The 72,089-nt window shown below is 38.3% G+C and overlaps 1 protein-coding gene across 1 annotated transcript; it reads right to left on the bottom strand.

Moving 5' to 3' along the window:
• Positions 1-24,095: 24,095 nt before the first annotated feature.
• LOC149172275 (protein RALF-like 34) lies at positions 24,096-24,512 on the bottom strand. Its single transcript, XM_089426258.1, has one exon. The coding sequence runs from the start codon at positions 24,510-24,512 to the stop codon at positions 24,096-24,098; it is 417 nt and encodes a 138-aa protein (XP_089282384.1).
• Between the last annotated feature and the right edge of the window lie 47,577 nt (positions 24,513-72,089).

Below are 72,089 nucleotides of genomic sequence, written 5' to 3'. Positions count from 1 at the left end.
ATGTACATCAAGGTAACCACAAAATATTTATCATATTTACGCAATGAAAGGTTATATGAAAATATTTACATTATATACGTGAATGTACTAAGATAAGGACCATTAGCATCATATCTACATATTTACTACAAGATGAGGGTCATTAAAACCCCTTAAAAATAGCCATAAGGCCTTCCTCTTTTGCAGCTCTTTTACCACAAGGGTTTAATTGAAAAACACATAGTTCCTTTAAAGATTTGCAGGTTGGGGCAGCCACTTCAAGCCCTTGAACTTAAAGGTAATAAAATATTTGAAATTTGTTACAATAATAAGTCCATTATGCGCACTCCTCATCTTAGAGTTGGGTAGAGAGGGAGAATACTTGATTGATGCCAACGTTGTAAATGAAAAACTTTTCCTACTCATTGGTTGGACACTCCACCACTAGTTGACACCACTAGCACACACCAAAAGTCCAAGATACCCATAATATGTGCCCTACACCCAAGGGCTTAGACTACACCTCCATAAAATTTACCTTCAACTTTAGATGTCCCAAAACAGTAATATCCTAACCCTAGCCTATTTGTTAGATTTTTGTAATTTTCTCCTTAACTAACATTTGTTTTTAACTATTTAATCCACTTATCACATACTCTCTCTTGTTTGCACCCACCTAGTATACAAGAACACTTATGTTTTTAATACAACCAAGTTAAGAGGGCATGTTTCTTTCTTAGACTTAAATGTTTTCAATACAACCAAGTTAAGAGCACATGTTTTCTTTTCAAATTTCAAAAGTATAACATGTCTATCTCTATAAACTAACAACAAAATTATTTCATAAAAAGGTAAGATTAAAATTAGATTATTATTATTATGATAAATACACCAAATATGGAAAATTTGTTTTCAAACACAACCATAAAAAAAGTGTTAGTTTATAAAATACAACTACAAACTTATTAATCCAACCTAGATCCATCTTAACCTGAATCTATCAAGCGCCGAGAGGGATCCAATCTCTCGATGTGCAAACCTCTTTTTCGATGCTTGATAGATCCAGGTTAAGATGGATCTAGGTTGGTTATATAATACTATATAATATCTATATTTGTATCTATGTGTCTCTTTCTTATTCCCTCTCTCTATCTCACCCCCCAAACATACACACTCTCTCTCCCTCCCTCTTCCTCTCCACCTCTCTATCTTCCCTCTATCTCTCCTCTCTCCATCACTCCCTTGTCACTCCCTCTCTCTCTCTACCTTTCTCCCTCTATGTCTTTCTTCTTCCTTCCCTCTCTCTCCCCCTCTAACTTCATCTCTCTCCTCTCTCTCCCTTTCTCTCTCACCTCCCTCTGCCCCCCCCCATCACTCTCTCTCTCCCCCCTTCATCTTTGTGCCTCCCTCTCTCTCTCTTTCCCTTCTCTCCCTATCTTTAGCCCCACCTATTCTCTCTCTCCCATCTCTGTTCTCTCCCTCTCCCTTTATCCATCTATCCTTTGTCACTCCTTCTCTCTCTCCACCTCTATCTCCTTATGCCTTAGTTCTTTCCTCCCTCTCTCTCCACCTCTATCTCCCTAAGCCTTGGTTCTTTCCTCCCTCTCTCTCCCCCTCCAACTCCATATCTCTCTCCCCCACTCTCTTCTTCTCTCTCTCCCCTCTCTCTCTTCCTACCTCCTTCTCTCTGTCTCCCCCCATCACTCTCTCACTCTCTCTCTCTCTACCCTCCATCTTTGTCAGTATCTCCCTCCCCCTATCTTCCCTTCACATTGCTTGCTATCATCACTTGGATCCTTAGTTAAGATAGATCTATGTTGGTTCTTACTAATATTTGTATTATATAAATTTCACATCTTTAAATACAAAAGTATTCTCATTTTTAATTTTATTAAAACCTTAATTTAATTTATATGGGAATATTTTTAGTAGTCGTGAGGATAGAGGGTTTATATATATATATCAAAACTAATTACAACCCTTTTCCTATTAGCTTCAAATAAAAAATGTTATTAAATTAAATTAAACTAAAATATTTTTTTTTTTGTGAATAAGTTATGGTTTTTGGGCATGTGGTATTGATAAGGCATGATATTGGCCCATGGTATTTTAACAAAGCATATTTACAAGATAATAATATCCATGGTAAAGTGGGGGTAAATATCAATGGTTAAGAATCTTGTCATATTGTTACAAAATATTTAGATTGTGAAATAAGATATGATTTATTGGCATGTGGTATTGATAAGCCATGGTATTAGCCCATGCTATTGTAACAAAGCCTATTCACAAGTTCATAATATCAATGGCAAATCGGGGGTGAATATCCATGATTAAGAATCTTGTCATATTCTTATAAAATATTTTGATTTTGAAATAAGTTATGTTTTTTGGGCATGTGATATTGATAAGCCAAGGTATTGGCCCATGGTATTGTAACAAAGTCTATTTCCAAGTTAATAATATCCATGGTAAAGTGAGAATGAATATCCATGGTTAAGAATATTTCCATATTGTTATAAAATATTTTGATTGTGAAATAAGTTATGTTTTTAGAACATGTGGTATTGATATGCCATAATATTGGCCCATGGTATTATAACAAAACCAATTTTTTACAAGTTAATAATATCCACTGTAAAGTGGGGGGTGAATTGCCATGGTTAAGAATCTTGTCATATTGTTATAAAATAATTTGGTTGTGAAATAAGTTATGGTTTTTGGGCTTGAGGTATTGATAAGCCATGGTATTGGCTCATGGTATTGTAACAAACCTATTCACAAGTTAATAACAAAATCAAAATATAACAAATTGAATTTTATTATTTTTATTATTAATTGAGCCAATATTTAGATTTTTGCACTCATCCCCATAATTTTGACTTTTATTATTGTTATTACTATTATTCTTTAACTAAGCCCATATTTATAATTGTTTACATAGAGACAATACACCTACACATCTACTCTATACTCTATAAATATTGTATTTATTGTTTTTTAGGGAGGGAAATTTTAACATTTTTGAAAAAATTCAGCCTTAATTTTTACTTTCTAAAACAAGTAGTATATTTTCACTTTTCATAGGGCAGAGGGAAAACTAGTAGATATTTTCACTTTTCACATGGTGAGAGGGAAAACGAGATTGAAGAGAGTTGTGAATTAAATTTTCACTTTTCATAAGGTGGAGGGAGGGAAAACTAGTAGTATATTGTGAATTAAGGTTTTACCAGTAGCAGATCTTCAATCCATTAATGGTGCCCAGGTATGTTTCATTTCTAACTTCGCTGCATTTACACCCCACTTTTAGTCTTCTTCAACACAGGGAGGAGTACGCACACCTCAGATATCTGGTTCAAAATTCACTATTTTTCTCAACCTTGCTTTTAAGTTTACGAGTAGCATATTTTCACTTTTCACAGGGTAGGAGGGAAAAAGAGATTGAAGAGAGTTGTGAATTAAGGTTTTACGAGTAGCAGACTAATATTGAACCCCACCATTGGATCTTCAATCCATTAATGGCCCCCAAGTATGTTTCATTTCTAACCTTGTTGCATTTCCACCCCACTTTTAGTCTTCTTCCACACCAGGAGGACTGGTTCAAAATTCACTATTTTTTTTCATCCTTTCTTTTAAGTTTAAGAGTAGCATATTTTCACTTTTCACAAGGCGGGAGGGAAAACGAGATTGAAGAGTGTTGGAATTAAGTTTTTACCAGTAGCACACTGATATCAAGCCCCACCATTGGATCTTCAATCCATTAATGGTGTCCAGGTATGTTTCATTTCTAACCTTGCTGCATTTCCACCCCACTTTTAGTCTTTTTCCACACAGGGAGGAGTACACACACCTCAGATCCCCCACCATTGGATCTTCAATCCATTAATGGAGCCCAGGTATGTTTCATTTCTAACCTCGCTGGATTTACACCCTACTTTTAGTCTTCTTCCACATAAGGAGCAGAACGCACACCTCAGATCTCTGGTTCAAAATTCAAGTTTACGAGTAGCATATTTTCACTTTTCACAGGGCGACAGGGAAAACGAGATTGAAGAGAGTTGTGAGTTAAGGTTTTACCTCTTCAATCCATTAATGGCACCCAGGTATGTTTCATTTCTAACCTCATTAAAATTCCACCCCATTTTTAGTCTTCTTCCACACAAGGAGGATTGGTTCAAAATTCACTATCTTTTTCATCCTTTCTTTTAAGTTTAAGAGTAGCATATTTTCATTTTTCATAGGACGGGAGGGAAAACGAGGGAACATAGGTAAAATCATATGTATTTTTCCTTCTTTTATGGTTTGTCTCTATAGAGTTGATTTTATCGGGTGTACACTGTATGCATCTCAAAATTTCTCTTTAGGAAATCCTATTTTTATTCTTTCCAAGAAAAACTCTCCGGGGAATCCCAATGGATGTTTCCCCACATTCATGGATGGCATCCCTGGTAAACCCATTGGCATTGACTAGTGAACCTCACCCAAGGGATTTCAAATAGGGCACCTTCCAGCACAGAACTAACCAAATACCCAGTAACATTAATGACATTCGGTTGGGCTAACCCCTTGGGCTTAGTAAATCATAATCAACTACACTATTTTGCATATTAACATATTGATCCTATTTAACATTTTGTTAGAGTAACCATAACAATCCAAGCTTGTTCCAATTTTTATTTTGGTTTTAATTCCTTCTTTGGTGTGGTGACAACTTTATATGATTGTATAGATGTTTATTTTTGTCAAAGTATATGTTGAAATGTAGATGCTTTCTTACATTCTACCTTGTCTGTTATGTATTGACGGAATTCAATTTCATTTGTTGTGACCAAAGAACTGTGTCAGGCATGTATATAAGGATTCTTGTATCACTATTTATAAACTGAAAATTGTCCTTAAACAAGCAAAGTAGATCTGTAATGCTACATGTTTGTATCTCAGGGAACTTCTAATCCTACTAAATGAGGTGAAATTTAAGTGTTTCCAGAATCCATATCTCAGGTTTTATGAATTCACTCATATATGGTCCTGGAAAAGCGATGCGAAATTTAACTATTTCCAAATCTTAAGTTCTGTGAATTCACTCATATTTGGTGCTGGAATCTTTTGAGCAAATATGAAGAATTTCTTTTAGTTTCATTCAAATTTTCCAAAAATAATATTTAATTTCTCCCTGACTAAAATTCTCCCTGAAAGGGCTTTGGGATTGAAAATTTTGCAAATATTTTTAGGGAAACAACCCAAAATATTTTTTCCATATTAGAGTTTTATAACACTAGGTGTTAGAGCCTAGACCAACCTCAGGCTAAAGGGGGGCAATCTTAGGATAACCACAAACCACGCTTAACCTGGTAGCTAGCCCTACCAGGTCGGGAGAGGGCTCTCTCCTTGTCAATCTTAGTTAAGATGACTGCAATTACAACTTGAGATGACTGAAATGAAATTATATTTTAGGCTAGGTATAGTGGCTCAAGGGTTTTTGGTTAATTTTGATGATTGGTTGTTGGATCAAATGGAGTAGGCAACTTGGGTCGTGAAATGAAGTCAAGAATGCAGGGTGTTTTGTAGGGCGAGGTAGGTAGGTGTTTTAGCACTTGAAATTAAGTGAGATGGTAGGTATAAGGCTAGTGAGGAGTTGAGAAGGGCATGCAGAGACCATGAATCCTCTTCAAACAACTGAAAACATCAAAAACTAAATGTATTCCCAAGGCAGAGCACTATTATCAATGTATTCTACCTATCTATCTTGATTCATTTAGTTAAGAAGAAAGAAATAGATGCTGGCACATATAACACATGAGAGAAACTAATTAAAAAAGGAGAAACAATGCCAAGACACATTACCACAAGAATCCCACAAAAATAGTTGCAAACCCTAGTTTATTTCCTTGCCAAACTGCTGTAGTGATGTACAATGAAGCTCAAAGCATCCACAAGAGTCCAATCTTTACAAATGACTGAAAAAACACATGATATAGACATCCAAATCACCTGTGCTATCCATCAGGGGTCGAATCCAAGAGAGAAGGGACTGTTTCAACCATATCTAAACTGGGAACAAGAAAATAGGCAGTGGAACAACTTGCCTCTAAAACTAAGCAAACTGATACATTCAGTTTTAAACCACTTTTCATTGATATATCTACCCCCTCAAGTCATTTTACATTCATATTTACATTGCATTACATCATTTACAATCATAAATTTACCAAGGAAGAGACAAAAAATCAACTGGTAGTCAAACTAGGAAAAATTCGGAGTTCTGAGCAAAACTGGCAAAATCAGCTATATGTGCAGCGCCATCTCCTATATGCGCAGCGCTACTTCAAGTCTACTTTTGGAGGCCTTCCACTCCACCAAATCAGGCCCAAGATAGCTTGTTGGAAAGGTCTACCTATCTAGTTTCTGGAAAATTTTGAATTTCTTGATTTGGAGGTCATTTTACCCCCTCAAAAGTGGATTCTCCCAAGACTGCTTCCTGTGTGTGCGAAAAGTGGCAGAGAGGGCATTTTTTGAGTGTTTTTTGCCCTTTAGGTGACCCAGATTTGCTCCAAATTTGATGAAAATTTTAGGGATTGATGTAATCTTGATGATGAATCCAAATATATAAGCCACTTCTCCAAAAGATACCCCAATCAAAAGCACAACGCCAGTGGCACTGCGCATATAATGCAATTTCCTGTGTTGTAAAATTTCAAAAATTGAAAATGACAAAAATTTCTGAAAACTTGCCTAGATTTGGCACAAGGGTACCTCATTGGTTGCTTTGTTGGGCTAGTGAAGCCTCAACCAAGATCTTTAGCTTATCATCCTCCTTTTTTTTCCTCAAAACCTTCCTTAGCCTTAGCTTAAGTTTCTTTATCCTTGCATTGCATATCTTATTCCGGGTCATGTAATGATAAGACATGTGTCGGAGCAACCTATGACCTCTGTTATCCTTGTGAATCAGGCCTTCAAGATGCAAGTTGACTCTCTCAAGCCATGTCTCTCGGTCATGCTCAATCTCTTGTTCAATGGGAGTCAAGGTGACCGGATTTTCTTTGTTGTTTTGCCTTTTTATTTTTAGCATCTCAAGCTCCATTAGGCCTTGCTTATCTTCCAATTGCTTGTTCTCTTGCTCTAGATAATTGATAATATAACATGTGACTATGAGCCTCTTTCTCTTTCAAAAGCATGCTTTGATCTAATGATGGGATTTCAAGATCAATTACCTGAGTGTGATGAGGTGGCACATCATCATCATGCTCCTCAAGCTGGAATTCCCTTTCAACATCATCATCAAGCTCTTTTTCTTGGACCTTTTCTTCCCCTAAAACTATCACTAAGGGTTTCCTCCTCCATGTCATAATCACTATCCCTCTCCATTGGTTTTGATGACTATGAATACTGGTGGTGAATGAAGGAACGAGGTGAATGAAGAGATTTTAAAAAGGGAAACATGTGAGATGAATGGGATTAGGGTTTGAAGGGTTTTGTATGTAGGGTCTAGGGTTTGTGAAAATAGTGTGTAGAGGATAGCTAGGGTTTAGTTTCTTAAGAGATAACAATCACCATAATTAATGAGAAACCCTTGTTTAGCTAGGAAGGGAGCTTAACTTACTTGATCAGAGGGCCATTGAGAGATTTGAAGTGAATTAGGTTGATTTGAACCATTTTGAAGCTTTGCAGACAAGTGTGCAGTGCCAGTTATATGTGCCAATGTAAAATGACACTGGAAAAACTCCTCTGATGTGTAGCGCCAACCTCCTGATGCACAGTGCCTTTTTGCAGACAACTTTTGAAGGCCTTCCCAATGTCCAAATTGGGTGTGTGATAGCTCGTTGGAAATCTTGTCGAGTCTACTTTCCATAACATCCCTGTAAAAAGACAAATCTCCCAAGACTTGTTAAAATGTGCAGAATGAGGTTGCCTAAATGCAGAGTGTTGTTGCAATCAACTTTTAAAGGTCTTCCTCAACTCCAATTTAAGCTCATGATAGCTCTTTGGAAAGCTATCTTTGTCTAGTTATCATTTGACTCATCAATAAATTCATTTGGTCATCCCAGCTAGGTTAAATCTTGATTTTCCCAAGGTCACTCCAGAAGTGCATTAATCCTCCTAAGGCCAATGATGTTTTCGACATTTCTCCCAAAACATGAAACCTGTGTAAAAATTGAAAGGGAGTTTTCTTGTTGGGTCAAGGATGGACAAAAACCTCTCTCACTTTTGTTAAATTCATCTTTTCTTGCTCAGAAACGTAGTTTGATAAAACCTATCCCGATATGTGGAACAGGGGATTTGTAGAAATGAAGGGAAATGAAGGGGATGAGGGACTTCTAAATTATTGAGAAAATTTTTGGAAGTAGGGAGGGATGTTAGGAAGTAGGGGAAAGTGGAATTTCAAAGATTGAGTGAGGAGAAGGGGTCCAAAAGGGCAAAACACAGGCCTAACCTAGAAAATTGTCAAATTGTAGCAAGAAGATAGGGTTTGTGGGAAAATGACGAATTTGAGGGATATCGGTGATGGGAATTATTTAAGAAGATATATTAGGGATAGAGGAAGGTGTATGAACATCAGGACACAAGTTTTGTTCATCATTTGGCCATCCAAGAAAAATTACCTTCAAAACCCTAGGAGAGGGAAATGGGCCTTACCCAAGTACAACTGAAGCACGAACAAGGTGTAAAATGATCCATTGGAACCTGAAATGATGATTACAACTCTCTAAATGATGGTACACTCGCTAAATGGTGACATGGACCAACACTTGGAAAATTTTGAAAGGAGTGAAAACAAATCCTAGACCTAATACCTAGTGACCAAATTTTACTTGAAGACTCACTGAAATGACAAAATTTGACTTTGACACCTTAAAATCATTTTCTAAGAGCATATTTGATCACTGGAGGAAGGCTTCAAAGATTGACACTAACACTAGGTACTAAAACAGTCTTCTATTTTCTACTGCAAATGTCTGATAGAGTCTTCCCAGAAATTGATTAGAAAATTAGGTAGATGTGTTGGACAGACTAAATAATTTTTAATGAATAATCACTTAACATAAACGATATATTAGGTTACATAAATTTATAACTTAGAAGCATGAAATGAAGAAGATATCTCAACGAGATTGACATATTCTTAATTGAGTTGAATGAGGCCAGGAATAACTTTGACTAGAGGGTGTTGAAAATGGCATAATTTTGTTATGGTTGGATAGATTTAGAACTAAAAATCAACAATTTTCTTGCTTGCATAACTTGGAAAGATTTTTGTATCTCAAGTATCAACCTTATTAAATAGTATGATTTATGCCTTGCAATGTTGAGATATGTTGTGATACCACTTGCTAGTAACCTAAACACTTTGGATGAAAATTTAGTTGTGAATTTTACTTGCAAAAGATATAAGAGTGAAAATATAGATTAATTGTCCCTTGTGTAGAATTTCCTTGAAATTATGCTATTGCTTGAATGAATACATCCGAAACTAATTGTTGCATGAAGACAAAAAATATCTCTGCCAATTTGTAGTGGAATAGAACATAAATAAAACATAGTCACACTATAGCAAAAAAAACAAAATTTTCTAGGGAACCCAACTGGGAAAACCCTCTACTAGCTGTAAACATTTAAAATACTATCCATATTAGACTTTGAGCCACCTTCTTCAAGACCAAGTTCATTGATGCTTATTGATTTCCATATTCATTTTCATAAGCATTGGCGTTGTTGTCCCTCAAATCAGAGTAGCTAGAAAGTGTCTCTTTGATTTCAAAAAGAAGATCAGGATCAACTTCATTCAAGAATCCCCTAGAAGCCTCATTAGTAACAAGAAGAAAGGTCTTTTTATTTTATTTTATTTCATCACATGCATCCATCATAATCACTGATTTGACTTCATTTCTTTCACAATCATTTTCAATGTTAGATGCAAAAGGTAATTGAGTATGATATAATCCTTAGGTAACCAACCTCAGACATATTGTTGGTTAATTTATGTTTGAAGTTTATTGAGTTTGAGTTTTATCTCGAAACTACTAGAATAAGTGAGTTGATTATCTTGATAGCAATGTTATGGTTTGATCTAGTCCTTGAAAGGAACATATAGTTTATGGTCAAAATTTCACATTCCTTTCATTTTTTATCTTCACATATAACAAATATCTTTATGTTATAGCCTCTAGCTAGATATATATAGTAACTGCCACTCAGAATTTGGATGCCATCATTTTGGAGCTTGAGCTTACTCAACTTACCTTTGTTTGAGTTGAAAATGTCATTAGATCTCATTATATCATCTATTGCAAAGCATGAATCCAATTTCCCTTTACTTCAGTTAAAAATGTAGTTAGATCTTGCTATATCATCTTTTGTAGAGAATGAATCCAATTTCTCATAGTCCATTTGCTTGAGGTATAACAAAGCTACTTTAATTCATTAAACTTACTTTTCATATTATATTTGTTGATTGTGTTTCTGCAGGCCACATTTGCATTGGAAAAGGGGCATATTTAATGAAGTGTGGAAGGAGAGGGAAGCTTCAATTATGTCCTTTCAAACTTTCTAAGGTATGTAATAAAATTAAAAAAAAATCTCCATAGAATGTTGTGCTTTAACTTTTTCTTTTGATAATGGATTATTTATGTGATCTCCCCTCTCTTACACACAACCAGAGTCCAGACATACATGGTTTTTTGGGATATGTGGAGCACGGACAGATTTACAATAACCATTTATCTATAAATTTACACTGTAGAAGATCAAGCATTTACAGTTGAATATTTCCTTGCCACTAAATTAGAGTTGAAGAGTCAGACTCCTATTTTTCAGGCATATACCTCACTTTTAAATCAATTTATTGTTGACTCTGTATAGACCTTCCATGGGAGGGCAAAGAGTAATCACTACCATTGCTTAATCTTTCTGCAGACCAAGTAAAGATTCCAAGTATGTATAAATTAGTGGCTCCTTGGAGAATCACAAGAGTGGCGCTATTGTAGCAAAAAGAAATTTGTTTGTTTTGAGTTCTTCATTAGTGCATTGATATTATATTGTTTATTCCATACAATACCTCAACAGTGTATGATCAAATTACAGTTAAGTTTGTCATAATATTTTGATTTACCCTCTTTTAGAGGGAAACTAGAGTGTGTGTCAAGCTTGCACATCACAATTGTATCATACAGAGTTTACCTGGGACAAGTTTTGTGGATCTAAGCAGCAAGATACATGTTGTAATTCAAGAGGCAACAATACTACAAAGTGGGAAAGAGGTTTCACAGTTAACCTGGATTTCACATTATGGTTGGAGTCGGTTTGTTGGTGTTACAGATCCATTTGGGCACATCAAACCCCAACATCCATATCAATGTTTTAGGGCTCATCAAACCATAAATTCAGTTGCTTCATGCCCTAGACAAGTCACCCCTTTGAATTCCTCCTTCCCAGACAGTTTCATCACTTGAAGACATCCAAAAATAACCTCTAGAGGGACTAGTGCAGGTAAGCCCTTATGAAGGTGCGTTGCAGAGCAATTAAGTCCACTGCCAGGGTGCTCTACAGAGCACTTAGGCTTCCTTTCACCTGCTCTGGGCGAGAATGAGGGAAATTCACATAGGGTTTGGGGAATATTCTTATCTTTTGGAGTCATCTAGAAGTTTCCCTGACTTATCAACTCCTATGAGCTCGAAAATGGTTGAGGAATGAGTTAAGGTGCATCATATCCTCTCATCCCTTCCTCCATGGAACTAATTCTAAGTATGGAAGGTTATTCAATGCCACCACTAATGACAAAACCTCCTTCATCTTCTTATAAATTGACCACTCATCTAAGTGATCAGGGGCTGGATTATGTTGAATTGTAAGGAGATAATGCTGCTATGAGATTTGGCTTTGAAGCAAGTATTGTGATGCTACAAGTTTGTCATGCTTTTGATGTGATGTGGATGGGATCCAAGCTGGAGGAATGGCTTTGAATCAGACACCAAATTTTTATTTGAAGACTCACTAAAATGACAAAAAAATGACTTGATACCCTAACAACACCTTGTAAGAGCATATTTTATCACTAGTGACAGGATGAACTGATTGAAACTAACACCCTCATAGACAACCTAACTTTTTTTGTGACTTGGGAAACCAACCAATTCATTAGAAAAACAATATTGTGCCCAACCCAGAGTCTCCCTTTCTTTGAAATTGCTTTGTCCATGCCTTATCACAACCATAGGATTGCCTCTTGCAAGTCCTATTATGAATTTCTCCTAAAACACTTCATCCTTGGGACACCTGGAATTCACTAAAACTCCTTGGAACACGCTCTTATTTGTTCATTTCCAAACATTTTGACCTAGTTCTCCCTTGTGTCCCCCTCACTCTCCCTAACACTCCTCACTATCCATTGACACTGTCTACCATGTGCTAGCACACATTTTCATTCCTTGTCATTCCTTGGAACTCCTTAGTTGTCATGCCCTCACAACTACCCTTACTTTTGTTTAGACTTAGCCAGAACCCAACCAAGTCCTACCCCGACTACAACAACTTAACCAAGTTATAGTTACTACAACTAGACTATGCCTTGTTCACATAAGAACTGTCTATAACACATCTTAGGCTACTCATGTCCAATCTCAACTCATCCCACTTAACACGTTACCAATTCAAGGCTCACGTCCAACCATGGCCATAAAACAACTAAGAAACACAGTTTACATCTTGACATGCCTTAACACATGGCACGTCTAATAATCCCTTAGCCCTATGTGGTGTGTGTTAGCATCCCCTACATTTCTTGGCATGCTTTTCACTCCCTAGCATGCCCTAGCACTCCCTGACATGCCCTGGCACTCTAGCATTCCTTGGAACTTCCTAGCATATAACCTTGTCACTCCCTCCTTAGAACACTTGGAACTCATTGACACTCCCTATCACACACTCTTATCTCTTCATTTCCATGCATTTTGAACTAGTTCTCCCTTGTGTTTCTGTGGCACTCCCTAACATTCATTCGCATGCATTGACACACCCTAGCACATGGCACATCTTGGTATGTTGCCTTGTCACTCTAGCATTCCTTGGCACTACCTAACATATCTTGTCACGCCCTCCTTACCACACCTAGAACTCACTAACACTCCCTCTCACACACTCTCACTAGTAGAAAATGAGAGATTAGTGATTAGTGACTAAAAGCATTAGTCACCACAGATTTTCCAAGTGAAATACTACCAAAAATGAGAAATCTTAAGTGACCCAACTAAAAATGACTAACATAAATGACTAATTTAGTCTCGGGTTTAAATATACATCTAACTATTGGGTTGTGCTATTCTTTCTATGACTAGCCCACGTAGTGAACCGGGGGGTTAGAGGGAGGGTGAAGCCCCCACTTTGTTGCGCCGATTGTGCAGTGGGGGGTTTGAGGGGAGCGGGCAACCCCCCTCTACAGGGTCCAGGGCAACACCCCGAGATTTTTTTTTTGGACCCTATATTAGGTTGGGCGGACCTACCTATGGTTTTGTGCATGATTTTCGCACATGGTTTTGGAGGCGATGGTTTTTGGTCCATGGTTTTGGATACAATTGTTTTCGGTCCATGGTATTGGATGCTTTGGCATGTATAAATATGTATTGTAACATTGAAAGGAATATAATGAAAAATCAAGCTAGTAGTCTCGGTTTTGGGATCCAGGGGAAAATATCTGTGTATATTTGTTTTATGTGTTATGCTATCGCATTGTTTATTTTTTATGTTTTAGAATACGTATGGGGTTAAAACCTACATTTGGTATCAGAGTTGTTTTAGCTTCAAGGGGACGCCTTTGTTACTGAGGGGTTTCACTTAGGCCTGTGGTAGACCTTGTTCAGTGGGAGATTTGCGGAATCGATTCTAGTGGTGAAAGAAGATGGCGAGTAGTGGAAAGATAGAGATCGAGAAATTTAATGGTCAGAGTTTTGAGTTGTGGAAACTCAAGATGGAGGACCTGTTGGTCGATAAGGATTAGTGGATCACGGTAGATCTAGGTACTAAACCAACATGAGTGTTTGATGAAGAATGGAAGAAGTTGGATCGAAAGGCAAAGAGCACAATATGATTTTGTGTCTCAGATTCAATATTGCTGAATGTATCGGGGGAAGCTACGATGAAGGCTTTGTGGGACAAGTTAGGGACTTTATACCAATCTAAGTCTCTGGTGAGTAAATTGTTCCTACAGAAAAAGTTGTATAACTTGAGGATGAAAGATGGAGACTCAGTGACAGAGCATATGAATGCGTTTAATATTGTGGTAAGTCATTTATCATTTGTTGATATCAAAATTTCAGATGAAGATAAGTGCATTACTTTGTTGTGTTCTCTACCAGATTCATGGGATAGTTTGGTTATTGCAATACATAGCAATGCAAATACCTTGCAGTTTGATGAAATAGTCTCATCCTTACTGTCGGAGGAGATGAGACGGAAAAATATGGAGGGCCAGAATGGTGATGCCTTGTCTGTATGAGGATGGTCCCAGAACAAAAACAAAAATAGGTCATCGAGTGGGAGATATAAATCTAGAGGGAGATCTAAATCTCCAGGAAAACCTGTAATGGTGGTGTGCTGGAAATGTGGAAAGGAAGGGCACTACAAAAGGGACTGTAAATCTAAAGCTCCTGACAAAGGAAAGGGATCTGATGATGCTCCTTCTGCAGAGGCGAAAACCACCTTAGATGAAGGTGGGGATGTGTCCTTGGGTTCTTCAAGTACACATGTAGATCATGAGGGATGGTTGATTGACTCAGGTGCATCCTTTCACTTCACCCTCCATAGAGAGTGGTTCTGCGAGTATGAGAAATACGATGGTGGTGATGTCTTCTTAGGGGATGATAGGAAGGCTACAATCATTGGTCACGGAAAAGTAAAGTTGAAGTTGCAAGGTGGAAGGGTTAGAACACTTCTGGGTGTTATACATATTCCTAAATTGGCCAGAAATTTTGGTAAGCAAGATGGATGATGCCAGTGTAAAAATATTGTTTGAGAAGGATACCTGCATGATGGTTCAGGGAGCACTGGTATTGATGCAGGGAGTTCGGATTGGAACTATGTACAAGCTACAAGGTAGCACTGTTGTTGATGGGTGCAACAGTTCTGTGGTTCTTGAAAGTGGAACAAAAAATCTAGTGGTCTTTGGAGAGAAGACCATGTTGTGGCATCAAAGGCTTGGACATATTGGAGAGAAGGGCCTTTGAATACTTCATGGTTAAGGTATGGTAGAAGGTATGAGTAATAGCTATCTGGATTTTGATTTCTATGAAAATTGTGTATATGGGAAGCAGAATCGGGTGAGTTTCCCCTCTGATGGTAAGAGGGCGAAACAGATAATAGAGCTTGTGCACAATGATGTGTTTGGACCTATGAAGGTTCCATCACTAGGTAAGTTCATGTACCATGTATCATTTATAGATGACTTCTCAAGGAATACATGGATATATTTCCTTAAGAAGAAATCTAAAGTCTTTGACGGGTTTTAAGAATTCAAAGCTCTAGAGGAAAACCAGACAAAGAAGAAGATAAAGGTGCTTAGGACAGATAACGGTGGAGAGTTTTGCAGTAAGGAATTTGAAGAATTCTATAAGAAGTGTGGTATAGCACGACAGAAGACTACTCCATATAGACCTTAGCAAAATGGAGTTGCAGAAAGAATGAACAAGACGTTGATGGAAAGGGCAAGAATCATGCTCAGTGGTGCCGAGTTAGGATAGGAGTTTTGGGCAGAGGCGATGTAGACAGCATGTTACATGGTCAATAGATCACCTTCATCAGCGTTGGAGGATATGACTCCTCAAGAGGTATGGTTTGGTAAGAAACCATATCTTTCACATTTGAGGGTATTTGGATGTGATGCATATGTACATGTTCGAAAGGAGAAATGAACCAAGTTGGATAGTAAATCTGAAAAGTGCATCTTTATTGGGTATAAGGATGGTTTAAAGGGTTATAAGCTTTGGAACCCAGTAACAAGGAAGGTTATGTACAATTGAGATGTGGTGTTTAGAGAGGTGAAAGATGTTATTAAACACGAATTCCAACCAAAGGAACCTGAGAAGATAGAGTTTGAACTAAAGGATGGAGAATCAGACTCTATAGCAGAGGAGGAATCAGAAGATGAAGAGCCAAAAACTTCGGGTGTGAGAAGATCAATTCGAGAAAGAAGGCATCCAGATAGGTATAGTCCATCTGCTTTCTGTTCAAATTTTGCTTTATCTATTACTGATGATGATCCCAAAACTGAGAAGGAAGCAATAGATTTAGAGGATGGAAAACTCTGGAAAGAGGCCATGGTTGATGAAATGGAATCTTTGCACAAAAATGAGGCTTGGGATCTAGTGGAGTTGTCAGCTGGAAGGAAACCCATTGGTAGCAAATGGGTGTTCAAGAAGAAGACAAATGCAAAAGGAAAGGTGGAGAAATACAAAGCTCGGTTGGTAGCAATTATTCCCAGGTGCCGGGAATTGATTTTGGTGATTATTTTTCTCCTGTTGCCAAGGTAACTTCTATTAGATTATTTTTATCTGTTGACGCTACTTTTGATTTTGAGGTAGAACAAATGGATGTGAAGACAACATTTCTTCACGGGGATCTGGAAGAGGATATCTACATGAAGCAACTTGAAGGCTTTGCGGTGAAGGGTAAGAAAGAACTTGTATGCAAGATAAAGAAGTCTTTGTATGGGTTAAAACAATCACCAAGGTTATGGTATCAGAAATTTGATACAGTTATACAGGGACTTGGCTTCACCAGAAGTAAAGCAAATCACTGTGTGTATTTTAAATTAATTGGTGACCGTGTTATTTATCTAGTCTTGTATGTGGATGATATGCTGCTGGTTGGAAATGACAAAGAAACTATCCAGGATTTGAAGACCCAATTGTCCAAATTTGACATGAAAGATCTTGGTGCTGCAAACTATATTTTGGGCATGGAAATTAAAAGAGATCGGGCAAAGAGGAAGCTCTGGTTAAACCAGAGGAAGTATGTTGAGACAATATTGCAGAGGTTTAATATGCAGGATAGTAAACCGGTGAAGGTTCCTATTCCTGTAGGTGTAAAGTTATCTACTAAACAGTGTCCCAAGACACAAGAAGAGGAAGAGCATATGTCCTGTGTTCCATATGAAAGTGTAGTGGGTAGCCTGATGTATGCGATGGTCTATACTAGACCAAACATTGCACATGCAGTGGGAGTATTGAGTAGGTTTATGTCAAAACCAGGAAGGAGCATTAGACAACAGTGAAACGGGTTTTTAGGTATTTGCATGGCACTAGTGATTATGGTTTGTGCTACCAAGGAAGACCAGGATTGGACATAGTTTTGATATGCGTGGCTTTGTTGATGCGGATTGGGCTGGAGATCTGGATCAGAGAAGATCTACAAGTGGGTATGTGTTTAACCTATTTGGAGGTGTAATCAGTTGGATGAGTAAGAAACAATCTGTAGTGGCACTATCAACTACAGAGGCCGAATACATGGCAGCCACTCATGCAAGCGAGGAAGCAGTCTGGTTGCAGAGATTGTGTTCAAGTATGGGGTTAGTACAGGGAGCTATAAGGATGGACTGTGACATCCAAATTGCAATTTTCTTGGCAAAGAACCCTGCTTACCATTCAAATACAAAGCACATTGATGTTCAGTATCACTTTGTGAGGATATGATAGAAGACAAAAAGGTGTTGCTGGAAAAGGTGGACACTTTGAAGAATACTGCAGATGCATTGAAAAAATCTGTGAGCTCTGAGAAGTTCGCTTGGTGTAGAAAAACAATGGGCGTTGCAAGGTTAAATGACTAAGCTCTCTTATGGGCCCCTGTGGAAAGAAAACAACAAGTGGGAGAATGTTGGGTTGTGTTATTCTTTCCAAGATTAGCCCACGTAGTGAACCAGGGGGTTAGAGGGGGGCAGAGCCCCCCCTTTGTTGCTCCGATTGCGCAGTGGAGGGGTGGCAGCCCCCCCTGTCCGGGGGGATTGAGGGGGGTGGGAGCCCCCCTTTACAAGGTCCGGGGCAGCGCCCCAAGAATTTTTTTTTTGGACCCTATATTAGGTTGGGCGGACCTACCTATGGTTTTGTGCATGATTTTCACACATGGTTTTGGACATGACAGTTTTCGGTCCATGGTTTTGGACGCAATAGTTTTCGGTCCATGGTTTTGGAAGCGATAGTTTTCGGTCCATGGTATTGGATGCTTTGGCATGTATAAATATGTATTGTAACATTGAAAGGGACATAATGAAAAATCAAGCTGGTAGTCCCAGTTTTGGGATCTAGGGGAAAATCTCTGTGTATATGTGTTTTATGTGTTATGCACTTGCATTGTTTATTTTCTATGTTTTAGAATTCATATGCAAGTAATTTTTGTACGGGGTTAAAACCTACACTAACTAATAAGTAATACAACTAAAAATGACTAACGTGAATGACTAATTTAGTCTAGGAACAAAAATACGACTACATAAAAAGTACTATAATAATATGAATCAATCTTTCATCCTAGTAATTTTAATACGAACCAATAGCCTTATTTTAACCCCCCAACCCAACACCCCCCCCCCCCCCCCCTCCCCCCCAACCTAAAATTGTTACATAAGGAATAAGGTATGAAAAATCAAGCTATTTTAACCAATATCCCATATTGGGATTCCCTTCTTTCTCTCTGAACTTACCTCTATAATGAGGAGCCTACCCTCTCTTTGGCTTTTCACAATTAGGTCATTGCTTGAATACCCCAAGAATTCCTATATATATATATATATATATATATATATATATATATATATATATATATATATATATATATAGGAATATCATTAGGGGATATTCCTATATATATCTATATATATATATATATATATATATATATATATATATATATATATATATATAGGAATTCTTGGGGTATTCAAGCAATGACCTAAGTACCTTTGGGGCCTTTCTTGGAGTTGAATTTTATGTTGGATTTAACAAAATTCACTAGTACATATGGGTGGAAAATCTGACGTTGTACTGTGATAGTTCGGTTGTGTTGTTGGATTTTATTTGCAATTTTTTTAAAAACCCCAACTTTCATCAAATATCTGATGGACACAATTACCATCAAACATTTTATAATACGTTAGTCAGATATCTGACACTAATTATATTCTGAGCACAATTGAATGTTTACCTAATGTCCCACAAACATTCACTTTTTGTCAGAAATATGACATTTGACCATATCAATTATCAAATAAACTTAATAACACATATAAAACTTTAAATCACTATTTTAAACATGAATTTAATTCATTTACATTTACACCACTACCCATTTTTTCTTTATCCTCTTGTAATTTCTAGGCCTAATGATCCAAATCTTCGAAGCCCCTAACAAAACTCCAACAATCAAATAGCAATCACTAGCTGGAAAAAAGTGTTGTCAACCATTGGTCATGAGAACCATCGGCTCAACACTGGAAAAGGAACTGCAAAATCAGTTACCATAGGGTGAATGCTACTTTTCCCTTGAAATTTTCGGCAAAATTTGCTACTCCAAAAGCGTCCTTCAAGTATATGTGAAGTCGAAGGTTTTCACATTGAAGCCTTTAAATTATTGAACATCTGAAAGCCCAGTTGCAAATTTAGGTGGGGTTTCAATTTTTTGTGTGTTCAATCTCAGGAAAAATCAAACCAGTTAAATTTAATACACCTAATGATGAAATGCTTCGCTTTTTGATTTCAGTAAATAAAGGACACAGGCTCAGGAAATTCCATACTTTTATTAGGGTTTAAATTATATAGGTTTTTTACTATTGACATCGAGTTGAAATTGGTGCTCCATAATTGGAAGATCAAACCCAACTCTTTGATTTGATTTTCTTAGAAACTTTTGTCTTATATGAGAGGTATTCCTTGATCGCCATAGTATGTGTGGTTGTGATTGAAAGCAATTGTGTGTACATTGTATGATATTCCAATGATATTGAAACATTATGAAATTTAATTATGTAAATGATTTATTAGCATGTTTAAATCTATTGTCTATTTCTCCATTATTATAAACTTGTCTTGACTACAGGCATACACATGTCTAGATATGGGATGTTGGTTTCATTCTTAAGTTTGTGTTTGCTTATCATGATGGTGTATTTTTCTACAGGCATAATTGAATGAAGTTAATTCTCACCAATAACTTTCATGACACTTCATACATGGTAATTTGGTTGGTTCCATTTCAAGGCCTTAATTTAATCATTAATAGAATTTTGATTTTGATGTTTCCTCCATTTTTCCATTGAGAACGATACTTCTACTGATTGAAAATGTTTCCTATGCACACCATCAATATCTCTCCCTTCTTCTTTGATAAACACAAAGACAATGACAAACTAATGCCAAGGGGGGAACCTCGTATATAATATGCTAAGTCAAAGGTTTTTTGGGTCATAAAAAGAAAAAAAGAAAAAAAAAAGACATATAATTTAAATGATTTATGGGAGCCTGGGGTCTCTCCATATTTTGTGTCCGTCATCACGCCTTGTCATAATAAATTTGACAATATTCACCCCTAAACCACCTTTTTCATATTTCCTCTTCAATTGGGAGAAACTAACTATCCTATTTTTTCCTGGCTATTAAGGGTGGGGCACTTTTCTACTGGAAGTGCAAGTATATAACCCCTAGTGCTTTGGACATTGTTTGCATGTGTACAGATATGAAGAATACACAAGTGAATTACTTATTTTTAGATTAATGGTTGAAATCTAATAGTGAGGCCTCATAAAGATCAAATTATGGCTATGATTCTAGATTTAGTAGAGGATCTCCACTTTCAATAGTTGTCATGTAGTGTGAAATGGTGATAGACCATTGCGTTGTAATTCCTAGATGTTTGACAACCAATCTAAGTAGGATTCTAGGAGGGGTTTGGCCGAAGCATTGATTCAAGTCCACAAAAACAACTAAGTTGAAGAATGAAAAGAGATGTAGAGCCAAAGGTTCCTTCTAATAGATTATATAATATGGGACAACCTGTATCTATTAGAGAGATCTTGATATAAAAGGGAAAAAGCTAAGAAGGCCTTTTTGAACTCTAGGGATTTTTTCCACAAATAGTTGAATCATGATAACCATCTCTAACAAGAACCACACATCCCCAGATTTTGTAAAATTTTCCTGTTATCTAAGGACCCTTAAAGTACTATAAAGGTGAGCGACAGAGACATAGGATAGGTGTGGAGAAATTCTATATCCAATCTTTCTCACTACCCTCATAAATATTCATTGCTATCTTGGCAAGTGTATAATGAGGTAATAGGTCAGAAACTTTATGATGTAGTTTTGAGATTAAAATATTTCTCAAGTTTTTCTAATTGAAGGAACCCATGCCTCAGGTAATCATATATATTGGTTAAAGGCACTTTTTCTGAGTCTATTGGTATCATACCAAGGATCCCTGACAAAATACATATTATTAAGATAAAAAAATGATGCACCATATAGACAACTTGTTTGCAAGATATCTTGTGGTAGACATATTCCATCACAAAAGAAAGGTTTTCATTCATGTGACACATCTAGGGAGTGCCTTTGGCTATTTTAGGTTGTAGAAGATTTTTTAGCTTTTGTTTTCCTGGATGATCTTGAGAATCCACATAGTAGAAAGTGTCACACCTTACTTTGAAACATCAGTGAAGCAAACTTCCTCATTCTTGCTAAGGCAACAAAAGTCCCATTTCAGTCTGGCAAGACCCATTTTTTCTTCTCTAGATGTTGATACGAACTTATAAGATTATGAAAAAAAATGTCAACAAACTATGTCTTTTGGAAGGGCATTGGAAAAGGAATAAAGTGTAGTGAAATTATCTTGATGAGCCACATATTGGTCATCCTCAAAGTGGCAGCTCAACCATCAATATCCATCACATATCATACCGGTGCCATAGGGAAACCTTTTCCTAATGGATCTTAAAAGACCAGAAGGGTTTAGAGGTGGATTTTAAGGATAAATTTAATTTTCCTCGAAAGGTCTTTATCTAGGATTTTCAAATACATATGGAGGTCAGTTTAAGGTCACTTCATTTAGGTATGAGCTTAATATTTTTTGTATTACCAATTGATCATGATGTCAAGTAAATTGCATCTTAAAACTTCTTTTAAACTTTAAGCAAGACATACCCAAAGAATTCCCAATTGGTTTTGTAGTATTCACATGGAAGCCCATCTATTCTTGGAGTTTTACCATCAACCATGCTATTTAGGGTCATGTTAAATTCCTTTAGTGAGATGTTCAACTCACAAACCTCTCTATCCACGTGAGAAAATTTGGATTGGACAACTTGTAAACTTTGAGTCAAGGCCTCTTCATTAGACTTCTCATTGAAGTGTTGGATGTGATATCAGTTTGTGGTAGGGTACAAGCTTTTGAAAAATCTCTTTATTCCTAATGAGCCTACATTTCTTACTCTGAATAGCTTTGATTTCTTCAAACTCCCGTTGTTATTGAAGATCTTGAAAAAAGAGTTTCGTGCATTTATCCTTGTCTGTGAGTCCTATGGAGTTTGGCCCTAATTTGTACACCTTTGTACCCTTAGCATTTCTCAGGACATGCCTCGATCAGGGTGCTTGTTTTTCATTTCAAGATAAAATGGGTTTTCTTTTAAAGCCAACCCAACTAAGGGTAGGTATTATTATTATTATTATTAGGAGTGATATTATTCAAATTATTACACGTATTAAGAAAATTATTAAAATTATTAGTTTTCTTATTATTATTATTATTGTTGTTGTTAAGGGTATTATTAAAGAAATTATTATTAATGAGAGGTTTATTATTAATTAAATTATAATTAGTAAGAAAGTTATAATTAGAGAGGATATTATTAAATTCGGATAAATGAAGGGGAGAGGAAAGTAATTAGAGATTTAAGGGAACACTATTAAGATTAGAGAGGGAGGAGCTACTATTATAATCAATAATTTTCTTAGAGTTATTTTTAGTGAAAATTTTATTATTGATGAAAGAATAAGGATTGAGCGAGAGAATATTAGAATCAGCAAGTGAAGACGAAGGAGATTTTAGGTGGGATGAGGAATGCTAAAAAATTCATAGTCCAATGGTGGAGGAAGATCGGTTAGAGAGGAACTCGTTCGGGGAGGTATCAATAGCAGTAGGAGGAGGATTGACCGACGGAGGGGTTGAGGATTGAGAACATCCAAAAGGATGGCCTGCGCAGAGGCATTCTTCGATTAGTTTTATTGTCACTGCTTTTCTTCGGTCAGGTTTTCGATCAATATGGTGAAGGTCGTGGCATGAAACAGTCACCATTTGTTTGTTTCAATTAGGATATGAGAAGTTGAGATCGTAATTGGTTGGGAATCACTTATATCGACCTGTTGCAAGCACTTTATTCAGGGGTACATGTGAAATATTTGGGACGAGGTTACCAAATGGTGAGTGACACAATCTGTAGTTTCCTTTTCTCCCTTTGCTTATTATATATGGGAGTTGAAGTAGGTGGTATTGAGTCGATCTCTATATCTCTAGGTTTGCATTATATTTTTTCTACGAAATCATATAAATTTCTGAACATTCCTGCTATAGCTAAAATAACATTTTCATTGTAAAATTCTTTACCCTATGTTTTTAAAGCAAAAGCATCTCATTACATTCAAGACATTTTTTGTTTTTATTGAACATACCAGCTTCAGTCTCTACTGTAATTTATGTTTACAAACTACATAATAGGATGAAAAGCATCGAATATGGTAGGATTAGCAGAGCCTACCACACGCTTTTATCATTTCAGCTAGAATGGGCATCTATCCACCACAAGCCACTCATCTTATTGCAAAAAATGTGAGGCGATTATTGAAAAATAAATACTAGACTAAACTTATGAAACAGAACAGTGATGAAAAATACCAGACTAAACTTATGGAACAAAATAGGGATCAAATAATGCAGGTAATACAAGTTCTAGGTAGGGATCAAAAACCCAAACCCATAATTTAGGCAGATTAGTGCCTAGGCATGCACACAAATAATATTATTTGTCCAGAAAATAAAATGTGCCATATATTAGGGTTCCAACAAGGGAAAAAAGCAATGAAGCTAAGTGAAGCTTAGCCGGTGTAACGCATGCAACGAGTGATAGCAGTGCTTCTTCTGTGGTAAGGTCTAATGGGGCCTGTTGCGCTGTATCGATTCTGAGTGTAATAAGACCTCCTAGACTGAGGCCGGCAAGGAACGCGAATAGCAGCCAATGCTTTGTAACTGATGTAGTAACGGATCCTCCTTAGAAGCCTCCCGTGTGCCTCAAAATCCATTGCAAACTCCTCTTCATCATCATTGCACTCGCCCAGGGTTCCATCACAGATTTTGCCCGCAGAGGATTCAAACCCTTGCAGCTCATAAGATGCAATGTCGTCCAACCAGTTAGAGGTAGTTGTAATTCCCTGGCCATTCACAACTGTATGCAGGGGATCCGCCATTAAAAGCACCAAGACCACCAGGAGCAGCATTCTTCCCAACCGATCCATTGCAAAATCAAGAACATAGATTCAAAATTCTTTACCCTATGTTATACAGTCAATCACTTACAAAAGATGAAACAACCTAAATATAGATTTCAATGCTCAAAATATTAGGCATGCATGGAAACTTTGACATTTTCAGAGAAACTCCCAAACAACAGCTTCATCGGAAACCTTACAACCATGAATTTGACATATTTTCTTGCATCCCCAAATAACAGTTTGATGGTGAAAGCTTACAACTGCGAATAGATCTACCTTTCTTCCTGTCTCCTTCCTTCAAATAAAAGACCTAAATCCACTTTGTGTAATGTTCATCAATCTTTGATATTTTCATTTGTAGCCGTTGGGTCTTGAAATTGTCATTCAATTCCATTACACTTTCACTATCATGACCATTATATCACCTCCATTTCACCTTCATTTCATTACCATGTCACTACATTCATCTCACTTTCATCATTACTGGGTCACATTTATGTTTTTCCAAACTTTATTAATTCTTAGCATTTTTAAGTGAATTTGTGGTTAAAAATTAGAAAATAATGTGCATATGCTTATACCTAACAAGTGGGATGAGATTGTTGACATGTGTAGGTCAAAAGGAAGCTTCTAGAAGACCTTTATGTGGCATCCTAAGGCCAAATTCGAATTTGAGTGGAGAGGATCACGAGGATATGTGTCACATTTCCTATTTGTATTAAAACTCTAAGAAGACAAGTGTCTTATCATTTCCTAATTTGATTATAACTCTAGAGGTATAGGGAGAGATTCATGGACTCTCATTAATGAGATGACTTCTCATCTTTTTGTGATAATGATGATGATGGTGGTTAACGTCCAATGAGACCAAATTGGTCTATCAGACCTATAATTTTCTTAGTTTTTAATTGTTTGGCTCCTCGTCTTTCTTGGGAAGATTGGTGTTGTAGCTTTCTTTTTTTGCTCTACGGTCTTCCAACTTCCTTTATCTTGCATCTCCTCCATCTCTTCTAGTTCTTGGGACATTGGTGTCTTAGCTTCACGATTTGTTGTGCTTGTCCTTTTGAAGATAGTTGGAGAAGAAGTTTGGCCTAGGAGATCTGCTTTGTTGTTAAATGAAGATTTATGTTGTGCACATTTGAATCCTCAAAATTGTTGATGCTTGAGGGGTTGTCGAGTTGGGGGGGGCTTCCCCCTGCTTATTTTGAGAGTTGTTTCCTTCTTGCCTGATTTCTTGTGATTCAGAGTTTTCTTGAGAGTATTCTTCTTTGATGACAGTGTAATGTTCTTTTTGTGCTCCTTCCCACCATGTAGATCTGTGGTGATTTTTTCTAGCATTTTTCTAGGAGGCTTTTGGGAAATTTTTGGCTAGATGACTTGTCTCAAAGTAGGATCGACATCTGAAGAGGACACTTTCATAATCGAGTTTCTGGTTCCACACATAATCTTTACTTGTTAGGTTTATTTCAGCTAGGAATCCGGTGCTGAAGTCCATTTCCACACAGATGCGTGCATAGCTGGTTCTGGCATATTCCTCTATTTCTGGGCATCTGTAGTAAAAGTTCCCGATTGCATTTCCAATGGCTTTTAGCGAGGAGAAATTCCAGAGATGCAAGGGTAGGTTTGGCAATCTCACCCAAACTGGTGCTGAGGTTATGACTGTTGTTGAGGGATCGAATGATGGGTTCCATGGCTTCATGAATAGGCCTGTTTTTTCCCAAAACCAAGGGCCAAAATCTAGAATGCATTGTCTGCTTTCAGGGTTTTAAAAATCTACTATAAAGAAACCCCTAGCACAAGGGTATATATTAATTGCATCAGAAATGACAGGCTTCCATACCTTCGAGATCCAACTGTGGAGAGTTGTCAGTCACGGCAAAAAACCATTGAACCGATAGATTAGGGCACTTTCAGAAAACTTCAGAGCCTCATCAAGTGAGGCCTGGACCACCTGTACAATGGGAGATGGGGCTTCACTGACAATATGGGCAAGAGCTTGCCCCCCAGAAGCGGACGAAACTGAGCCAACAACTATTTTTGCGAAGTTGGGAGCCATCTGGAGCAGAAGATACCTAACCGCAGAAGATCCGAAGATCCAAAGACCGCAGAAGCTAGAAGATCCGATAGAAGATCAGATGATCCAAAGATCGCAGAAGATCAGAAGATCCGAAGACCGCAGAAGCTAGACAATTAAATACCGTAGAAGATCAGAAGATCCGAAGACTGTAGAGGCTAGAAGATTCTGACAGTTGAGCTACTAAATTTCATCCGAAGACCGTAGAAGCTAGACCATTGAAGACCCAAAGCCCGGGAAGCCCTATCGGAATTATGGTCGGAATTTAGAATGTAACAGAAAGGATGTCACGGCCGCCGATCACAGAAAAGGAATTTAGAATGCAACAGAAAGGATCTTGTGGCCGCCTATCACAGAAAATAATTTTATGCTCGATCGCTTCCACAAAGGATCGACCATAGGCCTGTTCATTGTTCTATTAGCGTCAAAGGATCGACCATAGGCCTGTTCGTTGTTCTATTGGCATCCAATGCGGGATAGTTAATGTCGTGAACTCATGAGGAGGGAAGGGATCAAGCCTTATCGTAAGATCCGAAGACCACAGAAGCTAGAAGATCTGACAGAAGATCAGATGATCCGAAGACAAGTCAGTTAATGCTGACATTTCACGCAGAAGATCTCTCTCCTTTATTTGAGATCTTTGTAAACTTTGTTAGCTCAACTTGTTGTACTTTGTAATTTTGAAGAATTTGAATAAAGCTTTGAAGTTCCCAACATGGAAGGAGATGTGAAGTAGGAGATGTCATGAACATATTAAAATGTAAGATAGAGTAGATTTTATTTTGTAGTTTTGCTTTGATTTCATTCAAGTATGTCATTTTATTTTTGTGATTGTTTTCAAGTTTAATAGTTTAGATTTCCCATTCATGCAAGTTTAATTCATGCAAGTGTGTTCAAATGGTTGATTGTAGATTTATCTAACTGTGTAATCTATGCTTAGCAAAATAGTCCAAGAAAGTATTTTCCAATTGGTGCTTGGAGCATTAGAGCACACAGTAGATTAGTTTTCCTTTACATGTTTCGTATTTAATTTTTTTGCAATTTGATTTTCAGTTTTAGAACAATGAAGTATTGAATCCCTACGAATGTTATCACGAGGAGGTAGTTCTCCCAAAATTATATAGCAGAGTGATAAAACACTTCATTTAGCTGTTATAGTAGATTAGTTGCAATTTCACTTTCAGTCTTAGTCTTTCATTTGAATTTCATTTTCAGTTTTAGAACAATGAAGTATGGAGTCCCTCAAAATGTTATCACAAGGAGGTAGTCTCCCAAAATTGTATAGCAAAGTGATAAAACACTTCATTTAGCTATTATCATTTTTGCTTTCATTTCATAGACATTTTGCTGGCTTAGATTAATCTAACTATTCAAAGTTTTGATTTGTTTTTATCTAATGTTCTTTTCCTTTTCTCCATTCTTTAGAAATTAGATTTAACCATTAAAAGTCATTAGATTTAGTTGTCCATTAACGTTTAGAGATTTCATTTAGAAGCATAACTTTTCTTTCTTAGATTAATTTCCTTAAGCATGAGAAACAAAACCCTCAAAAACAACATAAACTATAAAACAACGAAGTAAGAAAAAGGTTAACTAAGCACATATAGTGCACCACACTTCATCAGTTTATGATACCCGGATTGATAATTTATGTAGAGAAATTTAGGACACTAAATTGACTAGACATTTTGGCGCCGTTGCTGGGGAAGTGTAATTAGGAGACTTTATTTCTTACATCTAAAAAAATTAATAATTTCTCGAGTATGCTCTCCTCCTGCACTTTGTGTGATCTAGAGGATCAAAAAAAGAATTTTTATGTTAAAAATATATCTCTCTCTCTCTCTCTCTCTCTCTCTCTCTCTATCTATATATATATATATATATATATATATATATATCTTCATCATTTCATTTGATTCCGTGAAAAAAAACAATAAAAAAATCCAATTGCTTTGATAGGTTCAACTATCCAAATTGACTGGTTATGGTTTGTAGTGACCCTCAAAACGTTGTGTCCTGTTTAATAAGATTTTGCAAATTAGCTACGGAATGCAGCCTGTTCCGCAGCTAACTGTGTGTTCCGTAGCTATTTCCAAGGTTTAGCAGGTTACAGGCATCAAACGAAGAAACCGACCACATGGGCATATCTGGAATCGTCTTAACATGGATTCTATCCTAGTCACCCAGTCCAGATCGATAAAAAAACCAGCTTAAGACCATAATCAAAGTCCTGTTTTCATGGTCTAGCACATCCACTTTGAAGCCTTAGTTGCCTGAAATTGAGAACCATTAAAAATTCACAATTTCAGAAGAAAATAAAAAAAAATTAAAAAAACAACCAATGGCTATCTCCAGTCCCAGTTTCCACTGCGGCCTCAATAGAAAACCTGCATTCTTGTTTGTGCTTTGGCCTTGAAACAAACCTGCAAGAACATTTAAAAAAAATCAAATGTGCAAATTCAACAGATTGAGTTCAGAACCGAAGGGTTCTATGCATTTCTGTATGAGGATTATAATTGTTCAGTGGAATTTGTGAGGGCTCCTTTTCTGAATGGGAGGTTGCTCGTGCAATTTGTGTAATGAGCCACCCCATCCCAAACACAAATGACTCCCAATCAGTACAAGTAATTCTGCCTCAGAAGCAACTTGGACGCAAGTCTGACATGTATGTATTTTGTTGTTCTTATTCACATAATGTTGCTCCCAAAGGGAAGTACATTGCTTTTGTTTCGGCTGAGGCAGAAACAGATCAACCAGAGGTAAAATTGCAACCGGGAATAGCTCTTCTTGGACCTGTTGATGAGATGTTCTTTGAAACATATGATGAAATAATACACCAGGGAGGCTATACCACCGAGAACACACCACTGGCTGGTTCATCTGTTGGTGCTATTGTCTGTGCTGTGATTGCATCTGAAAAAATTCGAAATTGATTTTACAGAAGACGTAATTGACAAAAAACGTAGAACTGTAAAAAAACGTCAAACTTTAAACGCACATTCTAGCCAAATGAAAACAAATTATGAAAAAAAACATGGGTTTGGGGACGGGGTCAATTAGATAACCCAGAAACAGTTTGGAGAATTTCGCAATGGTTTGGAAGAATTTTTTGGTTCTCTGAAGCCCCATTTGGCATGCTGCGTGAGGAAAAAACGAATTTTATTAAATGTACAAAATGTTGTTTGAACACGGCACGCCCGAGAAAGGAAAATTCGATTTGGAAACTAATTATGATATGGCATTCAATCCTGATTACACCACGCCTTCCGACTTTAATGCCTAAACGGTCTCATGATTTAATCTCCATTTTTGACTTGTAGTTCACTGTACTTCTCCAAGCAGACCTATTAAACAGCTAGATACATGGCATAACCCAATTGAATGCAACTCTTCAAAACCATATTGCTCATTTATCACACCGATTTTCTCTCTTATGCTTCTGCAACCTTCTCTGTGTATAGCAGTCACTCTGTTTTTCACACAGTTTACGTGTGCAACCACTTCATTTCATATATCCTCTGCACACTCTATTTTCACATATTTCATGCATACAACTTCTCTGTTTTCGTATATGTACAATCGTTTTTATTTCATGCTCATAGTCTCTGTCATTTCATTCCCATATCCATAGCTATCGTTGCTTCCATATACCAGTTGTTCCACTGCTGTATACACAGTTTTCTTTACGCAGTCACTTCATTTCTCAAACAGTGAAGGGAATTTTGAAGAATAGCAGAGAACAGAGGCTCATGAATGATTGGTCCTGTGCACCATCTGCGGTCTTGGACTTTCTTCCTGGTACTTGGCTGCATAAAATTTCTTTTCCAATAACTTAAATTAGAAAACTGATGTCTTGGTTGTCTTTTAGCTACAGAACGCAGCCACATTCCGCAGCTAATCGGCTGTTTCGCAACTACATCCATGCTTTTGCAGGTTCCATGTGTCAAGAGAGGAAAAGGACTACATGGGTAGCTTGGAAAACATCAGGGCATGGATCGTATCCTATTCATCTGGCCTAGATCGACGAAGAAGACCCTGGTCAAAGGAAAGTCAAACAAAGAAACCTATGGCAAACAGGACTCTGTTCTGCACACGTTTCTCAGAGATAGGGATCCGAAGCGGTTTCTTGAGGCCACAGACTTCATTTTCCACCTGAACAAACAAAATCCAACAGTGACTACTATAAGATTTATGTTTCCGAGCAACTGAGGAAAAAAAAAATTGAATCAATGAAACAAGTAGATTATTTGCTCATTTTTATGGAAGGTGTTGATTAATTTTGGGTTGATGATGAAAAATGCATAAAAAATGCATAGCTAACTTCCTGTTCAAGATTTTTAGCCATAGAAACTGTGCACGTTCTGCAGCTAGAAAGTCATTCCCCAGCTAAACATCAATTATGCAGCTGGAAAACCTCACTATTCAAATCAGTCTAACTTTCTTATACGAAATCAGATTTTGACTATTTAAGTGTCCTTGGAAAGATATCGAAGAGATCTACACAATGAGAAATCCATCATCACAGTTTGAAACAATAAATAATGGAATAAATTACTGAAAAGAAACAACAGTTAACTTGACGCAGTAATTCCGAAGCAGGTATAAATTCTTTTGGTTTTACTTCGTGAACTTGTTTCGTTAATACGAATTCTCAGTTTTGTGTGTAAATATCATAACTAGAGAGATTTATCACCTCTCTCTTTTGATAGTCTTACATTCCATTGCAGAAGAAGTATTAGTTTTTTTTTGCAGGTTCCAGGAGGAAGGACAAATGACTACAAGTGAATAGTGTCTCTCTTAGAGACCAATTTGTTTCATAAGAGGATGATCAACAACAAAGAAGAAACATCAATGCATGAGCACATGCTAATGCAAAATCAGATCCAAGCACTTGCAAAACTTTCAGATACTATTGTCTCCATTACATCCATACTTCATAATAAACCATTCACCTCATTTCCCTTCATATTTTCCATTTACATTCATATACACTTTCCTTTACTTTTTGTCCACTCCTAACCCACAAATAAAAGCAAGAGGCTCAGTTACATGCTTATTACCCATTTCCATTATTACTTTCCATTGTCATATTCCATTTTCATTTTCCCTTTCCTATAATTTTCATTTCACAAATAAACCCTGCTTCAATGCAAATTATTGAGTCCATAGTCCTTTGAGTCTAAATTCCTTGTAAAAACACCTTAAGGCTTGCATGCCTTAATGGCAAGTCCTCACGCCGAAAAACAATGGGAATACATTAATGTACCCTATTCATTGGATCTTCTAGGTGACTCGACATCGGCAAATTTATTTGTACCTAGCAAGATGTGTTTGGGCATTTTGACTCTCATTGTCATCAATGGTGAGAGTTTTCGTGTTGACTAGTGGCATCCATTAATGGCCACTAAGTCAACAATTTCCTGCTATGTTCGACATCAGAACATCTATTCACATAGTAGGAATTGTGCCAATGAGTTTTGAAGACATGAAGACTATTATTTTCAGCATTTTGGAGCAGATTCATCAAGTTTTAGTAGAAGCAATAAAAAATCATCTTGACTCTTATATCCATGACTCTTTTTGTCCAACCACTTGAAGAAGATTATAATCAGAATCTTGTAGCCACCACACATACAACTCATCCATTTCCAAAGGGTAAATTAAGGTACGTTATTTTCTAACATTTGACCATAGAATTCCATAAAAATCTAGAATGATAATTGTTAGAGAAACATTTCTCTTCCTCATTTAATAAAATTGTCAATACCATCAGTTGGGGGGGGGAATACATTTATATTCATATCTTGCCATGTTCATATCATATTCAAAAGCCCACATACTTCCAAAATATATTAACTATTACATTATTATTATGAGCATACAATGGCTTTTCAAAAGTGCTTAAAGGATAATTGAATATAAACACAATCATGGTTGTCACACAAGAACCAACCATGATGCAATCAAGAAAGATATATTTTGCAACAATAATCAAATTATCATTATGCAAAGTTCAAAGATCAAAATAGAATGCAACAACAAAATATGGTTGTAACACAAGAAACAACCATGTTGCAATTCAAGTAAAACACTTTGCAGAAGTATGAAGTTATCAAATGATATCATGCAAAGTTAAGCCAAAGCTCAAGGATCAAAAGAATTAATGTAATATATATTGCATGAGCACATGCAATGGCTTCAATTGGGGGGTATGTTGGGTCTTGAAATTTTCATTCACTTCCATTACACTTTCACTATCATGACCATTATATCACCTCCATTTCACCTTCATTTCACTACCATGTCACTACATTCATCTCACTTTCATCATTATTGGATCACATTTATGTTTTTTCAAAATTTATTAATTCTTAGCATTTTTAAGTGAATTTGTAGTTAAAAATTAGAAAATAATGTGCATATGCTTATACCTAACAAGTGGGATGAGATTGTTGACATGTGTAGGTCAAAAGGAAGCTTCTAAAAGACCTTTATGTCGCATCCTCAGGCTAAATTCGAATTTGAGTGGAGAGAATCATGAGGATATGTGTCAAATTTCCTATTTGTATTGAAACTCTAAGAATACATGTGTCTTATCATTTCCTAATTTGATTATAGCTCTAGAGGTATAGGGAGAGATTCATGGACTCTCATTAATGAGATGATTTCTCATATTTTTGTATAAATAGGAGATCTCTCTCCTTTATTTGAAAGCTTTGTAAACTTTGTTAGCTCAACTTGTTGTACTTTGTAATTTTGAAGAATTTGAATAAAGCTTTGAAATTCCCAACATGGAAGGAGATGTGAAGTAGGAGATGTCATGGAGCATATTAGAATTTAAGATAAAGTAGATTTTATTTTGTAGTTTTGCTTTGATTCAAGTATGTCATTTTATTTTTGTGATTGTTTTCAAGTTTAATAGTTTAGATTTCCCATTCATGCAAGTTTACTTCATGCAAGTGTGTTCAACCAGTGGATTGTAGATTTATCTAACTGTGTAATCTATGCTTAGCAAAATAGTCCAAGAAAGTATTTTCCAATTGGTGCTTGGAGCATTAGAGCACACAGTAGATTAATTTTCCTTTACATGTTTTGTATTTAATTTTGTTGCAATTTCATTTTAGTTTTAGAACAATGAAGTATCGAATCCCTCCAAATGCTATCACAAGGAGGTAGTTCTCCCAAAATTGTATAGCGGAGTGATAAAACATTTAATTTTGTTGTTACAGTAGATTAGTTGCAATTTCACTTTCAGTCTTAGTCTTTCATTTAAATTTCATTTTCAGTTTTAGAAAAATGAAGTATGGTGTCCCTCAAAATGCTATCACAAGGAGGTAGTTCTCCCAGAATTGTATAGCAAAGTGATAAAACACTTCATTTAGCTGTTATCATTTTTGCTTTCATTTCATAGACATTTTGTCAGCTTAGATTAATCTAACTATTCAAAGTTTTGATTTGTTTTTATCTAATGTTCATTTCCTTTTCTCTCTTCTTTAGAAATTAGATTTTAACATTAAAAGTCATTAGATTTAATTGTCCATTAACATTTAGAGATTTCATTTAGAGGCATAACTTTTCTTTCTTAGATTAATTTCGTTAAGCATGAGAAACAAAACCCCCAAAAACAACATAAAATATAAAAAAACAAAGTAAGAAAAAGGTTAACTAAGCACATATAGTGCACCACACTTCATCAGTTTACGATACCTGGATTGATAATTTATGTAGAGCAATTTAGGCCACTAAATTGACTAGATAGTAGCTTTGGTTCCAACGTTCCCTGAATCAATCTTATCATAATCTGCTGAGGTATCTTCAGTGGTTGTAGCCATTGCAATAGCTTTGGCTACAGCTTCTCCAGGAAGGGGATGATCAAACTTTCAAGTTGCACCATACTTGCAAGTTCCAGATTTCATATAGAATGGGCATGTAACTCACCCTTGTGTCTTGGGATGCCTGCAAGAGTCAAATTCACAGGTTGCTGAGAATGAGCAGTGTCAAGTTCCTGTGGGGAAGGATGGTCAAATTTACAGTTTACACCCTACTTGCAAATATGCAATTTGATTTCTTCCACCCATGTCCTTCCTCAACGAGTACTGCCTAAGTTTGCATGCGCATATTGAATTCGAACCAACTCAATCATCAGGTTTAGCTTGACTTAGTTTGGGATATGTGTAGTAAGCAACATGTTGCATCAAATCAAAAAAAATTAGAATATAATCTGATTTGGGTTACACCTACTTTGTTTCTATCTTGTGTGATTATTATGGTTTTTTTCTCTGATTGATAATTCGGTGGAGACTCTGCGTGTCCAATTTTGCAAGAATGAATGAGAGACACTGGATGGATGCGTGGCGGTGAATAAAAACGATTGTGTTTGATAATTTGGTGGAGACTCTGCATGTCCAATTTTTCAAGAATGAATGAGAGAAACCAGATGGATGTGTGGCAGTGAATAAAAATGACTGTTTGTTGTCGTAAGTGATAAATAATAATACGTTCCGCAGTTTCTTTTACGTGTGAACATATAGAGAATGACCATGAAGTCTTTCTCCACTCATTATCCAATGCGCAATAATAAGGTGAGCCTCTTCAATCAAATCTATTATCATAATTACTTTGCATTCATCCTCATTAGTTGATTATTGAAATGAAATGAAACATGAAACATTTAAACCAATGCACTCGAATGATCCATTGTAATAGTTAATACTTCCAAATATGTTTTACAACCAAGTTTTTGCAATAGTTAATATTTCCAAATATGTTTTACAACTAAGTTTCTGTAGTTTCCTTTGATTTTGCTAATATTCTTGTTTAGTTTGTGGATGAGCTCCTAATATAAAAAAGATAGAATGAAAAATACATCTCTATGGCCGTAAACCATGGTCCATGCCCTACATATGGATTTTGGAGCTTATCCAGAGATTAAGGACTCAACTTTTTGGATTAGGAATGCTAGGAATGGTGTTTGTGGACTAATCCATGGAATTCACTGTCAACTATATTTTAGAGGTACAATATATTTAGTGTGTATATATATAAAATAAACTAGAAACCTGAAAGATGGAAGGCTAATCTGCTAGGGTTTTCACATTAGCTTCTGTGTTTTTGTCATGCCCACTGCTCGAGAATTTACATATACTATAACATATATTAACCAGTTGGTGTTTGTAATTGTTCGTAAACTATAAAAACTCCACAAGTCAATAATTGTGTCACTTTCAAATAATCATCCAAGGTGATGATAACACGCTTATCATATGCACATTTCACAAAGCATAGATATCACCGTATCAATCATAGTGATCACAACTTTTATCTAAAACAGGCTAACTCCCATGGAGGGCTACAAACATTACTAGTTTGAAGACTATCTTATCAAATTTCGGTCATTGGTTGCACAACTAAAAGGATGGGGAGACACCAAATCAGTGAGTTTGTTTTCCTGATTCTATTCAAGCTGAAGGGTCCGTATCAGGTATTTTATTCTAATTTTTATTCTACAATCGATGCACTTAGCGATAATTTTAAAATGCCTTATTTTGAGTTATTTTGGGTCAGGTTAAACTCCTCTGGTCAGATGTTCAACTCACAAACCCAACTCACAAACTTCTCTATCCAAGTGACAAAATTTGGAAGGGACAACTTGTAAACATTGAGTCAAGGCCTCTTTATTAGAATTCTCATTAAAGTGCTCGATGTGATATCAGTTTGAGGTAGGCTACAAGCTTTTGAAAAATATCTTTATTCTTAATGAACCTAAATTTCGTAGTCTAAAAAGCTTTGATGTCTTCAAATTGGTGTTGTTGTTGAAGATCCTGAAAAACGAGTTTGGTGCATTTATCCCTATCCCTGAGTCCTATGGAATTTGGCCCTAATTTGTACACCTTTGGCTTTTGTACCCTTATAATTTCCCATGACATGCCTTGATCATGGTGCTTGTTTTGCATTTCATGATAAAATTGGTTTTATTTTAAAGCCAACTTTTTTTTTCTCGTTAAAACTAATCTATTATATACAGGAGCAAGAAAACAGTTACATCATTTCAAGACAAAAAGAACCAGAGGCATGTTGTGGCACTTTGGAATAACTGAGACCAAAAATGAACAACCCTCGCAGGGGCGCCAGACCAGAGATAAACAACCCTCGCAGGGGCGCCAGACCAAAAATAAACAGCCCTCGCAGGGGCACCAGACCAAAGCATTACATCCCCCGCAGGGGCGCCAACAGAACTTCAACATAATCTCGCGCGGGGAAGACAGACCCATCCCTGAACCAACATATCATAAACAGACTATGTGCCAACATAACATGAACAATAAGACCGAAACAAAACCTGAGCAACGAGGGTGGCCGAGAGTCCAAACAGATGTGCAGCTATTAGTCCGGCGCTTCCTCGACCACCCGACACCATCCATAATCCTCCACCTCCGCTTCAGTGGGAGCAGTGTCCATGTTGACGTCGTCCCCTTTGCTGGTTGTCGCCTCCTGAGCCAGAGGGCGATTAGAGACATTCTCTGGAACATCCGCAGGCTTCTTCATGACATTCTCTGAGCCGCCAGCAGGATGCTTCCCCCTACTGTCTTGAGAGTCGCCACCATCTGGAGAGTCTTCGAGGAAGAGAACCGACACATGGGCACTGATTCGGGGTCTATTCAGAGAACTGCTAAAATTGAAAATGGCGGAACTGAAGGCAGGCGTGGAAGCCGAATCAGAATCAGGAGCGCTTGAGTCTAGAAATTGGCTAGACTAAAGGGGGTTGGCTTCAGAGGTTCGATGGCAATAGCAGTGGCAAGAATGGGGATAAGGAGCATCTACTGGAGGGCGCGAAGACCCGCCATGGGAGGAACCTCGATGGCTGAGCATTCGCTGTCGAGGCCTAACCATATTTGTAGGGTCACCAAGAATATAGTGCAGCTCGAAATTGAGTAACCGACCAGGCTTAGGACTACCCAAAACAGTCAACGAATTGGCCCTGACGGCAAGAATCATAGACTGAAGAACCATAGAATGAGCATGAACCGGCGCACTGAGAACCATAGACTAAGCATGAACTGGCGCACAGAGAACCATGGACTGAGCATGAACCGGCGCACAGAGAGCCAACCCAACACGGCTTTTAACATCCCTGCCGCCACCTCGAAACCCGTCCGCCATTACTGCACTCTCCATTCGAACCAAAGAGCCGGACAAAGCATTGAATTGCCTCTGGAAAATATCAATCCATTTATTCCTTAGTGGCCGAAGATATGTCTTCTCGCATGCGTTACCCTTGTGACAGCGCATGGCTGGCATGTGGCCTCCATTAAACGCGCGTCCCGTCCACATTATCACCCGCATCCGGGGCTTCTTTTAAAGCCAACTTAACTAAGGGTAGGTATTATGATTATTATTAAAAATACATTTATTATTATTTTTAGGAGTGATATTATTCAAATTATTACACATGTTAAGAGAATTATTAGTTTTCTTATTATTATTATTATTATTAGGGGTATTATAAGAGAAATTATTATTAATGATGGGTTTATTATTAATTAAATTATAATTAGTAAGAGAGTTATAATTGGAGAGGATATTATTAAAGTCGAATAAATGAAAGGGATGAAAAATAGTTGGGCACTTAGGGGAACACTTTTAGGATTAGAGAATGAGGATATATTATTATAATCAATAATACTGTTAGGACTAATTTTAGTTAATTTTTTGTTAGTGATGGAAGAATAGAGATCAAGTGGGGGAATATTAGAATCTGCACGTGATCAGGACGAGGGGGATTTTAGGCAGGATGAGGAATGAGAAGAAATTGATAGTCCAATGGTGTGGGAATACAGGTTAGAGGGGAAATTGTTTGTTGAGGTATCAACAACAGTAGGAGGAGGGTTGACCGGGAGAGGGGTTGAGGATTGACAACAATGAGAAGGATTGACTGAAAGGATGATGTGCACAGGGGATTTCTTCGATCTGTGTTACGTACACTGCATTTCTTCTATCAACACCACGAGAAACCAGTGTCAGACAATGCAGTAACTATAAAAGGATAAATAAATAATGCGACTAAAAAGTTGATTTATTTGTGGATGGAAAAATCTAACCTCGCTGTGAAAATCGTATTTCTTCTGAAATCTCGACGGGGTCCCTGTTTTACCCTTTAATCATTGACGTGGTCTGTGTTGTTCGTGGTTGTCATTGAAGTTGTGTTACCTAGCCGATTGCCTAGATTATATTCGACTATACCCTTAGGTTGCCTCTAGTTCTTGAGAAAGGCCAGATCACGTCATTGTCACTTGGAAGGTATAGTGGACAAATTTTCTGTTTATGTTGTCAATTGTTTCAGGCTTTTAGAGTTGATTTTGGAGTTTTTGGGGTTGGTTTCAGTGTTGTGCCTGCCAATAAAAGGCTTCTTCTATGGAAAGTTGTGTTTTTCTATGAAATATAGTTTGCAACTCACTAGATTTACTTGCAGCCCAAAGGAATTGAACCTTCTTGTTTGACCAATATCTTGGAAAGGAAAATCTTGGGTGTTCTTGATTTGCTCGCATCTTATTGAATAAATAGAAATTACCTTAAATGTTGTTATATATAAAATCCGTGACCTTGTTTTTATCACACCTCCTTAAGATATAGACCCCCAAAATTGATTTGGTATGCTTTTATGGGTCGTACTTTATTTCTCTATATGCATTTTGAAAATTTGTTTACATAATTTGAATTTTTGCTGCCCCCAAATACTACCTAAATTGGCTTTCTTTACTCAATAGTCCTTTTTGTGATTAGGAATAATTGGAAATCCCATTCTTTTCCCTTTAATTATATATATATATATATATATATATATATATGGAATTGAGAATTGTAGTCAAACATGTATTGTCATTGATGTCATCAGAAGATCAATATGGTGAAGGTTGTAGCATGAAGCAATCACCATTTGGTTTTGTCAATTAGAATATGAGAAGTTGATATCGTAATTGGCTAGGAATCATTTATATCGACTTGTTGCACACCTCCCTCAATAAAGTGACAACAAGTTTGGAGATCCCTCGATTCAGGGGTATACATGAAAGATTTGGGATGATCTTAACAAATGGTGAGTGACACAGTCTGTAGTTTCCTTTTCTCCCTTTTCATATTATCGATCGGAGTTGAAGTAGGTGGTGTTGAGTTGATCTCTATATCTCTACGGTTTCATTATATTTTTGCTACGAAATCATAGTCAATTTCTGAACATTCCTACGATAGCTACAATAACATTTTCATTGTAAAATTATTTACCCTGTGTCATACAGTCAACCACTTAAATAGATGAAACAACCAAAATATGCATTAAATGCATGAATATGATGTTCACAAACACCTATCTAGATTCAAGTCTAATATTGACCTAGCGGTTCCTAAGGTTGAGGATCCATCAAATGCACACAATTGACTGAGTTATGAAATATAGAAATAGGAGATATCCAACTTTTAGCTTCAAAAACTAGTAAGTGATCTCAGACACAAGTCTATATAGATTTGTGTTCAATGGAGGGGTAGTAGAGCATGACACACCTCTAACTTATTGACCCATTTATGGGAGTTATTGGGTTTGTTAATCATGAGGAGGTAGGGATAGATTTTGGAGCCAAATCGCAAGAAGAGAAATTACAATACGACCATGAAGCAAGATTCCTATGCACTTTGTAGTGGGTATATAACACCCAAAGAATGTGGCAGCATTGGTATTTGGGGGTTTAGATGTATTTCTTTCAAGAAATTTAGGATATAATGATTGTAACTTCTGTGTATAAGGGGACAAGCATGCCTCTATGTAACAAAGACATAGAGATAATGTGCTCAGAGGAGCCTTAGTATACATGTGGCATTAATCATTAGATGGAAACCATGGTTTGGACCTGTGTGATGCATTAAAGATTAGAGGAGGAGCTAATAACTAAAGAGATTGTGTTTATGATGCCACAGTTTTTGTATTCATGTTCATTTATATGCTAGAATTAGGTGTTAAATCTCTCTTGATTCGTCCAATTATAATGTTGTGTGGTAGAATGTATTTCTTAGTTGTATTGATACATAGGGTGCAAATTGACATGGTCCTAGATCAAACATTTCTTTAAGCAATTGGTTGGTCTCTATATCTCCTAGGAAGATACAAAACATGCAGATCCAGAATTATATTCAATTTGCAAGGAAATATTGGAATGGATTCAAATATTCTAGACTCGGATCTAGTAGGACTGATGTTTGTGATAGAAATTATAGAATTGTGTTCCCAAAAGGTTATGGAACTTTATCAAGTAAATAGATACTAACTGAATATCAACATTTGATCCACATTGTAAACAAGATTCCTTTCTTTCATGCATAGACATTGGGAAAATGAAAATGTAAATTAGCTTAAAACCCTGAAATAATAAATATTTTACTTAAAAGAATTAAAAATAGGATCATTCAAAAAAAATTCTCATGATTTTCACTTACCTCACTTAAATTTTGTTGAAAAAACATAATCTCATAATTATCCTTATGTCTAGTTGGAAAATTTTCAAATAATCAAACAAAAACATCAGTGTGTCTGGCTACCCAATAAAAACTCCCACTCTTGTTTGCACCAGCATTATCATTTAGATTTATTTATGTTGTATATTTTCTTTCCCGGTTCTGTGGTTCAATATATCTTAAAAGTTACAGAGATCTAGTCATTTTTATAGCCCATTGAGTTTGGATGACTAAAATTAGTAAATACCACCCTCTAAACATTAAAAAGCCTCAATAAGTTGACAATGGTTCCACTAAAGCTTCCCTAAATTTAGTATTATATAATCCTTAGGTAACCAACCTCAAACATATCGTTGGTTAATTTATGTTGTTTGAAGTTTATTGAGTTTAAGTTTTATCATGAAACTACTAGAAGCGTACTAGCATGGTTGAGTTGATTACCTTGATAACAATGTTATGGTTTGATCTTGTCCTTGAAAGGAACTCATAGTTGATGGTCGAAATTTCACATTCCTTTCATTTTTTTATATTCACATATAACAAATATCTTTATGTTATAGCCTCTAGCTAGATATATACAGTAACTACCACTCAGAAGTTGGATGCCATCATTTTGGAGCTTGAGCTCACTCAACTTACCTTTGTTTGAGTTGAAAATGTCATTAGATCTCATTAGATCTTCTATTGCAGAGCATCAATCCAATTTACCTTTGTTTTAGTTAATATTGTGATTAGATCTTGGTATATCATCTTTTGTAGAGAATGAATCCAATTTCTTAGAGTCCATTTACTTGAGGTATAAAAAATCTACTTTAATTCATTAAACTCACTTTTCATATTTTGTTTGTTGATTATGATTCTACATGCCACATCTGCGTTGGAAAAGGAGCATATTTAATGAAGTGTGGAAGGAGAGGGAAGCTTCAGTTCTGTCCTTTCAAAATTTTTAAGGTATGTAATAAAATTTAAAAAAATATCTCCATAGAATGTTGTGCTTTAACTTTTTCTTTTGATAATGGATTATTTATGTGATCTCGCCTCTCTCACACATAACTAGAGTCCAGGCATACATGGTTTTTTGGTATATGTGGACAATGGACAGATTTAGGCTATCCATTTATCTAGAAATTTACACTGTAGGAGATCAGACATTTACAGTTGAATATTTCCTTGCCACTAAATTAGAGTTGTAGAGTCGGACTCCTATTTGTGATACATATACATCACTTTTAAATCAATTTATTAATGACTTTGTATAGACCTTCCATGGGAGGGAAAACATTGATCACTACCATTGCTTAATATTTCTGCAGACCAAGTAAAGATTCCAAATGTGTATAAATTAGTGGCTCCTTGGAGAATCCCAAGAGTGGCGCTATTGTAGCAACAAGAAATTTGTTTATTTTGAGTTCTTCGTTAGTGCATTGATAGTGTATTGTTTATTCCATACAATACCTCAATAGTGTATGATCAAATTACAATTATGCCTATCATAATATTTTGGCTTACCCTCTTTTAGAGGGAAACTAGAGTGTGTGTCAAGCTTGCACATCAAAATTGTATCATGTAGAGTTTACCTCGGACAAGTTTTGTGGATCTAAGCAGCAAGATACCTGTTGGAATTCAAGAGGCAACAATACTACAAAGTGGGAAAGAGGTTTCACAGTTAACCTGGCTTTCACATTATGGTTGGAGTCGGTTTGTTAGCAAGATGATGGATACCCCAACTTCCTTTTTATGACTGAGTGCAATATTGAATCCTTCGACATATTCCTCGCTCAATTGTCATTAAGTAATGGGTTTTCTCAGAAGTGCTTCACACCTATAAACTTTGTGAGAGTTTTTCTTGAGTCTTTGGAGGTGGTTAGCTTTTCAAAGCACACATGTACAAGAAGACGAGAAATAATATGCTCGACTAATTTGAAGTTATCTCCCTGTGAATAGGGTGTTCCCATTCATAAACCTGACGAATCGCTCTACTTCTTTTGAGTGAACAACTTTGGGACTTTCCATGAATCGTGAGACAATTCCAACCCCATAACTATAAATTTCCTATTTAAATCTATACCCACTATATTAGAATCTGTACAAGGAAAAATCCATTCTTGTTTCAAAAGAACCTATAATCGACTTGTACCATGCTATTTAATCTTTGATGTATTTCTTTGCATCCTTGGTCTGTGAAATAAAGATGCAACAGATTACCTTGCATTTTATATGCTAACAATCCTAAAAAATAATAAAGTATGCCCAAATCTATCATTTCAAATGATCCATGTAGCTCACCTTTTGGTTTTTCAATTATCAAAGTTGTTACCTATATTGATGAGATCTTCTACAATCGATACCACAATGACAATATATGTTAGAGTTTTATCTGTATTTCTCTGAAGGGGTTTCTCCTTCAGTAGAGCAGTAATACACTGTAGGAGAAGTGTACCGAATAGCAACCTTGGCCTATGTGCAAACGGGTTGAATGCACATTAGACTCTATTCATTGTTTTGAAGATGTTTCTCCTTCAACAATACTTCATCTCAGTAGATCCTTTCAGTTTGCACCATCAGTAGATGCATGCAGCCTTGGGATACATGTTGTAGATTATAGTTTTCCTATGAGGGTGTAACAACGATGAAATAAGTGCATTGATTTTAGGCATCTTGTGGTTGTTGTATGCAAGCATGATTTTTTAGTGTTTCCCAAACTTAGATAGAGCCATATTTAGTATGCTTTTATAGTTTGACTTAGATGCTCACTTTTCTTAATTTAGGTGTTTTTCTTAGTTTTGTTTTATGCACAGATTTATCTTTAAGAAATGTGCACAGTAGAGAAGGGTTCTATATTTTGGGCAGGGGACACACTTCTAGGTAGGAGGTACTCTATTCTAGAAAGCTTTTTCCATGCAAGTTAGGTGCTTTATCTGAGAATTCCAAGCGCGGTGCTATTGTAGCAATAAGAAATCCATTTATTTTGAGTTCTTCATTAGTGCACTGATAGTATATTATTTATTTGATGCAATACCTCAATAGGGTATGATCAAATTAAAGTTAATCTTGTCCTAATATTTTGACTTACCCTCTTTTAGAGGGAAACTAGAGCATGTGTCAAGCTTGCACATCACAATTGTATCATGCAAAGTCTATCTAGCACGAGTTTTGTGGATCTCTGCAGCCAAATACCTCTTGGAATTCAAGAGGCAACAATACTACAAAGTGGGAAAGAGGTTTCACAGTTAACCTACCTTTCACATTATGGTTGGAGTCGGTTTTTTGGCAAGATGTTGGATACCCAAACTTCCTTTTTATGACTAAGTGCAAGATTGAATCCTTCGACATATTCCTCGCTCAATTGTCATTAAGCGATGGGTTTTCTCAGAAGTGCTTCACATCTATAAACTTTACTAGAGCTGTTATTGAGTCTTTGGATGTGGTTATCTTTTCAAAGCACACACGTAAAAGAAGATGAGAAATAATATGCCCTTCTAATTTCAAGTTATCTTCCTGTGAATAGGGTGTTCCCTTCCATAAACCTGACGACTCGCTATGCTTCTTTCTAGTGAACAAATTTGGGGCTTTTCATGAATTGTGAGACAATTCCAACCCCATAACTATCAATTTCTTATTTAAAGTTATACCCACTAGATTAGAACCTACACAAGGAGAATTCCATTCCCATTTAAAAAGAACCTACAATTGACTTATGCCATGCTATTTAATATTTTATGTATTTCTTCGCATCCTTGGCCTGTAAAGAGGCAACAGGATACCTTGCATTTTCTATACTAACACTCATAAATAATAATAAAATATGCCCAAATCAGTCATTTCAAATGATCTATGCAGCTCACCTTTTGGTTTTTCAATTATCGAAGTTGTTATCTATATTGATGAGATCATCTACAACTGAGGCCACAATGACAATATATGTTAGAGTTTTATCTGTGTTGCACTAAAGGTGTTTTTTCTTCAGCAGCACTACAATACATTGTAGTTTCCATTCAGTAGAGAAGTGTACCCAATAGTAGCCTTGGTCTGTGTGCAGATGGGTTGAATTCACAGTAGATTTGTATGTTGTTTTGAAGGTGTTTCTACTTCAATAGTACTCCATCTCAACAGATCCTTTCAATCTACACCTTCAATAGATGCATACAACCTTGGGTTACATGATACAGATTCTAGTTTTATTGTGCGAGTATAGCAACGATGAAAGAAGCACATCGATTTTAGGCATCTTTTGCTTGTTGTATGCAAGCATTCTTATCTAGTGTTTCCCAAACGTATATAGAGCCATATTTAGTATACATTTATAGTTTGATTTAGATGCTCACTTTTCTTAATTTAGGTGTTTTTCTTAGTACTATTTTATGCACAGATTTATCTTTAAGAAAAGTGCACCATAGAGAAGGTTGATATATTTTGAGCATGGGACACTCTTCTAGGTAGGAGGTACTCTATTCTAGGGAGATTTTCTCATGCATGTTAGGTGCTTTATCCTAAACAGAGTTCCAAGTCCTTGCTAGACAAGACACCGACGGACAGAGTTCCAAGTCTCTAAATTTTCCAAAAACCCACCTGAGCCTAGCTATCTAGCCTAAAATCCTTTACATTCCAGTCATCTCTTGGTTGTGATTTCATAGAGAGAGCCCTCTCTAGTTTGGTAGGGCTAGCTACCAAACTAAAAGTTTGGTATGTGGCTACCTCTGTTGATCTCCTCATCGGCCCGGGACATTGTGGAGGATAACAGAGGGCATGAAAACTAAGGAGTGCCATGGTGTTCTAGTGACTATAAGGTTCCCAAGTCATGGAAACATGTAATGCTAGTTATGAGGTCATGATTGCCAAGGTGTGTTAGGGAATGTTAGGGCATGCTGACATGTGCCAGATAGTATGAAGACATGTCAAACAAGCTAAGATGTGCCAAGTGCTAAGGCATGCCAAGATGTACAAGGGTTCCAAGCCCCTGCTTCCTCTTCTTCCGTATGCTATCCACTTATGACATTTACTTTGCAAAACTTGGTGCATTTGCTAGTTATAGGTCATTTATAGGTTATAAATGTCTTTAAAGATTCACTTCTAATTGAGTATTCAACTGAACATATTGATTCTCTTATACATAACTATTTTCCATCCACCCACTTTTCATAACTTCAATAACCATTAGGTAGGGACCTGCAGCTTTGATTTTTCTTTGCTTGCTTAGTAAAATATTGTCGAGACTTTAATTTATTGAAATTTGTAGAATTTACAATTTATGAAGTTTCAAGGTCTAATTTTTAAAAGTATAATTCTTTAAAGGGTGCTAGCTCAATGGAAGAGAACCTTCTTTACAAGCAGGAGGTTGGTGGTTTGATTCCATCATGCCCTGACATCCATATGGAATGGTGACAATCAATTTTTGGTGACGGAGGCTCTTTTGACCATCACTAATGAACTTTGGTGACATTTTTAGACCCTCACCAAAAATATGAAATGGTGACAGTCAACGAATGCCACCATATATACTCATCAATAGTGACGACCCTCAAAGGTCTGTAACCATAAATCGTTGTTGTTGATATGAAATGGTGACGGTCGTTGTCCGTCATTATAGTCATTATTCATGACGGACCTTGAATGTCACCACAACACCTATACTTCTCGCAATGCAGCTTTTGGTGATAGTCAACGAACGTCACCATATATATGCACCAATAGTGACAACCATTAAAGATCCATCACAATAAATCATTGTTGTTCATATGAAATCGTGATGGCTACTCTCCATCATTATAATCAATATTCATGATGGACCTTGAATGTCACCATAACACCTATACTTTCGGTGACACAACCTTTGGTGACGTTCAGTTTTTGGTGACTGAGGCTATGGTCCTGTTTCGAGGAAAACTAGTGTCTTTTCGATCTGCTAGTCCCACTAAGATTGAAAGCTATCTTAGAAACAAACAATCAAAGCACTTTGCAATTTCCTTTATGTATGATAGATAAGAGAGAAACTAAGGGACCAACCTGGATCTTCCGCTTGACTCCTTGCTTGATTTCTCTCTCCCTTGATAGAGCTTGCAACTCCTCTCCTACTTGTCCCGCTTAGAGAATACTTGTAGAGACAAAGTAACAAAACACCATCAAAGAATCTCGATCTATAATATCATAAACAATGCAAAATCAGAAATACATTGATCATACAATTGAATTCACAAACATGGAAAATTTTAAATGTTCGCCCAGTGGGCTAAATTTTTCAGATTCGCCAATTACAATTGACGATTCAAATACAATTCGAACATTCACAAATAACAAGATTTAGGGATTAGTGAGATTCGCCAATGTTTTTAAACTTCACCATCGTTCACAAATAACAAGATTCGCAAATACACGATTCTATGGAGGAAAACTCAAAGAGCTTTATTAGAATAGAAGGGAGAATTACAACCCAGCTATCTGATCCAGCATCATCCTCCCAGCATCAAAGCCCTCTTCACCTCATGAAAAGCAAGATCACCCAACAATACAATGTTCCCTCTCAAAGACAAACTATCAGCACTTCCTTACAAATTACAAAATTCTAGCCTCTAGATCTCTCAGACGAGGGATCCATTTATATATGTCTGTAAGGGTGTGAGTCAGCTCTGGGTTTTTGATTAGTATCATTCCACTCATAGTTCTTGGTTCCACTTGGAGATTTCATTGATCTCTTACTCATCCCTGGGCGAATGCAGAGAGGCAAGTGTCATAGGAGAATTTTCTAGAAGATTCCATGAGCATCCACTTAGCAAACTATCTCAGCCATTTTTCCATTCTCACTCATCGCACCCTACAGAAGGCCTCTTCAGTATGCATCACACCTGGCTAGTGTAGGAGCCGTATGCATCACACCTTGACAGTGGAGCAGTTAGTATGGTCTAGTTTTGGCCAGTTCTGAGTGGTTTTTCAGGTGGAACTTCTGGGAGATGATGTAATTAGTTGACCATGATCCTTTAGGGTGTGAAACAACACTTTTAGGGGTTAAAGAGCCCTTGTTTTATCAACATATATGATTGGGTTTGAAGTGCCCAAATATGTCTATAACATTTGCTCCCTAAAGCATGAGTTCATAAATCTTTTGATGTCGGGTGAAATGCTTTATCATGAGGATCCGAGGTATTCGAATTGGAAGGTGACCTGTATAAGATACAATACAATACATCATCATCATATTATTTTCATGATCTAGCTGAGGCGTGCATTCCCATGCTCAACTTTATAAATTAATTTTCATGTACATAGGACAAATAATCGTCTGCAGTTGCAGACTGGTGATTCTTGGCATGTAGAGTCATCATCCCTTAGCTTGGATGATCATCTATGCAGTTTCCGTGTACATCTAATGTCTTTATATTCCTGAATATATCGCAGTTTGGATGGATGAAACTAGATCTGGGGTCTTCAAACTCGTTCAATCTTTGCTCGATGTGCAAGTCGATCCATGTGAAAATATGTTCTAAACTTGAACATGGAAAGACACCGCCTAATTACCAGCCAATGATGTAAGTTGTTAATAGGCCCAAGAGGAATCACCGATAATGATAATGACCCTCAAGGTACTACAGTACATTTCATGTGGTGTGAATATATGATCCGATGTTGAACACCACGTAAAATCTTTCGGTCAAAGGCCATTGATGTAAACCTGTCGCCGGAAGTGAGAAACTTGCCATTGAGGCATGCAAGCTTCAAAGTACTGAAAGGGTTGTTTCTAAGTCAACTTCTTGGATAATGAGTTGATGTTGACAAGAAGTGACCCGTCATATTAGGGCCTTGATGTATCCCACATCTACAACATGAAACAAAGCAAATGATTTTCTGGAGGTACAAAAATGATCTGATGATACAAGGTTTAGGAATGGCGGTCATGAAAAATGGAGGGTGAAGTATTGCAGTGGATGAGGCGTTAGCTGATGGTGAATTCTCTGAATGACTTCTCTTGAACATATCGGTGACACTGATATGGATTGGTAGCATTAACCCCAAAATATGGATGTTATGGTGGACCCATGGTGATATGACCGGTGAATGGAATAACCCAACCCAACTCAATCATGGTGATGGAGTGAAATTGTCACGTTCAAGAGCGACCTACTACCAATAAAATTCTTTAAGTTTTCTTCCTTTTTCCCCAGTCATTGCTGACTAGTACCTCTTTATTTTTGTTAAGCTTGAGGAGGATAACATATGCTTGTTCTATAATTTGCCCTTTGGGAAAACCTGTCGCTATGTTTTAGCGAGCCCAGCGACAGTGAAACTCGTTCTTGTATGGGTGGACAAGTTTTTCGCTATTGTTTTAACGAGTTTGACGATAAGGATAACTCGGTCCTTTTCATGTTTAGAGAGTTTGAAAAGGGATGAAAAGGAAACTCTAGCAGTTCTTTTTCATAGCATAATCCCTTAAGTCCGAAAAAAGATTAAAATAATATGAAAGGGATGAATTTTCCGATCACTTAAGTGAGCCAAAAAGGATAAGCGCTCGATATCTTTGTGGGATAATCCCTCAGGTCCAAAAAGATTAAAATGTAGGAGGGATGGCACTTCCAATCACTTTAGCGAGCTGGAGGGGCCAATAGCTCAAAAATCTTTTCATATTTAATGAGTTTGAAAAGAGTTTAAAGGGGACTCGTTTTCTGAGGAATGAGTGGCGTTTAGGGTGGCAACTGGTTTCGGGTAAGCTTGGAACTTCTCAAAACATGGTGATGTGAAGAGGGTGGCTAACAGGACCACTCGTCGTAGCTATTCCTCAAAAGGGTAAACAATCAACTGGAAGCGTATGATCGGCCAAAAGAATGGAGGTGATGGCAGGAACATAACCAAGGTTCAAAAGGCTGATAGCAGGGCGATCACAAAGGTTATCTACCGAGGGTGGATTAATTTTTTAATGAGCTTGAATCGGGAGAAACTATTCTCAGTGGTAGGTTTATTTTTTAACGAGCTTGAACCATGCAATAACATTGCTCCTTGGTAGGTTTATTTTTTAACGAGCTTGAACCATGTGATAACATTGCTCCTGTTGTGGTAAAAAATGTTTAATTCGCTGTTTAGCACATCATATTCTTTAATCGGTTATTCAACCTCTCATTTTTACCATTTCATTTCAAATTTGGGAATTTGGAGCTCTGGAGTGGTTTTCCCCCTCAAATTTCACCACCTGATTTTGGGAGATTCGGTGGACTATTCTTTGCACCGTCAGGACCAAATAGGAGCTAACCCTGAGCTCTTAATTTTCATTCCACCTTCTTTGATTTTGAGCAAGTTTTTCCCTTCTTCTGGGCCCCTGGGGTTTGAAGAACTCATTCTCCATCCATCGCACCTGGCCTGCATCAAAAAGTGTGATGCATATTGAGCTAGACATTGGTCAGTCAGTATACATCTCACCTTGCTCACAGGCAGGGTGCGATGGGCGCAGAAGGGAAACTTTACACAATGATTTTTTGTGAAATTTTTGCCTGTTTTGCTCAAATTTGGATCCTAATTCATCTTTTTTCTGTGTCTCAGATATTTTTTGGATCAAGATGGTCATCACATGGCGTGAACGCGAACATGAAGAAGATGACATGATTGCCTTACACGATAAGGACAGAATTACTGCATTACGAAACTGTGGCTTGCTCAAATTCTTCCGTATATCTAGCATGAGGCAACAAATTAGTTTGTTGCAGTATTTTCTCGATGCTTGGGATCCAATCAACCAGGTATTCCAAATTAGAGATAAATCTATTCCACTGATAGTAGAGGATATCTACTTTCTGACAGGGTTATCGAGGCGTGGTGCTCCTCTTTCACTATCGGGATCCGCCCGTGGCGGTGAATCTGTGAGAGATTATATCTGCCAGTTCTGTAGAGATGGATCTCAACCCATCAGAGATGGCAAGATCAATATCGGAGATGTCACTAATTTGTCTTTGAGGACCATTTTATTTACCTTTGCTAGATTGGTTGGTAGTGCGACTCTTCATTTGGCAAACAGATCTTACATGTAGTATGCCTTGGAATGCTTGGAACTGAAGGTATTCAACTGGTGTGAAGCAGTACTTCCGGTCATAAAAGAACATGTCTCCAAGGTAAAGAATGGATGGTCCAAGAATTTTGGTTATGGTTCCATCTTGACTGCTTTTGCCTTGGAGAGGATTCCACTTATGCAGCCTCAGTACATTTCACTAGGATTGCCAACATCGAGGGAACCACGGATGCAGAGATGGGTTGATCTCATGGCCAGACATGCTGGTCAGTCACAAATTTCTTTCTCTGATGCCTTCTTTGAGTGGTTTGAACGTCAGGAGATGGTCTTCGCGGAGTATCCATATGTTGGGATGGATATTCGAGGTGACCCGAATTTAGCGTTACCGGCTGGCGAGCAGTGGAGTGCTATGGGTAAAATGCTTTGACCATATCTTTGTTTATCGGTTTTATAATTTTTTTGTGTTTTTAAATGTTATCAAGACTAATCAAACTCATATGTGTGTGCAGATATTGGGCCAGTGCGACCAGCGGCACGCCCACAGGCGGCAGCTAACGTTCCAGTAGGAGAGGCTATAGGAAGGGTAGTCCTTCGTGATCTGGACATAGCGGAGACCCTGGTAGCACTGTAGGATCAGATCGAGGGTCTCACTCTTGGCATTCAGGATGTGAGGACTAATGAGTTACCTCTGAGGTTATAGCGACATACTACTGGTGTGCCGAGTCGATGGACTAGGCTCTTGCATATGATCGCACAGGCAGTGACATGTTATCACCAGCACCATTAGTCTAGGGTGCTTTTCTGCATTTATTTTTGAGTTTCTTGGTCATATGATCGATTTTGTCTTGGACATAAAACATTTTGTAAAAACTATAAACAGTTACATATTTTTGATTTTCTGAGTTTTATTTTGGTTAAGTTATTTGATCCTTGATGCAAATGTTAATGTGAAATGCTTTTCTTCACAAATGCTGTAAATGTCTATCTAACACATAATTTGCTAATGAATCAGTTAATGTGTTTAAGTTTCTAGAAATGTGTTGATATTGAATTGAATCAAACTGTCTTTCCAAAATCATGACTCTTAGGAACATATGATAAATAGCTAGGTTCCGAACGAAATAGACTCCAGTGAGATATAGAATGACGAGTTGTGGATCTAACCTAAAAACAAGTTGGCATATGCCATGCGAAATTGGCATCAGAGAGAAGCTCAATCAACGTGCTATACTCAACGATGTTGTTCATTGATCGACCGATACATATCCCCCTGAAACTCACTAACTCGCCGCTTGGAGAAAAAATGGCCCAGGCTGCAAAAGATAGGTTCCGCGTACTATGACTAGCTCCGTCGGCGTACCCAACGAATGTTTCCAAAAATTCTGACATCTGCAACAAATGAAAAGTGGATTACCTAACCAAAATGACAACTCTTAATGAAAACAAAAATGTAACAAAAGCATATCTATAAAGAGATTACTATACTTAATCAATCATAGTAATGATTAAGATACAACCCGTTTCGGGGTTGCGACAGTGGAATCCCACGTAATCTACAAGCTCGTAGGCTTCTTTTTCTAATACTTGTTTAACAATGTAGGGGCCCATCCATAATGGTTCGAACTTACCTGCTCCCAATTTGTCAGATTCCTGATCATACAACAAGACCAGGTCACCTTTTGAGAAGACACGAGGCTTGACATTTTTGTCAAATTGTGCCTTGACACATTTCTTATGAGCTTCATTAGCCAATGTGGTGTCACAATGAGTTTCATCCAAGTGCATTAGTTCCAAGAAATGAGCCTCTTCCTCCGAAGTTTCAGGAAGTAGATAGCTTGTGAGATGAAATTTCACACTGAATCGGTAAGACATCTTCCAGACCATACACCAACTGAAAGAGCGTAAATCCAGTCACATTTCTTATCGATGTTCTATATGCCCACAGAGCTGAGTACAGGATTAAATGCCAATTTTGTTTGTGGACTCCAATCATCCTTTGCAGCATGCGTTTCAGGACTTTGTTGATTGCCTCAACTTGTCTGTTAGCCTGCGGATAATATGGAGTAGAACTATTGTGGGATAGTCCTAATTTGACAGTCAATTCAACCATCATGTGATTGCGAAAATGCGATCCATGATCTGTGACTATAGCCTGTGGAACACCAAATCTAAAGACTACATGATTGAAAAAGAAAAGAGTAGTCGTTTTGCCGCTGTTGTTTAATGTAGGCATTGCCTCGGTCCATTTTGTAAAATAGTCGACAGCGACTATGATATACCCATGCACTCGGTCCGATGTGGGGTTACATGTCATGAAATCAATGCCCCATTTGGCGAATGGCCCAACAACAACAATTCGATGTAGTAGTGCAGGTGGTAATTTGGTTTTGCGGTCAAAAATCTGACAAGCATGGCAACTTCTGACTGCAATTATGCAATCTTTGAATATTGTGGGCCAAAAGTAACCAGCTCGTAAGATCTTTTGTGCAATAGCGTAACCAGATAAATGCCCCCCACACGTTCCTGAATGACAGTCATTTAGGACTTTTTCGGCCTCCTCATGCGTGAGGCACCTTCTCAGAATTGTATCGACACCATGACGGTAAGGTGTATCACCGACAATCATGTAGGCTTTGGCTTGGTATCGAATATGTCACTGTTCAGAGTGAGAGGTGTTAGGCCTAAAGGTTTGGGTTTGGAGATAGATCAGTATATCTTTGTACCACGGATTGCTTGACGATATCAAAAACAGAGTTTCGTCCACGATTGAATCTTTAGATGTTAAATTGTTGGATGATGATGAGAGGTCATAAAGTAAATCCGTGAAGACGAGAGATTTCTTTGATTTGGATTTGGTGCATTCCAAATAAAACTCTTGCAAAATGGCTATTCATTTGGAATACTTGCCCCTAGTAATTGATGCAACAGAATGTAGGTCATAGGGTTGCAATCTGACACGATGGTGGTTTTGCGAATGAGAATATTGTGTCGAATTCTCTGTACTCTTGAACAACTGCTAAGGCCAGCTTTTCAACATAGGAGTACTTGCTTTCTGTATCATTTAAGTTGCGGCTTTAATAATACACAAGATGTTCTATTCCATTGTCTTCTTGTACTAAAACCATGGCGATGGTTGTATCTATAGCAGCGAGATACAGGTTAAAGTCTTTTTTATAGTCAGGAGCATACATTATTGATGCTTTTACTAGGGAACCTTTTAAAGCATTAAAGGAAGCTTGCGCAACCTGATCCTAGTTGAAGGGTACTTCTTTTTTCAAAAGACGAGTATAGCCTTTAGCAAGTTCATTGTAATTTGGAATGAACCTCCTTAGAAAGTTTGCTTTCCCTTGGAGTTTCTGAATCTGAAGCAAATTTGAAGGTGGAGGCATGTCTATGATTGCCTGAACCTTACATGGGTTGAGTCAAATTCCATCCTTAGAAACTACAAATCCAAGTAATCGACTAGAACCAACACAAAACACACACTTGTGTGGATTGAGTCGTATCTTGTAGTGTCGGCAATGTAGAAATATAGCACTCAAATGTTGCGGATGATCAGTCCGCTTTCACGAATGAGCCGGTAGATCATCGAGATACAGTTGAATGATGTGCTTGATGTCATGGAAGGCATCGTTCATTACCCTCTGAAAAGTTGCCCCTGCATTCTTCAAACCGAAAGGGAGTTTACGATACGTGAATGTGCCCCATGGACATATAAATGCAGTCTTCGACTGGTCCTGTGGGCAGATATTGATTTGGTTGTATCCGAAAAATCCATCCATGAATGAAAAGATTTCGCATCCAGCACATTCATCAATTATTTGGTCGATGAAGGGTGTAGGGTAGTTGTCCTTTGGACAAGCTTGATTTACATCCCTATAGTCGACGCACACTCTAATTGTTCCTTGTTTTTTCATCACAGGAACAATATTCGATACCCAATCAATGAGAGGAATAGGGTAAATGAAAACAGCATGTAAAAGATTTTCAACTTCTGCATTAACGGTAGTGGCTTTCTTCGGGTGAACTGGTCAAAGCCGTTGTCGTACTAGTTTGACATTTGGATACATCTTGATTTCATGTTCAACGATGCTTGAGTCAATGCCTTGCATTTCTTCATATGACCATGCAAAGACTTCTTTGAATTCGCGAAAGAGAGCGCAATATCTTTAGAGTTCCGAAGAAGAACAAGATTTGCCATCATGAATATTCTCTACAACGTTAGGTTTGGTCAAGATATTAATGGCGATAATTTCCTCAATATTGGACATATTTCGCTCAGAATCCACTGTATTTACAGTATTTGATAGAAAATCAAAAATTGAAGGATGATTAAGGTCGCTAGAATAATCTTTGTTGTTATCTTTAAGGTGGGAATGATGGTGGTAATCTTCCCATGGTGCCTCTCCTATCATCATTGACTGAATGATTCCTTCGTCTATAGAATGTATATGAGACCAAGGATCAGAAGAGGTGCCATACTCTAGAGACTTGTCTATCCAAACACTTGTTGAGTGTTAATTTTGGTTCGCTGCCCAGGCCTAGAAAATTGATTGTTACAAAGATTCTATGGGGCTTGGGGGCAACACCTGACGATGATCCACATTGTCAAAATGGTCAGAGTTCTTCTTAATTTTTGATGATGTAGAAGATATCATGTGACAGGTTTCCACTGTAGCGACTTCTGCCAGATTACTTGGAGGCGGAAGGGAAAAAGTACCCATTAAGGCAGGGTATTTTAGGAGACCTACTCCGACATTTTGAAGTGATTGATAGCTTCCATGGATTAGTGGAATGCTTCTAGTAGCTTGTGAACTATTGGGAAAAAAGGTTAGTTGGTCAACAATTGTAATTCCGCCTTGGAAGGGAAACACAATCTTTCTAAAATATGTTGACACAACAACAGCCATAGCATAAATCCAGGGCCTTCCTAGTAAGATATTGTAGTCAAGGTTTCCATCTATGACCTCGACTTCAATTTCTACTGTCTTGCCCCCTAGTTCAACTTGAAAGTTACTTAATATCCTAGATTGCGTGTATTTTCTTCCATCGAACACTTTTAATGTCGTTGATGATCATGACAAGGGTGGTGTGCCTAAAGTTTTCCAACTACTCATTGACATAATACAGGTAGATGCCCCCTCATCAATGATTGTTCGATGAACAATTTTATTGAGGCTTTTTACTTGTATAAGGAAAGCGAGTTGGGATGGTAACTGAGGTTCATATCCTTTATTATTAAAGGCCACAAGATTGGAATCCATTGGATCAATCCCACCTATTGCTGATAACAGAGCCTGCTTTTGGGAGGGGCAATTCTACAGTACTTCAAGTGTCGACATAACGGATGGCGTTTAAGCTAGATCCTCCACTATATTATAATTCTGTGCTGCTCTGGCACAAGGATTAAATGTCGATTTATGTACTACTCCCTTAGGCGGATTTATAGTTAATTAAGGAATGATAGGCGGAACAACTTAGGGCGAAGTTGTTGTCGAACTACTGGGTTGATCTATAGCCTTGTTATTCGACGATTGTGGATTCCCATAATCTTAGGTGAGCACCACAAATGAAAAGTCATTATGTGATTTGATGGATCTTCACCTGGATTTCCATTGAATTTAGGAATATCAGAGGGAAGTTTACGGGGAATCGTTGGCCACCAAGGGGCATATGAAATTGGATCATTTTTCAGTCGGTTCAAATCTGGTAATTCTAGAGTTGCTACAAAAGGCAACTGTTGATTTAGGTTTGGCGAAGCATACCCAGGATAAGATGGGATCGCCTTAGCAATAGGTCTTTGCATACCAGCATAATGCATCTGATGCTGATAACTTTGATAAGGTTGATGGGCATAACCATTATAGTATGGTTTTTCATAACCGTTTTGAAAATGTGGTTGCCCATTACCTGCAAAGCCTTGTTGCTCAGGTCCTCGGTAAGCTTGATGTAATTACGGTTGTTGATATTATACCAGCCATGGTTGTTGGACCATTTTCTGTTGCCCAATACTGGATGATTGACCAAGATGCAGAGTGATAGCACCTGTTTGAGCCTGAGTCGTTCCAGGTAAGGAAGCACTAACCTGAGGTTGCGATTGAGCCACAAAGCCATGAGGCTGTTGTATTGCAACCTGAGAGACTTGAGGTTGACACACAACAGGCAGTGCTTGTACTTGCTATACAGTCACAATAGCAGGTGTAGTGGGCATATTTGACACAGGTTGGGCTAGTTGCATTGAATATACAACCCTTGGTTGTTGACGTAGTATTGGTATCCAACCACTGGATGTAATTCCAGTTTGACCTGAGTTTTGTTGTAAGCTCTCATATGGTTGCTCTCCAGGAGGGAACAATGAAAAAGCATACTGCCCCCCATATGGTGGAAATTCAATGCTCAAAGGCTAGATTGGTCTTTGAAGACTGGACTGCCCAAATTGATACTGAATGTAGGATCAATTTTTTGAGTTTCAACATAAGAAATGCCAGATAGGATTCTGGATGAACAAATAGGAATAGACCATGTCGTCGAAACAGTCCCTGGGTGGACTCCATCTAGTGGTTGATAACTAGTTGGGACAGATGGTATACCAGCAAACATCGTCGAAATAGCAACATGAAGTTTTGTTGTGGCTGTAACGGATGACACAGTCCTAGATGTTTATGGTTGTTCAGACATATTTAGTCTATCCAAAAGATTTCCTAGCGATTCGATAGGAACTTGTGATGAAAGATGATTAAAAGAACTAACTTCAGGAGTAGAAGGATATAAGTGGATCCCAGTTCCAAACTGTAATGGGGTATTAGATGGAAGATCCTCTACTATCTCTTCTATAGAAATCAGTCTAGGTGGAAGAGGTAGATGGTCAGGTCCGTAAAATATTTCTGGAGCCGAAGAAGGTATAGCTTTTGCAGTGACAAATACTGGAGGGGTGACACTTTCTAAATTCTGGATTTCAACTTCCAGATGTTCAGGTGAATGAACTCCAGTCTCTGGATCAGCTCTTGCTTGAACTTTTTCAGGTATGGAAGTGTCTACCGTTACACTAGGATAAGTTCTAATGTCCTCTTGTAACTACGGAACTTCTTCTGTAAAGGTAGAGGTACCAGAAATGATAGGAGTAACTGTAGTCTCTGATGCTATTGAAACACAAGTTTCAAATAGACTAGGAGAATTGAACTCAGTTAAACGAGACCGTTTTGCCCGGAATGGTTTCGTTTCCAGAGTCAAAGACAGTTGACTCACTAATCTCCGCGAACGACGGGGTTTTGATTGACTTTCTTCCACGATTGTGGATTACTTGATCAACTCAAAATTAAAGGGAAAATGTTGTTATTCCAAATTTAATAAATTTTAATGACTCTTTGAAACAACTTTGCTTTTTCAATTTTTAAGAGTCGAGAAAAAGCTAAAGATGACTCTAGTCCCCTTCAATTTTTAATGAGCCTGAAGTGACAAGTACTCTAATGGACCTTTTCTTTTAAGGAGTCGAAAAGGAACGAAAGTGACTACTCTGGAAATCTAGATAGAGGGATTACCAAACTAATCGCAAAACTGCAATATACACTTTGGTGGCAAATTAAAGAGAAATTACCAAGGAATTATGTACAACATTCAATCTTCCCAAATGCTGTGTTCAGTGCATTGCGATTGATAGGGTGGCAGACACAACTTCCTATGGATAAAGGATATCAGCCTATTGTGGTCTCTCGATATATATTCGACGGTACGGGGAGCACAAGTCCGTGCTAACACTTGTCGTATCAAAGAGGAGGAATCACCCAACCTTCGATGAAAACGATAGTTACCAGATTTTACGACGCCGGAACACATCTCTAGCCTAGACCTCTATATGTGTTGCGTTAGGTTCCAAAACGTTGTTAAGTTCATTGAGATTTATTTTAGAGTTGATCTTGTTTAGAAGTTTGTCTTTCAAGGTTCACTGCGTGATGTAGATGTAAAATTCCTAAATATGCAATCTAAAATGACAAACAGTTGTTTATTTTTTTTTAGCAATGAAAATCCTAGCTACTAAGGAAAGAAGATTACGATTCTTTCAATAGAGAGCAAAGAGCACACACTAAATGCAAATTTTCCTAAATCATTTTCGCACATAGTCTAAATGCAAATGCAAATGCATGTATTTGTTTTTCGTTCCCTTAATGTGAGAAATGCAAAAAGGAAAACTAAGTATAGATCTGAAATATTTTCTTCAAAGCGACATTTCGACAATTTCTTTTCAAAATGAAAGGAATACTAAACGACACTTTTCGATTTCGAATAGAAAACTGCTTTCGACACTTCAAATATTAACAATTCAAATCAAATACATGACAAAAGTACAATCGACTATCTAGAGAAGAAATACTTTACAACACTTCTCTTTTTGAGTCAAAATGACAGTTACGACACTTTTTCATCAAAACAACAGTTCGATTTAAGCGAATTTTTGACAAAGGATCGTAAATGATAGACAAATACATAAAAACATTTACTAATCCTAATCAATGGAGGCTTAACTATGTAAAGGAAGGAGACTTCAACAATGAGATACTGATCATAAGCAGCAAAACAACTGAATAGAGCTGAAAATAAGGAGAAAAACCCAAATTTCAAAGAGAGAAATAATATTACTCAGTCATCACCCCTGTTCTTCACAAAAACAGGGATGCATCTCACCTCCTACTCATAGGAGGTGTGATGCATACTGGTTTTTAGTTACAGTCAGTGCGATGGGCCAGGGAGCGCAACTGAGGTGGGTTTTTGCTCAAATTTACAGCCAAGTTCAGTGATTTAGGCTGAGCTATTATGGACAGTAAAGAACAAAGTATAGGGGTATGATCTTAGGAGGTTATTGAGCTACCATAAGGGCGTTTAGAATGCTTGTAAGTTAGATGTTCAGTTCATAAACTAACCCAGAGATTGACTGAAGCAGTATTCATCTACTTTGCAATTGCATAGCAAGAGTAGTTCAAAGGCTATTTGGCTAACTTCAGGCTCCATCTGTAGTTTATAAAGCAAACAAAAATAACAAATAAACAAACTATTTGTTCCCCAGCGGAGTCACCGTTTTGTTTTTGGGAAAACTAGTGTCTTTTCGATCTGCTAGTCCCACTAAAATTGGTAGCTATCTTAGAAACAAACAATCAAAGAAATTTGCGATTTCCTTTATGTATGATAGATAAGAGAGAAACTAAGGGACCAACCTGGATCTTCCGCTTGACTCCTTGCTTTATTTCTCTCTCCCTTGATAGAGCTTGCAACTCCTCTCCTACTTGTCTCGCTTAGAGAATACCTGTAGAGACAAAGCAATAAAACACCATCAAATCATCTCGAACTATAATATCATAAACAATGCAGAATCAGAAATACATTTGATCCAGGTGGATATTGGTGGCCACCTGCCAAGTCCACCTGGACCCCCACCATTGTTCCTCTCAGCAATTTCAATTTCCTTAATTGTAGCACAACTTACTATTTTTAGCAGTTTTTCAGGTCCTAAACTTCTAGAGCCGTTTTGAGGCCCTAAACGACGTTTTTTGGGAAATCTGGGGGAAACATAGGGTAGTGCTCGGATAGATATTTCTAACGAGTTATTGTACGCGTCAAACGGAGATCGTATGCGAAAGTTACGACCCCGAGAAGTTGATGTACCAATTTACCCAAACGGGGCCCACAGTTTGGCGTTTCATCTCCTAGGGTTAGGTTTTGGAATGTTAAGGGTTTTCCATTGTTTCTCAATAATAAATAGGCCTTCGAGCCTCATTGTAAGACAATTCAGAGGCATGTAGCCACCACATCTCTTCTCAGAGATAAGCTACCATCGCCCTAGCTGGTTTATTTCCATTTCTGGTTGTAAGCATATTTCAATTTTTCCATTAATGAAATGAAGTATTATTTCCGCTGCATCTTTGTGTATATGGTTATCTCTGTAATTTTTTGCATTCCTGTTTAAATTCGGATCAGTGGTATCAGAGTGGTCTGCTTTTTCTCTGTTTTTCTTTGCATGTCCCCAACAAGGTCGGGATATAAGGAGTTAGGGCTTGAACTGGTCGAACCTTTGCAAGACCAGCCTCGCAAATCCCGATGGCCTCCCATGGCGGATGAGAAGAAAGACGAGGGGGCAGGAGATCCCATCAAAATCTTGCTCGAAGAATCCCTTGAGCGACAACGGAACGCGATGATGGACAGCTTTGCCCAGATCCTTCAGCGGCTACCCAGAAGCGACGCATCGGCTTCCAGCAGCTACTCTGGAAACGCCACGCCCTTTAAGGTACAAGTTAATTTTGAAATCCCCATATTCGAGGGTCAGATAAACGCAGATGTCGTAGATAAATGGTAAATCTGCTAGAGGGTTATTTTTCTGTTCATGAATTTTCGAGTCGGGAAAAGATTGTTTTCGCTCTTCTCAAAGCAGCCCCCCACGTCAAGGATTGGTGGGAAACCTACTGCGAGCAGAAAGATGAAAGTATTGGCCCACTATTTTCAGCCGCACCCACCTGGAATTCATTCCGGGATGCCATCAAGGAGCAATACTACTCTATCGGAAGCTATGAGGATGAATACATAAAGTGGACCACTTACGGCAAGGAAGGGACCAAGACGTGCCAGAGTTCACCAATCTTTTCCATACCCTTCGCACAAAGTTGGGTATCAAGGATTCGAAGCAACATTTGATACTCAAATACCATGGCTGCCTGCACAAGTACATCCAGGAAGAAATACAATTCCTGAACATCTCCTCGCTCGGCGCAGCATACTGATATGCCGTCAAGGTCAAGCAGAAGTTTAAACAAAAGAAGCGAGACTTTGGATCTGCGAATCCAAAGCAGGGGAAAGGTGCCCCTAAACCACAGAACAAAGGACAAAGCCAAGGTGAGACAGCCCAAGACAACCCGCTGAAGCTGCAAGCAAAGAACAGTGCCGCGAAGCCGAAAAAGGACACTGGAAAATGGTGCGAGTTCCATAAGAGCTCCACTCACAACACAAGTGAGTGTCAGGCCAAGCAGTCACTCGTGGCTGAGCTAAAGGTTTCATAATCAGATGCATGTTCCGACTCTGAGTCAGAACCCAATAAGGGGAATGACAAAGGGAAGCAGATCATTGATGTGGATCCCAACGCCACTGTTGCTACCACCAAGATCTAGAAAAATGAACCCGAAGATCCAGAGGAGGAGGAGCGTCTCTTCCACTCCCAGATGTGGGTAAAGGGCTCCCCGATACAGTTCATTGTTGATAGCGGGAGTCAAAAGAACCTCATTTCGGCAGAGGTCGTGAAGCGGTTGGGCTTACCGACCACAACACATCCACAACCATACACCATTGGGTGGCTTCACCAAGGACAAGATCTTCGCGTGAGCCAGTAGTGTCGCCTTCCATACAACATCAAGCCCTTCACGGATGATGTATTGTGTGACATTGCTCCCCTTGAAGTTTGTGATGTATTATTAAGACAACCATACTTGTGGAAGCGACATGTTGTGTATGAATCAAGGCCCCGTGCTGTTATTATTACATTGGGAAATAAGTTGTACAGGATACCAGAGGTAGCACCACCTACCGCCATCTCTTTGATTATTGCAAAACAATGCAGTAAGATCATTTCCAAAACCAGGAAATTTTTTTTCCTGATGATACGCCCTCAAGGAAAGAAGAATACAGTGGGCGCGGCCTCCAGACGGGGTCCCTCTGCATGACAACTACAGATGGACAAGGTTGTGGAGGAGTACGAGGACATCTTCACCTCCCCTGCAGGGGTTCCTCTGCACTGTCAGGTCAAGCACTCCATCGATCTGACCCCAGGTGCGCCGCTACCCAATGGACCAATTTATCGGTGCTCCGCTCTGGAGAACAATGAAATCAAGAGGCAGATTCAGGAGCTCCTGCAGAAAGGTCACATCCGTTCGAGTTCATCGCCTTGTGGGAGCCTGATCGTGTTGGTACAGAAGAAGGATGGGACGTGGGGACTCTGTATTGACTATCGGGCACTGAACAAGATCACTGTCCGTAATAGGTACCCGATCCCGCAGATTGATGACCTCCTGGACCAACTAAAGGGGGTGAAATATTTCAGCAAGATCGATCTGAAGTCAGGATATCACTAGGTACCAATCGAACCCTCTGATGTGTGGAAGACTGCCTTCAAATCCAAGGAGGGCCTTTTCGAATGGTTGGTTATGCCTTTCGGATTGACGAATGCTCCTGTAACTTTCATGAGGCTAATGGATGACATCTTGCGGCCATTCACCAACTCCTTTGTAGTGGTATAGTTGGATGACATTCTGATCTTCAGCTAGAGTTGGGAAGAGCACCTCCACCACATCCGACAGGTTCTCCAAACACTGTGGCAACATAAGCTATGTGCCAATTTGGAGAAATGCACTTTTGGCATGACCCAGGTTCAGTATCTGGGATACATCATTGATGAACAGGGGGTGCATGTCGATCCAGCCAAGATCCAAGTAATTCGGGATTGGCCATCTCCAACCACTCTAATAGAGCTCCGCAGCTTTCTAGGTCTTGCCAACTTCTACCGCAGGTTCGTGTTGGGGTTTTCTCATATTACTTGGCCCTTGAGTCAAGTCACCAAGGGAGGGGCGAAAGCAAAATTCTTTTGGTCTGAATCTCAACAGAAGGCATTCATGGAGTTGAAGGATCGCCTCTGCACGGCACCAGTGCTCGCGTTACCAGATTTACAACAACCATTTGAGGTCGAGACAGATGCCTCTGACTATGCTATTGGGGCAGTCCTTACTCAACATGGACATCCAGTGGCATATCACAGTGAAACACTTTTAGACACAGTCCGGAAGTACCCCACTTATGATAAAGAGATGTATTCCATTGTACAGGCCTGCCGACAATGGAAGCATTACATTTTGGGGAAGGAAACGGTCATCCACACAGACCACTAACCCCTGCAGTTCATACAGACCCAAGGGAAATTGCAGCATGATCGCCATCAGAAGTGGTCTACATATCTGCAACAGTTCCACTTGAATATCAAGTATAAGAAGGGCAACACCAATAATGTTGCAGATTGCCTCAGTCGACCACCGATCATGGCGTTAACCACCGTGCTCAACTCTTGTGGGCACGAGACTTCTGATTGGCCACTTCTCTACAAAAGCGACCCAGAATTCGGACAAACATACCAGACACTCTTGGAGGGTCAGCATGTTCCAGATTTTCACCTCTAGGATGCCCTTTTATGCCACCTGGGTCACCTTTGTGTTCCTTCAAGCGAGCGTGCCAAGATGATTTGGGAAGCACACTACAGTCGGGCTGCTGGGCATTTCAGGGTCGAGAAAACAGTGGCAGTACTGCAAAATTATTTCTATTGGCCGAATCTTCGACATGATGTTGGGAAGTACATCAGATCATGTACTGCCTGTGCCATTGCCAAACCGACCATTAAGAAGCATGGCCTCTATACCCCGTTGCCTACCCCTAGTCGACCTTAGGAATCCATCTCCATGGATTACATGTCAGGCCTTCCTTCCACTAAGCATGGAAATGACTGTGTTTTTGTGGTCGTCGACAGGTTCTCGAAGATGGCCATTATGGCGGCCTGCAAGAAGAATATCATAGCAGAAGCCACTGCTAAACTCTTCTTTGAACGAGTATGGGTGCACTTTGGGATCCCACAGTCTATCATCTCAGATCGGGACAGTCGGTTTCTCAGCACATTTCGGTCCAGTCTCTGGTCAATGCTGGACACCAAACTCACGAAGTCCACAACCTTCCATCCTCAAACTGATGGCCAGACAGAGGTTGTCAATAGGATGATTGTGCACATTCTGCGCATGTATAACTCAAAGCATCCACGCACATGGGACGAGAGCCTCCCTTATGTTCAGCACAGCTACAACCGAGCTCTTCACAGCTCCACTGGCCATAGCCCTTTTCAGGTGGGTTTGGGATTCCAGCCACTATGCCCCATTGATGTGGCCATGCCACTTGCAGCTACTCACATAAATTCAGCTCATGTCCAGTCCGAAACAGATAAGGCCACCAGCTTCATTGAGCGCATCCAACATATTCGCCAGCAAGTCCATGACATTCTGGAGAAATCAAATGCCAAGTACAAGCAGCGACATGATCAACATCGGGTGCCACACAAGTTTCAGGTGGGCACAAAGTCTGGTTGCATTTGCAAAAGGAACGCCTTACTGGAGCCTATCGGAAATTGAGACCACTCCGATATGGTCCTTACACCATTACTAAGGCTATGGGAGACAATGCATTTGAGCTCAGCATTCCCCCATTCCTTGGCCTGCACCCAATGTTCAATGTGGACCGCCTTCGGCCATACTTTCCACCATTGCTAGACACATCCGACATTGCAAAACAGCTCAAACCCACAGAATTAAATCCAGATTGCATGGAACAAGCTGCAACTGATCGGATCATGGACACACAGATCAAGAACACTCGCCAACAGAATATCCAACTGTATCGAGTTGTCAAAGCAGGCCAACTCCTTCAGTAGGGCAAGTGGCTCACCAGGGAACAAGTTTAGCAAAAGTTTCCTCATCTCATGGAGGAACTCAACGCAATGGGGACCATTGCTTCCTAAGGGGGGAGGAATGATCCAGGTGGATATGGTGGCCACCTGCCAAGTCCACCTGGACCCCCACCATTGTTTCTCTCAGCAATTTCAGTTTCCTTAATTGTAGCACAACTTACTATTTTTAGCAGTTTTTCGGGTCCTGAACTTCTGGAGCCGTTTTGAGGCCCTAAATGACGTTTTTTGGGAAATCTAGGGGCAACATGGGTCCATGGATCGATGTTTCCCTTCCCAAAGTGGTAGTGCTCGGATAGATCTTTCTAACGAGCTATTGTACGCGTCAAATGGAGATCGTATGCCAAAGTTACGACCCCGGGAAGTTGATGTACCAATTTACCCAAACGGGGCCCACAGTTTGGTGTTTCATCTCCTAGCGTTAGGTTTTGGAATGTTAAGGGTTTTCCATTGTTTCTCAACAATAAATAGGCCTTCGAGCCTCATTGTAAGACAATTCAGAGGCATGTAGCCACCACATCTCTTCTCAGAGATAAGCTACCATCGCCCTAGCTAGTTTATTTCCATTTCTGGTTGTAAGCATATTTCAATATTTTCCATTAATGAAATGAAGTATTATTTCCGCTGCATCTTTGTGTATATGGTTATCTCTGTAATTTGTTGCGTTCCTGTTTAAAACCGCTTGACTCCTTGCTTGATTTCTCTCTCCCTTGATAGAGCTTGCAACTCCTCTCCTACTTGTCTCGCTTAGAGAATACCTGTAGAGACAAAGCAACAAAACACCATCAAATCATCTCGAACTATAATATCATAAACAATGCAGAATCAGAAATACATTGATCATACAATTGCATTCACAAATAACAAGATTCACAAATACACGATTGTATGGAGGAAAACGCAAAGAGCTTTATTAGAATAGAAGGGAGAATTACAACCCAGCTTTCTGATCCAGCATCATCCTCTCAGCATCAAAGCCCTCTTCACCTCATGAAAAGCAAGATCACCCAACAATATAATGTTCTCTCTCAAAGACAAACTATCAGCACTTCCTTACAAATTACAAAATTCCATCCACTAGATCTCTCAGATGAGGGATCCATTTATAGATGTCTGCAAGGGTGTGAGTCAGCTCTAGGTTTTTTATTAGTGTCATTCCACTCATAGTTCTTGGTTCCACTTGGATATTTCATTGATCTCTTACTCATCCCTGGGCGAATTCAGAGAGGCAAGTGTCATAGGAGAAGTTTCTAGAAGATTCCATGAGCATCCACTTAGCAAATTGTTTCACCACTTAGCAAACTGTAGCACCTAGCTAGTGTAGGAGCCAGTATGCATCGCATCTTGATAGTGGAGTAGTCAGTATGGTCTAGTTTTGGTCAGTTCTGAGTGGTTTTTCAAGTGGAACTTCTGGGAAATGATGTAATCAGTTGACCATGATCCTTTAGGGTATGAAACAACACTTTTAGGGGTTAAAGAACCCTTGGTTTATCGACATATATGATTGGGGTTGAAGTGCCCAAATATGTCTATAACAGGTCCGTCACCATTGCTCAAATGCAATGGTGACGGTCACTATCTAAACTTTGAATGTCACTACAACAACTATACTTTTGGTGACGCCACCTTTGGTGACGTTCAGTTTTTGGTGACGGAGGCTATGGTTCGTCACCATTTCTCATATGAAATGGTGACAGTTGTTATCCATCTTTATAAATCATTATTGGCGACGGAATTTATATGTCACTACAACACCTATACTTTTGGCGACACCACATTTGGTGACGTTCGGTTTTTGGTGACGAATGTTCATTTGACCATCACCAATGAGCTTATGGTGACATTTTTCGCTCCTCACCAATGTCCTTTTTTCTTGTAGTGCATGAAAAGCTCCTAGTTCAAACAATATTGCCAAAACTTGACGAGGAAGGAAAAATCATATTGGAACCTGAAGCGGTCACTAAAACAAGAACTCAACAATTACGAAATCGATCAATTTCAGAGTATCTCATCAAGTGGAAGAACTTACCTGTTGAAGATTCCACATGGAAGGATTACAATTTTATACAGAAGCATCCATAACTACTCAAACGATGAGGAAAACACTTTTTTGAAGGAAAGGGGCATGTTAGGTCCCTATAATACTAGTGATTCCCCCATTAATATTTTCATTATAGCCCTTATTTTTATTGATGTGCCCCTATTGTCCCCATATTATTATTATTGTTCCCCATAGAAGCCCCCTATTATTATTTTTGTGCCCTTATATTATTACTGTTATGTCAGCTTTGATTATATTGTGACCCCTTAGACTCCTATATATAGAAAGGAGGTTTTGTCATTTGTATCATCCAAGAACTATTCATTTATGTAATGTAAAGGAGGTTTCCCCCTTGAAGAGGCTGATTTTGAAGTCGTTGATCTATCTTTTCTTCTATTTTGTGAGCTAGTTGCATAACAGAGAAGCCATCTGTGAATGATTAGGCTTCCTGCCCTCCAACATTCTCTAGTACCTCATCGGTGAATGGCGTAGGGAATGGATCATGGACGCATGTGTCATTCAACTTCCTCAATTCTACACATATTTGAATTTCACCCTGCATTTTCTTTTCTTAAACCGCCATGGGACTAACCCAGTCTGATTCCTCCACAGGTTCAATGATCCCAGCTTCAAGCATCTTATCCAATTCCTTGAACACCTTTTCCTTATACTTAGGATTTGATAGGTAGGGGCAATGGTTTACTAGCTTCGAGTCTAGTTTCAAAGTGATATTCATGATGCCCAGATCCCCTACTATCCCTTTTAGAATAGAGAAATTGGTGGGAAACAAATCCTGATACTCGTGCAACAGCTCCGCAAATTTATCAACAATATCTTCGTCCCAATAATAACTTATTTTCATGAACTTCAACTATGCTTTTGATCCAATATTCACCTGCTTGGTCTTTAAAGGCTCTAATATATCAGGGATTTCCTCCTTAGGTCCCTCGAATTCACATTGTCCTTCAAAATCAGGAATATTGATGTTTTTGGGATCTTCTTCACCATCCTCCATGGTCACATTGTAACATTTAAGTGCATAACATAGTTGCATACTCCAATTTGGTTGTACCCATTCAACCAGTTCTTCATGCATTTTGAATATCGCAGCTTTCATCTCCTTCAACGCTTCATTAATACATTCAAACCCATCTTCAAAGCTAAAGGTTAACAAGAAGCTTTCTTTCAGGACATCCCATTCCACAGTTCTATGTCACATCTTGGTTTCTAAATACCATTTCATTGGGATGGTATCTAAAGTATGAAAAAATTTATGAACCTGCTCCGGCTGTGATTCTTCTCCCCATGCTTTCACCCATCCCGCCAAATGCTCGTGTGGATCGCCCTTCCCTGTGTATTTCTCTGTGATGCGGATATTGGAGTACTTGAACCTCAACTTCATCATTCTTTGGTATTCTTTCCAATCAGAAAAGTTGTCCTTATGCGTACCCCACCATCGAGCAGGTTTAGCTCGCAGTGCAATATCCAAAGCTTGGAACCGATGTTCCTCTAGTACATCCCTTTCAAACTTATCCAGAAACAAATTAACATCTTATAAACCATCATAATAAGATAAATTCCGTACCTCAGTGGATATGCAACGAAGTGACTTGGTAATCCTATTACAATGCAATGATGATACTTCATGTAATCTATTCTGCCAATGCTTGAGATCCTCATCTGAATTTGAAGTGTAGGAACTATCCATATCCCACACGATCCGTCCATCTACAGTAGGGTTAATCTAGACCTCATATCACACAGTGATCTTATAGATATGATTAATTTCATCCTCTTCTTCCTAATTGTGGATCGGTTCAGTATATCGCGCACGTTTGGTCGGATCCAATGGAACAATAACCTTGAGCTCCTTCCTTTCGAATGGCATTTTGCTCTTTTTGAGATTGATGATTGTGTCCATCTCAAAGGCTCAATCAATGCCAAGTAATGCAGGGTAAGGGTTACTATCATCGACTATCTCAATCACTTCAAAAGCAGCTAGAGCACTTGCACCTTCAATATCTACCGTTACTGCATATAGATGCCCCATAGGAATAATCTTTTGTTGGTTTGTCATTCATAGCTAGATTAGAGGCCACTCTAGGTCGCCCTATTCTCTCCCAAGTTTGCTTTGGAATAATGTTCGCATCACACCCCAAATCAAGAATTACTTGATCCATCTTGTATTCTCCAATTTGCATAGTCAGTCTCATCTCGTGACTGGTTTGCTTCTTGCTTTTTCCCACCTTGTCCTATCAATTTTGTCCTGTGTAGTATTGCTTCCTATAGAATTTTCTAGGCTTCTCGATATAGAAGCTTTTGTGAAGATTTTTTTAGCCTCCATAGAGGTCTCCTTTGCTTTAATTAAATCAAACCCAACTTCCTTATTAGAAGACTTACATACACATCCATCTTCTTCTGGTTGCTTCCCCTTATCTTCATCGGTAGCTATACCACTTCACATAATGATATTGACACTAGGCTCATCTTTGCGAGGCTCTGACCTCATCATTTTGATGTTCTACGTAGGTGGATGGGTCTGAGTCTTATTTTCTTGCATCTTCATTATAAGTATTGGGAAATATTCTATGACATGGTCAAACTGCCTACAATACTGACATGAGGGGTGTGTTGGATTCTAACAATCACATGCAAAATGACTTGCTTCCCCACAGTTGTAACAAATGATCTGTCCATGACCCCTTCCAACACCTCCTCCTCACCCTCTTCCTCGAACTTAGAATCATCTGCGTGTTGTAGTTGCACCTTGATCTTGAGGCTAATTCTTTGCCTGCATTCTAAATGTAGGAATCCTTTCCATCATCAGTTCATAACTTCAACAGTTGCACTCATCATGACCTACAAATTTGCAGAAAGTGAAAAAAAACTATTGCGGGGTCTTTACAAACCTCTGCAGAAGATGACAATTATATGTCTTGTGATTTCTGGAAATTTTACAAATAGCGCACCATAGTGCTACTCTTGCGCTTGTCCCGATGATATTTTCTAGCTTTAGGGGGACAGGACCTCACCCAATAAGATAATTATAATAAATCGGGCAATGGTCCTTATCGTGACCATGACCTTAGCATTTCAAGCACCAAAATTCTGTGCAAACCTTAGTCTAGACTTCCTTTCCCTTTTTTAGGCTTTGTAACTCCATGTGCAAGCTAGCCAACTATGATTGAATATGTTTCACTCCCAAATTTGTATCCTGAATGGGTGAAGCCTCTGATCTCATAAAAATATCTAAAGCTTCATCTTGTGTCCCTATTTTCTATTGTGACAGTGGAAATCGTAGATGAAGCAATAGCAAAGCAATGTACCAATCTCTATGTTGATCAACCTTGATCCGTATATTAACCTGCTGGATCAGAGACTTCAACCTCTAATCAAAGTCCCATGCAAAATCATTTACCTTCTGTTGGATCTCTTTAAACTTTGTCACTGACTAGGTTTGCGATTTAGGCTTCTTAAGCTCATTTTTCAATGCTTCTTTTGTTTCCTGCATAGTTGCATTTGGTTTAGTCGAACAAAATTTGATATACCAACTCAACGCTCTGTCCTGTAGCATTGTAACCAATTGTGATTCCTTCATGTTGTAATCTGTAATATGTTGTCCCTTCCATACAACATCTACTACAAACCAAAATTTTTCAGGGTCTTTAGTCCCCAGACTCTTAAACACGGGCATCTTCATTGCGTTTTCCATGTTGAATAGTGGAGGTGGAGGTGGAGGTGGAGGTGTGGGTGTGTGAGGCAGAGGTGGAGTAGATGCATGTGGTATTCCCATGATACCCTGGCGTACGGTCTGCAGCGCACCTCATGGTGTCTTCAAAATACTACCTTCATCGTCACTATCAGACGATCACAATAGAGGATTGTATTCAGTACCCGAATCTAGGTTCCTTTTGAACACTCTTCCACTTCGCGTAGTCCCAAACATCAACTCAAGGGCATAATCCAAGTCTTCAACGATTTCAAATACTTACTTCTGGGTCCTTTAAAAAACCTGTGCTCAATGTCGTTATAGCTAGTGGATGTATCAATCGTGAACTCAGTAATGAATCCTCCCATAATATTATCGATACAGTAATCAAGATCCCGCACGATCTTGTTTTCTGAAGCCTCCAAGCACTTCACCAGTTCTTGGATCCACATAATAAATTTGTCTAGATTCTATGTACCTTGACTATCCGCCAATTTATACAACCACTTGTGTAATTCACACAGAAAATAACAAAAAAAATCTCGTTCTCATCTATGAATAGGTATCTATTCAGCCATTCTTCCTTTGACAGGCGTGGATTCCTATTTTCTTGAGTTGCAAACTCATGCAGTTTCCAATCTATCCACTTTCTGATCTCCTTCTTAGTTGGAAACCACTTATTCGATATCACACATCCCTCAGATAGATCCCAGTTCCGGCAATAGAACCATTTGTTGGATTGAGGGGTCTTGACCCAAGTTCGGAGTTAGCT

The sequence above is a fragment of the Pinus tabuliformis genome, chromosome 4_2 (genome assembly GCF_031772625.1).
Source record: "Pinus tabuliformis cultivar Carrire ecotype Pingquan chromosome 4_2, CPIR1, whole genome shotgun sequence".
Classification (NCBI taxonomy): domain Eukaryota; kingdom Viridiplantae; phylum Streptophyta; class Pinopsida; order Pinales; family Pinaceae; genus Pinus; species Pinus tabuliformis.
Note: the sequence above shows the minus strand (reverse complement) of the source record. Positions and strands in the feature narration are given on the sequence as shown.

What these genes read in the sequence shown, in the direction of transcription:
- LOC149172275 (XM_089426258.1), bottom strand. Translation starts at nt 24,512, where the DNA reads ATGGATCGGTTGGGAAGAATGCTGCTCCTGGTGGTCTTGGTGCTTTTA.